We start from the raw sequence: 72,089 nt of genomic DNA on the forward strand, positions 1-72,089 counted from the left end.
TTTACGGGGACACTAAAGAATACCCTACAGCCTTGGTCACACTAGAGACTGAATGCTGAACTGCCTGTCATGAAGTGGGCGTAGTCAAGTCTCTGATGCACAGTGTGATCCTGGGGAAAGACTTTCTATTGTTCTGAGACTTGTGGGGGATGAAAAGTGTGCGCTCCACTGTAATGGTCCCTGAGGACAATAATGTGTTAATGTGTGCCCTGTGATAAACCCTGTGCCCTTTGACCAGGATGCTGAGGTTTCAGCAGTAGGGGTAACCACCGAACCCAATAATTTTCCCTTAGAAGTTCTTGCTGGTGAAACAGAGAAGCTGGAGGAAAGTGTAGATATGCCGGATTTAGAGGTATCCCGAGATAATTTTGGCACGGCAGCATCTCAGAGATCCCACTCTATTAAAGGCCAGGGAAAATTATTATTATATTTATTAAAATAGTGGCGACCCACCACATGATGAACTCATCAGGCTAAGTCTAGAGGAATGGCTCACGCCACAATTGTATGGGTACAGCCTATACCTCCACACTTAAATGAAACAGTGTGTTTATCTGGATGTATCAGATTTTATTTTTATGATATCCTACCCAATTATCCAAACACACTGTGGGTAATTGCTTAGGTGCGCTGAATACACTAATTTTATTTTTGTAATTTGTAAAAACAGCTATACACCAAGTTGCAACTGTTTACTTTCTTGTAGCAGTGTATCACACCAGCAAACATATGCAAATGGCGAAGTAGGATGGATACATTGCAGGTGAGAGCAATTTTATTAACGCTCTACCCTATAACCTGCTTCTCCAATCCCATATCATATTGGATCCCATCGCCATTTACATAGATATTGAACTGTCCCTGCCTATTCGTGCATCTGCTCGACGCGTTTCTATATCACTTTTGTAACAGTGATATGTCCTCAGGAGCAGAATGTTGTATCGGCATGAGCGCAGTTCGCCCCATCTGTTTGGCGAAACTGTCACTCTGCCTGCAGGTAAAGGACGCTGCACGCTCCTGTTAGCGCGCGTGCAGCACACAAAAGACACAGCCTCCGGCTCGGCATGCGGATACGTCACTTGGAAGAGTGAGACATCATCTTACTCCGCTATGCCCCTTCTGATTATGGTGACCGCTATCGTGGGTATTCTTTTATTGGCAGAGAAATTGCCTGCCATATCAGGGGGTGTACTGCGAGGTATAACATCACCCTAGAGGTAAATAGAAAAGAAATATCAACAACCTAGCATTTTTTAATGGCCATATCCCCGATCCACAACAAAGTCACCCAGATAGCTGGTGACATATTTGATGGAAATATGATCTGCCTGAGGGTGTAGTAATCTACATCTCATAAAGCACATATAAACCAGAATCTAATAAAGGAATATACACTCACCTAAAGAATTATTAGGAACACCTGTTCTATTTCTCATTAATGCAATTATCTAGTCTTCCAATCACATGGCAGTTGCCTCAATGCATTTAGGGCTGTGGTCCTGGTCAAGACAATCTCCTGAACTCCAAACTGAATGTCAGAATGGGAAAGAAAGGTGATTTAAGCAATTTTGAGCGTGGCATGGTTGTTGGTGCCAGACGGGCCGGTCTGAGTATTTCACAATCTGCTCAGTTACTGGGATTTTCACGCACAACCATTTCTAGGGTTTACAAAGAATGGTGTGAAAAGGGAAAAACATCCAATATGCGGCAGTCCTGTGGGCAAAAATGCCTTGTGGATGCTAGAGGTCAGAGGAGAATGGGCCGACTGATTCAAGCTGATAGAAGAGCAACGTTGACTGAAATAACCACTCGTTACAACCGAGGTATGCAGCAAAGCATTTGTGAAGCCACAACACGCACAACCTTGAGGCGGATGGGCTACAACAGCAGAAGACCCCACCGGGTACCACTCATCTCCACTACAAATAGGAAAAAGAGGCTACAATTTGCACAAGCTCACCAAAATTGGACTGTTGAAGACTGGAAAAATGTTGCCTGGTCTGATGAGTCTCGATTTCTGTTGAGACATTCAAATGGTAGAGTCCGAATTTGGCGTAAACAGAATGAGAACATGTATCCATCCTCTGATGGCTACTTCCAGCAGGATAATGCACCATGTCACAAAGCTCGAATTATTTCAAATTGGTTTCTTGAACATGACAATAAGTTCACTGTACTAAAATGGCCCCCACAGTCACCAGATCTCAACCCAATAGAGCATCTTAGGGATGTGGTGGAACGGGAGCTTCGTGCCCTGGATGTGCATCCCTCAAATCTCCATCAACTGCAAGATTCTATCCTATCAATATGGGCCAACATTTCTAAAGAATGCTATCAGCACCTTGTTGAATCAATGCCACGTAGAATTAAGGCAGTTCTGAAGTCAAAAGGGGGTCCAACACCGTAATAGTATGGTGTTCCTAATAATTCTTTAGGTGAGTGTATATGAGATGTAGAGGTTTTTTATATGTATACAGTACAGACCAAAAGTTTGGACACACCTTCTCATTCAAAGACCAAAAGTTTGGACACACCTTCTCATTCAAAGAGTTTTCTTTATTTTCATGACTATGAAGGCATCAAAACTATGAATTAACACGTGGAATTATATACATAACAAACAAGTGTGAAACAACTGAAAATATGTCATATTCTAGGTTCTTCAAAATAGCCACCTTTTGCTTTGATTACTGCTTTGCACACTCTTGGCATTCTCTTAATGAGCTTCAAGAGGTAGTCACCTGAAATGGTCTTCCAACAGTCTTGAAGGAGTTCCCAGAGATGCTTAGCACTTGTTGGCCCTTTTGCCTTCACTCTGCGGTCCAGCTCAAAAACGACTTATTAGGAACACCATACTAATACGGTGTTGGACCTCCTTTTGCCTTCAGAACTGCCTTAATTCTACGTGGCATTGATTCAACAAGGTGCTGATAGCATTCTTTAGAAATGTTGGCCCATATTGATAGGATAGCATCTTGCAGTTGATGGAGATTTGAGGGATGCACATCCAGGGCACGAAGCTCCCGTTCCACCACATCCCAAAGATGCTCTATTGGGTTGAGATCTGGTGACTGTGGGGGCCATTTTAGTACAGTGAACTCATTGTCATGTTCAAGAAACCAATTTGAAATGATTTGAGCTTTGTGACATGGTGCATTATCCTGCTGGAAGTAGCCATCAGAGGATGGATACATGTTCTCATTCTGTTTACGCCAAATTCGGACTCTACCATTTGAATGTCTTAACAGAAATCGAGACTCATCAGACCAGGCAACATTTTTCCAGTCTTCAACAGTCCAATTTTGGTGAGCTCGTGCAAATTGTAGCCTCTTTTTCCTATTTTTAGTGGAGATGAGTGGTACCCGGTGGGATCTTCTGCTGTTGTAGCCCATCCACCTCAAGGTTGTGCGTGTTGTGGCTTCACAAATGCTTTGCTGCATACCTCGGTTGTAACGAGTGGTTATTTCAGTCAACGTTGCTCTTCTATCAGCTTGAATCAGTCGGCCCATTCTCCTCTGACCTCTAGCATCCACAAGGCATTTTTGCCCACAGGACTGCCGCATACTGGATGTTTTTCCCTTTTCACACCATTCTTTATAAACCCTAGAAATGGTTGTGCGTGAAAATCCCAGTAACTGAGCAGATTGTGAAATACTCAGACCGGCCCGTCTGGCACCAACAACCATGCCACGCTCAAAATTGCTTAAATCACCTTTCTTTCCCATTCTGACATTCAGTTTGGAGTTCAGGAGATTGTCTTGACCAGGACCACAGCCCTAAATGCATTGAAGCAACTGCCATGTGATTGGAAGACTAGATAATTGCATTAATGAGAAATAGAACAGGTGATCCTAATAATTCTTTAGGTGAGTGTGTATGTGTGTATTTATTTATATATATATATATATATATATATATATATATATAACCTCTACATCTCATATATATTCCTTTAATAGATTCTGGTTTATATGTGCTTTATGAGATGTAGATTACTACACCCTCGGGCAGATCATATTTCCATCAAATATGTCACCAGCTATCTGGGTGACTTTTTTGTGGATCGGGGATATGGCCATTAAAAAATGCTAGGTTGTTGATATTTCTTTTCTATTTACCTCTAGGGTGATGTTATACCTCTCAGTACACCCCCTAATATGGCATGCAATTTCTCTGCCAATAAAAGAATACCCACGATAGCGGTCAGCATAATCAGAAGGGGCATAGCGGAGTAAGATGATGTCTCACTCTTCCAAGTGACGTATCCTCATGCCGACGAGCTCCGCCTAGTGGGAGTGGCTATCTTGATATGAGAGCGGCGTTTGAGCGACCGCGCTACGGCCGTAAACAGAGCCGGAGGCTGTGTCTTTTGTGTGCTGCACGCGCGCTAACAGGAGCGTGCATCGTCCTTTACCTGCAGGCAGAGTGAGAGTTTTGACAAACATATACGGCGAACTGCGCTCATGCCGATACAACATTCTGCTCCTGAGGACATATCACTGTTACAAAAGTGATATAGAAACGCGTCGAGCAGACGCACGAATAGGCAGGGACAGTTCAATATCTATGTAAATGGCGATGGGATCCAATATGATATGGGATTGGAGAAGCAGGTTATAGGGTAGAGAGTTAATAAAATTGCTCTCACCTGCAATGTATCCATCCTACTTCGCCATTTGCATATGTTTGCTGGTGTGATACACTGCTGCAAGAAAGTAAACCGTTTCAACTTGGTGTATAGCTGTTTTTACAAATTACAAAAATAAAATTAGTGTATTCAGCGCACCTAAGCAATTACCCACAGTGTGTTTGGATAATTGGGTAGGATATCATAGAAAAAACCCTGATACATCCAGATAAACACACTGTTTCATTTAAGTGTGGAGGTATAGGCTGTACCCATACAATTGTGGCGTGAGCCATTCCTCCAGACTTAGCCTGATGAGTTCATCATGTGGTGGGTCGCCACTATTTTAATAAATATAATAATAAAGTTTTTCTTTTTAAGCGTTTATTTAGGCAGTAAAAGTACAAACAGTATATACACAAATTTACCCTTTATAGGTAAATCTCACATGGCTATTAACCAAGAAATGTTTTACCAGGTTGATAAAAAATATGTTAAGCAGCTCGTGGTGCCACAGCTATACCGTAGAATAGTATTACATCTAGCTCATAAGCATGTTCTTTGGGGACACCTAGGCTGTGAAAAAAAACAGAGAGCGTATTTTCCAGAGATTCCACTGGTTCCTCTACCTATCATAGAGGTTCCTTTTGACAGGATCACAATGGATTTGGTTGGCCCTTTAGTAAAGTCCGCTAGGGGGCATTAGTATATCCTGGTGGTGTTAGAATACGCCACCTGCTATCCTGAGGCATTCCCGCTAAGAAACCTCGTCCAAGACCATAGCACAATAATTGTTTAACATGTTTACCTGTACTGGTATATCGAAAGAGATACTTACTGACCAGGGCACCCCCTTTATGTGCAGATTCATGAAGGAGTTGTGTAAACTGTTAAAAATTAAACCCATACGTACCTCTGTGTATCACCCACAAACTGACGGTCTTGTAGAAAGATTTATTAAGACACTAATCAGTATGTTACGGAAGGTAGTCAGTAGGGATGGTAAAGATTGGGACTGTCTTTTATCATATCTTATGTTTGCCATCAGTGAAGTTCCTCAATCATCCACAGGTTTTTCTCCCTTTGAACTTGTGCATGGCAGACATCCACGTGGTCTCCTTGATATAGCAAAGGAAACTTGGGAACAAGAGCCCACCCCCTACAGGAGTGTAATAGAACATTTCTCCCTGATGCAAGACAGAATAGCCGCTGTCATGCCAATGGTTAAGGAGCATTTAGAACAGGCTCAAGAGGCCCAAAGCAGGGTATATAACAGGTCCGCTAGAATAAGAACCTTTGACCCAGGGGACCGAGTGTTAGTTTTAGTGCCCACGGTAGACAGATAATTTCTCGCTAGATGGCAGGGGCGTTATGAGATCATGTGAACCTCATCAAACCCTGGAAAGACAGAGAGGCTCTGTCAGCTGTGTGCCCCCTGAAATGGAACTCCTGAAGTGCATGTGCCAGACTCCTTGTCAAAGTCACAGAGACAGGAAGCCAAGGAGTTCGTGCAGAGGAACACTGACGTCTTTTCAGAGTTGACAGGGCGGACAAACATCATTAAGCATGACATTATCACCAATCCACATGTACGGGTCCATTTAAAACCTTACAGGGTCCCTGAAGCCCGCCGACAGGCCATATTCTGAAGAGGTCAAGAAAATGTTAGACCTGGGTGTGACTGAAGAATCAAAAAGTGAGTGGTCCAGTCCCATAGTGTCAATTCTTAAATCCGATGGCACATTACGCTTTTGTAATGACTTATGTAAGTTGAATGAGGTGTCAAAGTTTGAAGCATATCCTATGCCACGAGTTGATGAACTCATTGTGAGACTCAGTCAGGCTAGATATTTCTTTACTCTTGACCTAATCAAAGGCTATTGGAAGGTGCATCTTACTGATAGTGCCAAAGAGAAAACTGTGTTTGTTACCCCAGTTGGGCTCTACCATTATGTCTGCTTACCTTTCTGGTTACATGGGGCTCCAGGACCTTTCAAAGATTAATGGACATACCGTAGTCCGTAAAACCCCATCGTCGGTATGTTTCAGCATATTTGGACAACTTAATTATCTTTAGTGATGATTGGGAGAGCCACTTACCGAAAGTACAAGCGGTAGTAGATTCTCTCCAAGTGGCAGGGTTAACAGCCAACCCTAAAAAGTCTACTTTGGGCCTGGAGGAAGCATATTACCTGGGGTACATAATTTGTAGGGGAGTGGTAAATCCTCAGATAAATAAAGTTGAGACTATCCAGCAGTGACCACGTTCTTTAACCAAAAAGCAGGTTAAAGCTTTATTAGGAATTGTGGGATACTACCGCAGGTTTATTCCTCACTTTGCCAGTACAGCAGCCCTGTTAACAGACCTTACTAAGAGAAGTAAGTCTGTCATGGTCCAATGGAGTGCCAAGGCTGAAAAGGCATTCCAAGAATTAAAAGTGGTTCTATGTAAACAGCTGGTCCTAGTCCCACCAGACTTCAGAAAGCAGTTTGTCGTCCAGACTGATGTATCTGATGTAGGGCTAGGTGCAGTCCTGTAACAGGAGATTGGCGGTGAGGAGCATCCTGTGACATATCTGAGCAGGAATCTTACTCCCGCTGAGAAAAATTACAGCATTGTCGCATGGGAATGCTTAGCAATCAAGTGGGCCTTGGAATCTATTAAGTACTACCTGTTGGGGCGCCACTTTAGGTTGGTCACTGACCACTCTCCACTTACAGTACGTGGATGTGCCAGCAAAAAGAGAGAAATGCAACACCGTCAAGGTGGTTTCTCACTTTACAAAATTTAAATTTTTCCATTGAGCACAGAGCAGGGAAGCTGCAAGGAAATGCAGATGCTCTGTCTAGAACACATTTTCTGATGGGTATGTGAGACAGTGACAGGCAGAGTGATTGGTGGCAGGTATTTTTCTCCCAGAATCCTGTCATATGCAGCTTAAGCTCCAGGGAATGCCCAGTATGTAGTGGAAAGCCCAAGCTTTCCTTAAGTGGCATAAGGCCTGGAGTTTGGATTAGAGAAGAGTTGGGAGGGTTCCCAAATCCGCAGTCCACTTCTGATAAGTGTGCTAGCCTGCTGTCTCTGATAAGCTGTACCTGCAGCAGTTGCATGAAGAGAACCCGGGCAGAGAGTCTGGGCCTGAGACCTGGATTATATTGGAACTGATATGCTGGTGCATGTGAGTAGCTTGCTGTGGTGAACTTCAGTGCTGACAGTACCGTATTTAGATCCGTTAGTAAATCACTGTCTAGGTCGTGCTCAGACGAGCAGGATTTGTTTAGTTTTTTTGCCTGAATTATAAAGGACCTTTGTTTACCGTCAAAGAACCACAATAACGTGGAACTTTTGTTTGGACTTACTGTGTGTCACTGTCTCTGACTATCCGCCAGCCGGACAATCCTGCTTCTATCAGAGCTAATTCCCACAGCCCCCATACAGTAATAACATACCTCCTGTGTCACCATGTCACCATGCAATTATAATGTGCCTTCTTTATGTTCCCATGCAATCATAATGTTCCCAATATGTGCTTGAGTGCAATAATAATATGGTGAACAGCCTGTCGAATCCGTCCTGCTGCTAGTGTGAAAGTAGCCTTAGAATTATAAAAACCTGCCCCATTGTTCATCAAAATCTGCAATGTCATCTTCTCTTTTAAAAGACCTTGTTCACCTTGTGCAAGTATAAGTACCGTATTTTTCGCCCCATAAGACGCCCCCCCCCCCCCCCCAATAGTGGGGGAAAAATGCCCCTGCGTCTTATGGGGCGAATGCTGCCATTTTACATCGCAGTCTGCGATGTATCAGCTGGAGGGGGAGGGAGGAGGGGCCGGTGTCATGCAAATGCGGCGGGCCCGGTGCAGTCACTGTACTCCGGCCCCGCCGCTCACTCACTTCCTTAATGCCTAAACCTTTTATAATAATAGCTTTAATTGAAGTTCCGATCCCCAGCCCCATCTCTACTACTTACTAAATGTCCTGTAGCAGGCAGAGCAGGGCGGACGGGCGGACGGCCGTAACGCCGTAACTCACTGATGTCACGTGCCTGCGCCGCCTACTTCATTCATAAAGTAGGCGGCGCAGGCACGTAACATCAGTGAGTTACGGCCGGCCACCCGCCCTGCTCTGCTTGCTACAGGACATTTAGTAAGTAGTACAGATGGGGCTGGGGATCGGAACTTCAATTAAAGCAATTATTATTAAATGTTTAGGCAATAAAGCAGTGAGTGAGCGGCGGGGCCGGAGTACAGTGACCGCACCGGCCCCGCCGCACTTGCATGACACCGGCCCCTCCCACAGATTTAGCTCCGGTATATTAGGGCATCTGTGGATGCCACTATTATGGGGTGGGGGATATATGGATGGCACTGTTATGAGGGGGAGATCTGTGGATGGCACTGTTATGGGGGGGTTGATCTGTGGATGCCACTATTATGGGGTGGGGGATATGTGGATGGCACTTTTATGGGGTGGGGGATCTGTGGGTGACACATATATAGCAGTGCCATCCACAGATCCACCCCCATAACAGTGCCATCCACAGATCCCCCTCCATAACAGTGCCATCCACAGATCACCCCCCCATAACAGTGCCATCCACAGATCACCCCCCCATAACAGTGCCATCCACAGATCACCCCCCTCCCAATAACAGTGCCATCCACAGATCACCCCCCAATAACAGTGCCATACACAGATCACCCCCCCCATAACAGTGCCATCCACAGATCACCCCCCATAACAGTGCCCCCCTCAGATTCCCCCCATAACAGTGCCCCCCTCAGATCCGCCTCATAACAGTGCCCCCCTCAGATCCCCCCTATAACAGTGCCATCCACAGATCCCCCCATAACAGTACCACCCACAGATCTCCCCCATAACAGTGCCATCCACAGATCCCCCCATAACAGTGCCACCCACAGATCCCCCCATTACAATGCCATCCACAGATCACCCATAGTAGTGTCATGTACAGACCACCATTAGTTCAAAACCCACCAAAAGCACACCTTTTGGTTAAATTTTTTCTTTTCTTATTTTCCTCCTCAAAAACCTAGGTGCGTCTTATGGGCCGGTGCGTCTTATATGGCGAAAAATATGGTATATAACTCCATGCAGACCTAAAGGAGTTGTCTGAGATAAGTTAAAATTCCGGCAAGCCACTGAAAAGTCTAATATTGAAAAAGATGATGTTATACTTGCCCTTTTCTCCAGTGCTGTTCTCTTTGTTGCTGATCTGGTGCTCCTGCCGCCGCTTATTCACAAACTGCAGCGCCTACCGACATGTCATCATAGCAGTTTGTAGACAAGCAGCGGCAGAAGAATTGGACTGGAGACGCAGAGAGAAAAAAAGTATGAGTGCAACAATTTTTTATATTATTTTGAGGCTTGTCTGAGATTTTTAATTATCTTGGACATCAACTTTAAACACAAAGCAACAGTGGTGCCAAGAGCTTTGCTAACCATTAAGCTACCATGTTTTATGAATATAAATAGTGTTGAGCGCGAATATTCGAATCGCAAATTTTAATCTCAAATATCGCCACATCAAGAATTTGCGAATATTTAGAATATAGTGCTATATATTCGTATTTGCGAATAATGTTGAATATTCTAATAGCGAATTTATCACTAATTTATCGCGAATATATTACATTGTCGATTTTCGCAATCAAGTAAACAATGACTGGAGATCACAAATTCTCAAAATTGCTAGATTTATGGCGAATATTCGTCCAAAAATTTGCTAAATATCGCAAATTCGAATATATTGCCTATGCAGCTCATCATTAAATATAAAAAGGCTGCAGCATTCTTATCAAATTATATGTCAAAATACAACATACATACATTTACAGCAATAATACTTTTTAAACATTTGTTTTAAATTGGTGTGAAAAGCAGTCTGCCCTGTTCTGAATGTGTTCATTCATTTTTCTAACCATTGTGTTCTAGCTTTTCTATGAAACACTGAACAAAAAAAAAATAGTTCCTGATTTTGTTCATCCTAGTATAGAGTGTATAGTATTTTTTTGTGGAAGCTATACAGAAATCCATCCAATGCACCCCATGTGGAGTTATTGAAGTGACCAGCAAAACAAACTATATTGATTTTACTCAACTTTGAATGTTGGAAAACAACGGGTAATTTTGACATTATGTTGGCATTCAACCTGCTAAAGTGCATAGTGCTTTTAGAGCCATGTGAAAAGGTCATTTCAATAATGTTGCTGAGGTAGCACATCAATTTTATGTAACAGCTGCATGGCACGCTTGGAATGCTAAAAGACATCATATAAAAAGGATTTCATTATTGGTTACTAGACATTTATTTTAATAAAAGCTACTTAAATAGTCAGCACTGTAGACTTTTAAAGTGTGCATGGTTTAATATATTCATGACATATGTCTCATTGCATAGTAGGTTTTCTATATTACAATGGAAAAAAAAAACTTTGAATGAAAATGAGCTTTTCAAGAAACTCCATACAGAGGATTTCTGGTATTTACAATGATCTAAGACATGACCTGAATTATTTTATTTATTTATTTTTGTTATTGATATAATTCCATATTACTTATAAAAAGAATGAATATTATCATAAAAGCCTAGGCAGTCATTTATTATGTGTTATATGCCCCTTTTTGGCGTATTTAGGATACAGATTTTGTCGTAAAAGTGTTTTGCAACAAAATCTGTGACTTTATCCTGCTCATGACACATTTGGGAAGTGGTGGAAAAAGGAGTCGCTGCGTTTTTTTTTGGCCTTACAAAATGCCATGAAATGAATGCATTTTTTTTCTACAAGCATTTTTGGGTGCCAAACATTTTGACTTTGGTTGAATGCAGGTAATGGAAGTGAAGAAAAATTCCATTCCAAGCTTTAATGTTTTAATATTTATTGAATATTGCATGAGGTCTCTTCACAAGAAACAGAGATCTATGTCAGCTAGGGGCCAATGTAAATTTCAAGTTTAACTTTCACCAGTTATTTTGAATAACTGATCTTAAATAGGTCTTGCTACATACTGTATGTGCGGGCCCAGCACCCTCCAGCCCATGCTATACTTTTTAAAAAGGGGAAAATGGCCAAAAATGTACTAATTTTTATGCTTAAAAGTTACTTAAAAAATGGTGTAATTGTATTTTCTATGCCAGAAAAATTGTGTTTGGGCCTTAATAGTTTCCCCCAATGTGCGACACCAGATTAATTATTAGAAGGTGGACTACACCTGAGGGGACATAACGTAGTCACACAAAAATAGGGGAGGCAACCAAAAAGTTAAATTAAAGACACATATAGAACACCCTTAGGCTGGGTTCACACGAGCGTGTCCGGATTAGGTCCGGATGCGTCCCGATGTATTGCGGCAAACCCGCGTGAGTAGGAACGCAATTGCAGTCAGTTTTGACTGCGATTGCGTTCCGATGTTCAGTTTTTATCGCGCGGGTGCAATGTGTTTTTCACGCGCGTGATAAAAAACCGACTGTGGTACCCAGACCCGAACTTCTTCACAGAAGTTCAAGTTTGGGTTAGGTGTTGTGTAGATGTTATTATTTTCCCTTATAACATGTGATGGACCATGTGATAGGAGCATGTGATCTGACGTCACCACAGGTCCTTTAGCCCACAGCTCATCATTAAAGAAGTAAAGAAGAGACCGGTAACTACGCGATCAAGAGGAGAAGATTTAATTATTTTATTTTTTTTAACCCTCAATTGATCACCTACTAAGCATTCTGTTTTCAGAATGCTATTATTTTCCCTTATAACCATGTTATAAGCGAAAATATTACAGTGAATAGACTGTCACCTAGCAACCATGCGTGAAAATCGCACCGCATCCGCACTTGCTTGCGGATGCTTGTGATTTTCACGCAACCCCATTCACTTCTATGGGGCCTGTGTTGCGTGAAAAACGCAGAATATAGAGCATGCTGCGATTTTCACGCAACGCACAAGTGATGCGTGAAAATCACCGCTCATCTGAACAGCCCCATTGAAATGAATGGGTCGGGATTCAGTGCGGGTGCAATACGTTCACCTACCGCATTGCACCCGCGCGGAAATCTCACCCGTGTGAGCGCAGCCTTACACATAAGGATATCACATCTATTTGTCATAAAGGTCAAAAAAGACAATATAGATATAGATATCCAAGCATACATATGCAAAAGGAAGACCTATCCAATGCGTCTATATATGTCACAAGTATCAAGACAATTCTAATATGTACCGATATGTCTCCACATGGATAAAAAACTGTCTGTGCACTGTAACAAAATCCCACGTGAAGACACATATGCACATAGCAATCAATCACCTTGGTGGTCACACATATGAATGACAATCAATCACTTAAGTGGTCCCATACCCATACACATAGTGTCATCTGTCTCATGGGTAGAGAATCAGACTCTATATGTATGTGTAAGCATGCACGTAGGTATCATAGGGCAAATAAGGCTGTTGCCAATACTTGCAATAGAGCCATATATAAAAAAGAGGTAGCAGGGATGAATCACCCAGACGCCAGCATCCACAGAGTGGAAACAGGGATCCCAGAGATCAACCCCCGCAGCTTACATAAGGTAGCTGATTATGCCACAAAAAAGGTGATAATTGCAACCAGGGCTGTGGAGTCAGTAGATAAATGGTCCGACTCCGACTCCTCCGTTTTTGGTACTTCCGACTCCGACTCGACTCCCCGACTCCTCTGTATTTAATATGCAAATGTATTTTATACATTCCTTGAAGGAAAGAAAGGCAACATACATGTCATTACCACAGAACTACTGGCTAGGAAGCTGCTGCCTTCTCCTTTGTGTGCTGATCTTCTGCTGATGATAGGGCAGTGGGAGGATCCAGGAAGGGGCATTTATTGTAAAACATGATTTCCCTAGTAGAATCCCATAGTCATGTTTAAAGTTTAAGCTAACAATCTGAGTTTAAAAGTTTTTATAGCCTTAGCTGAATGACAGCAGTTTTTCAAATGGTTTACAGCTTCAGTCTTGAGCTATTGACTATCCATTCCCTTCACTTATACAAGTGTCTCTAGTCCTGCAAAAAAACATATTTACCTAATCAGTTATCAGTGAGAGGCTCGGTTAACCATCGGCGATGCGTTCCCTGTTCCCTAACAGCGGAACACAACACAATGGAAAGTATAAGTATTGCCGCTCCTTAACTGTGCGTTGCGTGCCATATAGTGAAGCATATGAAAAGCATGCTTCTTCATGGTCACTTAACGTGTTCGTTTTGCAGTAACGTGACGAACTGCATGCATTGGCCTTTATTCTTACAGTAGAGAAGTACCGTATTTTTCGCAAAAGTGGGGGAAAAATAGCAGTGCGTCTTATGGGGGCGAATGCTGCGACCGTCCGGTGAATAGGCTGAGAGGGAGGAGGGGCTGGGGGTCGACATCTGTTTCTGTAATGGCAGCGGGGCACGGTGCACTCACTGTATTCTAATACACCGGGCCCGCTCACTGTAGTATACGGTAATCATATCTAACTTGTGGGTATTGTTAAAGTATTCCAATCATCTTAAATCTAGCGCTGTACTACTTACTACTAACTTCTTGGCAGTCAGGAGGCCGGGTGGGCGCTCGTAGCATAGCTCACTACGTCACGCGCCTGCTCCGCCTACTTTATGAATGAAGCAGGCACCGGGCCCCGCTGCCATTACAGAAACAGACGCCGGCCCCCATTCACTACACATGGACACTGTTATGGGGGGGATATGTGGATGACACATAAGATAAGATGCTATATATGTGTCATCCACAGATGCCCCACAATGATCCCCCATAACAGTGCCACCCACAGATGCCCCCATAACAGTGCCACCCACAGATGCCCCCATAACAGTGCCACCCACAGATGCCCCCATAACAGTGCCACCCACAGAAGCCCCCATAACAGTGCCACCCACAGATGCCCCCATAACAGTGCCATCCACAGATGTCCCCATAACAGTGCCATCCACAAATGCCCCCATAATAGTGTCATCCACAGACCACCATTAGTTAAAGACCCATCAAAAGCACACCTTTTGGTTCAAAATATTTTTTTTTCTTATTTTCCTCCTCAAAAACCTAGGTGCGTCTTATGGGCAGGTGCGTCTTATAGGGCGAAAAATACGGTAATTAATTATACCTTTTTGTGAGTTGGGACATTTAAACTTGCTTTTTTTTTATTCCAATTTAAATCTAGTAGGAGTCGGTTCATTTTTTGCCGACTCCGACTCCAGGTACCCAAAATTGCCTCCGACTCCACAGCCCTGATTGCAACAAAAGGTAGCCTCACACAAAAAGTAACATACCCATAAGGATAGAAATCTGTCCAACTCAGGAGAGCCACGTACCCCGACGCATGTTTCGGCTACAATGCCTTCTTCTGGGGATGTGATGATCCGGGGTGTGGCTATTCTTTGAGGGTTGCTATGTTAACAACCAAGCTGGTCAATCTATCTATGAGCTTGGACACAGAGAAAATCTGTTTCCTGGCTCAGCGCCCATATCCAAAGCCAGAATCTGTCACTGACTGTTTGTCTTTGCAAGTGATTTTGACTCCAGGCTGCTGTTTTGAGCTCTATGTCCAGTCACCTTTTAATCTTGTTAGACCTTGTTCTGAACTCTGCTTGTTTCTAGATGTTCCCCATACCTACTGATTATCCTTCTTCTAGTTATCCTAGCTTAGACTGGTTCATTACTGTATTAACTCATTATCTTCTGATTTGGTTTCTACTAACCTTTCTGGCTTAGACTTTGTAGCTTGTATCTGGATTAACTCATTTTCTTCTATTTTGGATTCTAATGCCTTTCTTGGTTTGGACTCTGTCTTGTACTTCTCTACTGCTGCTCCTTAACGTCTTATAAATTTTCTGACTTTGAGCTCACACTTCTTTTCTGCTGCCTTACTCCGCAGACTTAACCAGGGTCCTAGCAACTAATTTTAATCTGCCTTGTAGTGGGCTGTGGTTAACACCTCAGGATAGCCTTTAGTGTTGATCGAGCACCGTAGTGCTCGGGGGCTTGGGCCGAACACATTGTGATATTCGGGTGTTCGGCCGAGCACCCGAGTATAATGAAAGTCAATGGGAGAACCCGAACATTAAACCAGGTAACCCCTGCTCTGAAGAGGGGAAGGTGCCTGGTTCATAAGAAAATGTCAGAAATTGTTGGTAACTAGTGTTGAGCGAACAGTTCGAGCATAGTTCGGGTCCGTACCGAATTTTGGGGTGTTCGTGACACGGACCCGAACCCGAACTTTTTCGTAAAAGTTCGGGTTCGGGTTCGTCGTTCGGCATGTATTTTGGCGCATTTTGAAGGGCTGCAAAGCAGCCAATCAACATGCATCATACTACTTGCCCTAAGATGCCATCGCAGCCATGCCTACTATTGGCAAGGCTGTGATTGGCCAAGTGCAGCATGTGACTCAGCCTCTTTATAAGCTTGTGCGCACGTCGGGACGTGCTCACTCCCGATGTGAATAGAACAGGGATAGACGCAGCTGATGCTAGGGCGAGAATAGGCAGGGATAATTGAATAACTGGAAGCAAATTTCTCTCCTCCACCTGTGATTCATCTGAACAACTGCAGCTGAGCTGCTTTTTTGATAGGGATTGGCTATTTTTAGAGTGGCCAGAGTGATTTTTCCATCCACATGTACCTGGGCTGACCGCCGGCCGCCATTTTGCGACTTGTAGTGCTGCAGCAGAAGCTGCCACAGTGTGCATTCCAAAGCTCCAAACAGGTCAGACATCTACACCTGGGATTCAGACCAATAGCGATTTAGCAGCACAGTCCAAGGCTATTTTTTTTAAAGGTTGTGCAGACCATTTTGTGGCACATGTTACTGGGCTGATAGGCGGCGGCCATCTTGGGACTAGTGCTGCAGCACAATCTCTCCCAACGTCCATTAATCACTTGTAATAGTGGTCTGTGCCATAGAAATCCTACATCAGGGACTTGGGTGTGCTTATGTCACCCCTACTAATACCAGTCCACCTGTAATCCATACAGTGAAAAGCCATAAAGTATTCCAGTGAGGGAATTTTTTTTTTATTTAAAAAAGGCCAAGTTAGTTTATCTGGCGTTCAATATACTAGATACAGTTAGGCCTGCGTTTCATACATCTGGAATTAGCAAACTAATGTGCTGGGGTTGGGAAAACATATATGTACCCATACTAGAATCTGTCAAAGAAAGCGGTACTCACATATAACAGTCATTCCATCTGTAATCCATACAGTCAAAAGACTGAAAGTATTCCAGTGAGGGGATTTTTTTTATTTAAAAAAGGCCAAGTTAGTTTATCTGGCGTTCAATATACTAGATACAGTTAGGCCTGCGTTTCATACATCTGGAATTAGCAAACTAATGTGCTGGGGTTGGGAAAACATATATGTACCCATACTAGAATCTGTCAAAGAAAGCGGTACTCACATATAACAGTCATTCCATCTGTAATCCATACAGTCAAAAGACTGAAAGTATTCCAGTGAGGGGATTTTTTTTATTTAAAAAAGGCCAAGTTAGTTTATCTGGCGTTCAATATACTAGATACAGTTAGGCCTGCGTTTCATACATCTGGAATTAGCAAACTAATGTGCTGGGGTTGGGAAAACATATATGTACCCATACTAGAATCTGTCAAAGAAAGCGGTACTCACATATAACAGTCATTCCATCTGTAATCCATACAGTCAAAAGACTGAAAGTATTCCAGTGAGGGGATTTTTTTTATTTAAAAAAGGCTAAGTTAGTTTATCTGGCGTTCAATATACTAGATACAGTTAGGCCTGCGTTTCATACATCTGGAATTAGCAAACTAATGTGCTGGGGTTGGGAAAACATATATGTACCCATACTAGAATCTGTCAAAGAAAGCGGTACTCACATATAACAGTCATTCCATCTGTAATCCATACAGTCAAAAGACTGAAAGTATTCCAGTGAGGGAATTTTTTTTATTTAAAAAAGGCCAAGTTAGTTTATCTGGCGTTCAATATACTAGATACAGTTAGGCCTGCGTTTCATACATCTGGAATTAGCAAACTAATGTGCTGGGGTTGGGAAAACATATATGTACCCATACTAGAATCTGTCAAAGAAAGCGGTACTCACATATAACAGTCATTCCATCTGTAATCCATACAGTCAAAAGACTGAAAGTATTCCAGTGAGGGAATTTTTTTTTTATTTAAAAAAGGCCAAGTTAGTTTATCTGGCGTTCAATATACTAGATACAGTTAGGCCTGCGTTTCATACATCTGGAATTAGCAAACTAATGTGCTGGGGTTGGGAAAACATATATGTACCCATACTAGAATCTGTCAAAGAAAGCGGTACTCACATATAACAGTCATTCCATCTGTAATCCATACAGTCAAAAGACTGAAAGTATTCCAGTGAGGGGATTTTGCTTATAAAAAATAATATATTTCATTGTGGTGCGAGTTGAATCGCAACAATGAAGAAAAATACTATTAAGGGACGAGGACGCGGTCGTGGTGGTGTCCGTGGAGCCTCTGTTGCTGGTAGAGGACGTGGCCGTTCGGCCCCAGGCGCACACAGTAGGGAACGAACTCCCTCAACTAGCCGGCAGAATGTACCGCAATATCTCGTGGGGCCCAATGCCGCTCTTAGGATGGTAAGGCCTGAGCAGGTACAGGCATTAATCGATTGGGTGGCCGACAGTGCTTCCAGCACGTTCACCACATGGTCTTCCACCCAGTCTTCTGCGGAAAGCGCACAGGTGGCACCTGAAAACCAAGCCCATCAGTCTGTCACATCACCCCCAAGCATATCAGGGAAACGGTCTGAGCCACAAGTTATGCAGCAATCTCTTCTTCTGTTTGAAGACTCTGCTTCCAGGGTTTCCCAGGGGCGTCCACCTAGCCCTTCCCCAGTGGAGGAAGACATACCATGCACTGACGCACAACCACTTATGTCTCCAGATGAAGAGGACATGGGAATACCACCACAGCAGAGTCACCGACTCTCTGATGATGACGAAACACAGGTGCCCACTGCCGCGTCTTTTTGCAGTGTGCAGACTGAACAGGAGGAGGTCAGGGAGGGAGACTGGGTGGAAGACGATGCAGAGGACGATGAGGTCTTAGACCCCACATGGACTGAAGGTCGTGGCGATGACTTTCACAGTTCAGAGGAAGAGGTAGTGGTGAGACCGAGACAACAGCGAAGCCAAAGAGGGAGCAGGGGGCCAAAGCAGACGAGCCGCCGCCCCCAGAGTTCGCCTGCTACTGGACATCGCCAACAGGGACCCAGCCCCACAAAGGCAGCTTCAAAGTGTTCCCTGGCATGGCACTTCTTTAAACAATGTCCTACCGACAAGACCCGAGTGACTTGCACGCTCTGCCATCAGAGCCTGAGGCGAGGCATTAACGTTCTGAACCTCAGCACAACCTGCATGACCAGGCATCTACATGCAAAGCATGAACTGCAGTGGGGTACACACCTTAAAAACCAGGCACTCGCTGAGGCTCCCCCTGCTCCCTCTACCGCTGCTGCCTCGGCTTCCGCCTCGAGAGGAATGTTGCCACCTGCCGAGCAGCAAACAGAGGATGTGCCACCGACACCACCACCACCGCCACCGTCAACTAGCGTCTCCACTATATCACACAGCAGCGTTCAGCTCTCAATATCTCAAACCTTAGAGAGGAAGCGCAAATTCCCCCCGAGTCACCCTCGAGCCCTTGGCCTGAACGCCAGCATTTCTAAACTGCTGGCCTTTGAAATGCTGTCATTCCGGCTGGTGGACACAGACAGCTTCAAACAGCTGATGGCCATGGCTGTCCCGCAGTATGTGGTTCCCAGCCGCCACTACTTCTCCAAGACAGCCGTGCCTTCCCTGCACATGCAAGTGTCCGATAAAATCAAGTGTGCACTGCGCAACGCCATTTGTGGCAAGGTCCACCTAACCACAGATACGTGGACCAGTAAGCACGGCCAGGGACGCTATATCTCACTAACTGCACACTGGATGAATGTAATGGCGGCTGGGCCCCCGGCGGACAGTTCCTTGGCGCACGTCCTTCCGCCCCCTAGGATCGCAGGGCATCATTCTCTGCCTCCTGTAGCCTCCTCCTCCTACTCGGCTTCCTCCTCCACTGCTTCCACCAGCTCATCCGGTCAGCCACACACCTTCACCACCAACTTCAGCACAGCCCGGGGTAAACGTCAGCAGGCCATTCTGAAACTCATATGTTTGGGGGACAGGCCCCACAGCGCAAAGGAGTTGTGGCGGGGTATTGAACAACAGACCGACGAGTGGTTTCTGCCGGTGGGCCTCAAGCCAGGCCTGGTGGTATGCGATAATGGGCGAAATCTCGTGGCAGCTCTGGGACTAGCCGGTTTGACGCACATCCCTTGCCTGGCGCATGTGCTGAACTTGGTGGTGCAGAGGTTCATTCACCACTACCCCAACATGTCAGAGCTGCTGCATAAAGTGCGGGCCGTCTGTGCGCGCTTCCGCCGTTCACATCCTGCCGCTGCTCGCCTGTCTGCGCTACAGCGGAACTTCGGCCTTCCCGCTCACCGCCTCATATGCGACGTGCCCACCCGGTGGAACTCCACCTTGCACATGCTGGAGAGACTGTGCGAGCAGCAGCAGGCCATAGTGGAGTTTCAGCTGCAGCACGCTCGCGTCAGTCGTACTGCCGAACAGCACCACTTCACCACCAATGATTGGGCCTCCATGCGAGACCTGTGTGCCCTGCTGCGCTGTTTCGAGTACTCCACCAACATGGCCAGTGGCGATGACACTGTTATCAGCGTTACAATACCACTTCTATGTCTCCTTGAGAAAACACTTAGGGCAATGATGTTAGAGGAGGTGGCCCAGGTGGAGGAGGAGGAGGAGGATGAGGGCTCGTTTCTAACACTTTCGGGCCAGTCTGTTCGAAGTGGCTCAGAGGGAGGTTTGTTTAAGCAGCAGAGGACAGGTTCACAAGTCGCCAGCCAAGGCACTGTACTGGAGGACGAGGAGGATGAGGAGGAGGAGGTGGAGGGGGACGAGGATGACGCAAGTTCACAGCGGGGTGGCAGCCCAGGCCCATCACTGGTGCGTGGCTGGGGGGATACGGTGGACGATGACGATACGCCTCCCACAGAGGACAGCTTGTCCTTACCCATGGGTAGCCTGGCCCACATGAGCGAATATATGCTCCAATGCCTGCGCAACGACAGCAGAGTTGCCCACGTTTTAACGTGTGCAGACTACTGGGTGTCCACCCTGCTGGATCCCCGGTATAAAGACAATGTGCCCACTTTAATTCCTGAACTGGAGCGCGACCGTAAGATGCGCGAGTACAAGCGCACGCTGATAGAGGCGCTCTTGAGAGCATTCCCACATGTCACAGGGGAACAGGTGGAAGGTGAAGGCAGAGGAGTGGCAAGAGGTCGCCAACGCAGCTGTGTCACGGCCAGCTCATCTGAGGGCAGGATTAGCATGGCAGAAATGTGGAAAAGTTTTGTCTCCACGCCACAGCTATCTGCACCGACACCTGATACGGAACGTGTTAGCAGGAGGCAGCATTTCACTAACATGGTTGAACAGTATGTCTGCACACCCCTCCACATCCTGACGGATGGTTCGGCCCCATTCAACTACTGGGTTTCGAAATTGTCCACGTGGCCAGAGTTAGCATGTTATGCCTTGGAGGTGCTTTCCTGCCCGGCGGCCAGCGTTTTATCTGAACGCGTATTCAGCACGGCAGGGGGCGTCATTACTGACAAGCGCAGCCGCCTGTCCACAGCCAACGTGGACAAGCTGACCTTCATAAAGATGAACCAGGCATGGATCCCACAGGACCGGTCCCTCCCTTGTGCAGAGTAGTCCTTATTAACTGCCTAAAACATGTCTTGTTGTGCTACGGGCCACTTCTTTATTTGATACAAATTTTATGAAACCCACAGTTGAATGAAACTCTTCTCTGTCTGGGCGCCGGGGCCTAACCAGATGAAAGTGGCCGGTTAAACTAACGGGTGACATGAAGCCATAACCTCTGCCATGCTACCTCTGTCTTCTGTCTGGGTGCTGAGGCCTAAGTCAAATAAAGCGGTCTTCTGCTGTGCTGGGGGATATGAAGCTAATCTCTGACCTCTCTCCTCTGTCTGGGTCCAAAGGCCTAAATCACTGAAAGAGGCCTTCTCCTGTGGTGTGTGATATGATGCCAGAATATGTGCTGTGGGGCCTCTCTCCTCTTCCTGGGTGCAGGGGTCAAATAAACTAAATTGTGGCCTACTCCTGTGGTGGTTGATATGATGCCTGATTCTCTGATGTGGAACCTCTCTCCTCTGTTTGGGTGAAGGGGTCAAAGTAACTAAATGGTGGCTTCTCCTGTGGTGGCTGATATGATGCCAGAATATGTGCTGTGGTGCCTCTCTCCTCTTCCTGGGTGCAGGGGTCAAAGTAACTAAATGGTGGCTTCTCCTGTGGTGGCTGATATGATGCCAGAATATGTGCTGTGGGGCCTCTCTCCTCTTCCTGGGTGCAGGGGTCAAAGTAACTCAATGGTGGCTTCTCCTGTGGTGGTTAGTATGATGCCAGAATATGTGCTGTGGGGCCTCTCTCCTCTTCCTGGGTGCAGGGGTCAAAGTAACTCAATGGTGGCTTCTCCTGTGGTGGCTGATATGATGCCAGAATATGTGCTGTGGTGCCTCTCTCCTCTTCCTGGGTGCGGGGGTCAAAGTAACTCAATGGTGGCTTCTCCTGTGGTGGCTGATATGATGCCAGAATATGTGCTGTGGGGCCTCTCTCCTCTTCCTGGGTGCAGGGGTCAAAGTAACTCAATGGTGGCTTCTCCTGTGCTGATTGATATAAAGCTGATGGTTGTGCCATCTGACATGGTTGCCAGGGTCTGATTCAATGGGGGCCTACTCCTGTGGTGGGTGATCTAAATGCCTGATTCTCTGCTGTGAAACCTCTCTCCTCCGTCTGGGTGTAGGGGTCAAAGTCTTTCAAAGTCGCCTTCTCCTGTGCTGATTGATATGAAGCTGATGGTTGTGCCATCTGACATGGTTGCCGGGGTCCCATTAAATTGTGGCCTACTCCTGTGGTGGTTGATATGATGCCTGATTCTCTGATGTGGAACCTCTCTCCTCTGTTTGGGTGAAGGGGTCAAAGTAACTAAATGGTGGCTTCTCCTGTGGTGGCTGATATGATGCCAGAATATGTGCTGTGGTGCCTCTCTCCTCTTCCTGGGTGCAGGGGTCAAAGTAACTAAATGGTGGCTTCTCCTGTGGTGGCTGATATGATGCCAGAATATGTGCTGTGGGGCCTCTCTCCTCTTCCTGGGTGCAGGGGTCAAAGTAACTCAATGGTGGCTTCTCCTGTGGTGGCTGATATGATGCCAGAATATGTGCTGTGGTGCCTCTCTCCTCTGTCTGGGTCCAAAGGCCTAAATCACTGAAAGAGGCCTTCTCCTGTGGTGTGTGATATGATGCCTGAATATGTGCTGTGGTGCCTCTCTCCTCTTCCTGGGTGCGGGGGTCAAAGTAACTCAATGGTGGCTTCTCCTGTGGTGGCTGATATGATGCCAGAATATGTGCTGTGGGGCCTCTCTCCTCTTCCTGGGTGCAGGGGTCAAAGTAACTCAATGGTGGCTTCTCCTGTGGTTAGTATGATGCCAGAATATGTGCTGTGGGGCCTCTCTCCTCTTCCTGGGTGCAGGGGTCAAAGTAACTCAATGGTGGCTTCTCCTGTGGTGGCTGATATGATGCCAGAATATGTGCTGTGGTGCCTCTCTCCTCTTCCTGGGTGCGGGGGTCAAAGTAACTCAATGGTGGCTTCTCCTGTGGTGGCTGATATGATGCCAGAATATGTGCTGTGGGGCCTCTCTCCTCTTCCTGGGTGCAGGAGTCAAAGTAACTCAATGGTGGCTTCTCCTGTGGTGGTTAGTATGATGCCAGAATATGTGCTGTGGGGCCTCTCTCCTCTTCCTGGGTGCAGGGGTCAAAGTAACTCAATGGTGGCTTCTCCTGTGGTGGCTGATATGATGCCAGAATATGTGCTGTGGTGCCTCTCTCCTCTTCCTGGGTGCGGGGGTCAAAGTAACTCAATGGTGGCTTCTCCTGTGGTGGCTGATATGATGCCAGAATATGTGCTGTGGGGCCTCTCTCCTCTTCCTGGGTGCAGGGGTCAAAGTAACTCAATGGTGGCTTCTCCTGTGCTGATTGATATAAAGCTGATGGTTGTGCCATCTGACATGGTTGCCAGGGTCTGATTCAATGGGGGCCTACTCCTGTGGTGGGTGATCTAAATGCCTGATTCTCTGCTGTGAAACCTCTCTCCTCCGTCTGGGTGTAGGGGTCAAAGTCTTTCAAAGTCGCCTTCTCCTGTGCTGATTGATATGAAGCTGATGGTTGTGCCATCTGACATGGTTGCCGGGGTCCCATTAAATTGTGGCCTACTCCTGTGGTGGTTGATATGATGCCTGATTCTCTGATGTGGAACCTCTCTCCTCTGTTTGGGTGAAGGGGTCAAAGTAACTAAATGGTGGCTTCTCCTGTGGTGGCTGATATGATGCCAGAATATGTGCTGTGGGGCCTCTCTCCTCTTCCTGGGTGCAGGGGTCAAAGTAACTCAATGGTGGCTTCTCCTGTGGTGGCTGATATGATGCCAGAATATGTGCTGTGGTGCCTCTCTCCTCTTCCTGGGTGCGGGGGTCAAAGTAACTCAATGGTGGCTTCTCCTGTGGTGGCTGATATGATGCCAGAATATGTGCTGTGGGGCCTCTTTCCTCTTCCTGGGTGCAGGGGTCAAAGTAACTCAATGGTGGCTTCTCCTGTGGTGGTTAGTATGATGCCAGAATATGTGCTGTGGGGCCTCTCTCCTCTTCCTGGGTGCAGGGGTCAAAGTAACTCAATGGTGGCTTCTCCTGTGGTGGCTGATATGATGCCAGAATATGTGCTGTGGGGCCTCTCTCCTCTTCCTGGGTGCAGGGGTCAAAGTAACTCAATGGTGGCTTCTCCTGTGGTGGTTAGTATGATGCCAGAATATGTGCTGTGGGGCCTCTCTCCTCTTCCTGGGTGCAGGGGTCAAAGTAACTCAATGGTGGCTTCTCCTGTGGTGGCTGATATGATGCCAGAATATGTGCTGTGGTGCCTCTCTCCTCTTCCTGGGTGTGGGGGTCAAAGTAACTCAATGGTGGCTTCTCCTGTGGTGGCTGATATGATGCCAGAATATGTGCTGTGGGGCCTCTCTCCTCTTCCTGGGTGCAGGGGTCAAAGTAACTCAATGGTGGCTTCTCCTGTGCTGATTGATATAAAGCTGATGGTTGTGCCATCTGACATGGTTGCCAGGGTCTGATTCAATGGGGGCCTACTCCTGTGGTGGGTGATCTAAATGCCTGATTCTCTGCTGTGAAACCTCTCTCCTCCGTCTGGGTGTAGGGGTCAAAGTATTTCAAAGTCGCCTTCTCCTGTGCTGATTGATATGAAGCTGATGGTTGTGCCATCTGACATGGTTGCCGGGGTCCCATTAAATTGTGGCCTACTCCTGTGGTGGTTGATATGATGCCTGATTCTCTGATGTGGAACCTCTCTCCTCTGTTTGGGTGAAGGGGTCAAAGTAACTAAATGGTGGCTTCTCCTGTGGTGGCTGATATGATGCCAGAATATGTGCTGTGGGGCCTCTCTCCTCTTCCTGCGTGCAGGGGTCAAAGTAACTCAATGGTGGCTTCTCCTGTGGTGGCTGATATGATGCCAGAATATGTGCTGTGGTGCCTCTCTCCTCTTCCTGGGTGCGGGGGTCAAAGTAACTCAATGGTGGCTTCTCCTGTGGTGGCTGATATGATGCCAGAATATGTGCTGTGGTGCCTCTCTCCTCTTCCTGGGTGCAGGGGTCAAAGTAACTCAATGGTGGCTTCTCCTGTGGTGGTTAGTATGATGCCAGAATATGTGCTGTGGGGCCTCTCTCCTCTTCCTGGGTGCAGGGGTCAAAGTAACTCAATGGTGGCTTCTCCTGTGGTGGCTGATATGATGCCAGAATATGTGCTGTGGTGCCTCTCTCCTCTTCCTGGGTGCGGGGGTCAAAGTAACTCAATGGTGGCTTCTCCTGTGGTGGCTGATATGATGCCAGAATATGTGCTGTGGGGCCTCTCTCCTCTTCCTGGGTGCAGGGGTCAAAGTAACTCAATGGTGGCTTCTCCTGTGCTGATTGATATAAAGCTGATGGTTGTGCCATCTGACATGGTTGCCAGGGTCTGATTCAATGGGGGCCTACTCCTGTGGTGGGTGATCTAAATGCCTGATTCTCTGCTGTGAAACCTCTCTCCTCCGTCTGGGTGTAGGGGTCAAAGTCTTTCAAAGTCGCCTTCTCCTGTGCTGATTGATATGAAGCTGATGGTTGTGCCATCTGACATGGTTGCCGGGGTCCCATTAAATTGTGGCCTACTCCTGTGGTGGTTGATATGATGCCTGATTCTCTGATGTGGAACCTCTCTCCTCTGTTTGGGTGAAGGGGTCAAAGTAACTAAATGGTGGCTTCTCCTGTGGTGGCTGATATGATGCCAGAATATGTGCTGTGGGGCCTCTCTCCTCTTCCTGGGTGCAGGGGTCAAAGTAACTCAATGGTGGCTTCTCCTGTGGTGGCTGATATGTTGCCAGAATATGTGCTGTGGTGCCTCTCTCCTCTTCCTGGGTGCGGGGGTCAAAGTAACTCAATGGTGGCTTCTCCTGTGGTGGCTGATATGATGCCAGAATATGTGCTGTGGTGCCTCTCTCCTCTTCCTGGGTGCGGGGGTCAAAGTAACTCAATGGTGGCTTCTCCTGTGGTGGCTGATATGATGCCAGAATATGTGCTGTGGTGCCTCTCTCCTCTTCCTGGGTGCGGGGGTCAAAGTAACTCAATGGTGGCTTCTCCTGTGGTGGCTGATATGATGCCAGAATATGTGCTGTGGTGCCTCTCTCCTCTTCCTGGGTGCAGGGGTCAAAGTAACTAAATGGTGGCTTCTCCTGTGGTGGTTGATATGATGCCTGATTCTCTGCTGTGAAACCTCTCTCCTCCATCTGGGTGTAGGGGTCAAAGTCTTTCAAAGTCGCCTTCTCCTGTGCTGATTGATATAAAGCTGATGGTTGTGCCATCTGACATGGTTGCCGGGGTCCCATTAAATTGGGGCCTACTCCTGTGGTGGGTGATCTAAATGCCTGATTCTCTGCTTTAAAACCTCTCTCCTCCGTCCGGGTGTAGGGGTCAAAGTCTGTCAAAGTCGCCTTCTCCTGTGCTGATTGATATAAAGCTTATGCTTGTGCCATCTGACATGGTTGCCGGGGTCTGATTCAATGGTGGCCTACTCCTGTGGTGGGTGATCTAAATGCCTGATTCTCTGCTGTGTAACCTCTCTCCTCCGTCTGGGTGTAGGGGTCAAAGTAACTAAATGGTGGCCTACTCCTGTGGTGGGTGATATGATGCCTGGTTCTCTGCTGTGGGACCTCTCTCCTTTGTCTGGGTGCTGTGGTCAAAATAATAGTAAGTGACCTTCTCCATTGGTGGGTGACTTGAAGCCTGATTCTGTGCTATGGGACCTCACTCCAATTAATATTGTTTAATTTTTATTTATTTTATGTTAACTCATCATTTCCCTATCTACATTTGTTTGCAGGGGATTTAACTACATTTTGCTGCCTTTTGCAGCCCTCTAGCCCTTTCCGGGTGTGTTTTACAGCCTTTTTAGTGCCCAAAAGTTCGGGTCCCCATTGACTTCTATGGGGTTCGGGTTCGGGATGAAGTTCGGGTCGAGTTCGGATCCCGAACCCGAACATTTTTCGAAAGTTCGGCCGAACTCGTCGAACCCGAACATCCAGGTGTTCGCTCAACTCTATTGGTAACACCACCAAAATGGTTCTGTAACAGAATGGGGAGTATGTATGGATGCATCTAGGACTCGCTGGTCGCTGCTGGGAACTATGTTGTCCGAATAGTACGCCACTTTTACATATTGACAGTAATATGCACAAAACCAAGAGAAAAAAAAAAATCGATTTTAGAGGAAAAATTTATAGAAAACATTCTTTCCTGAATATTTACTTGTATATAAAGTGCAAGTGCTGCCAAAAATTACAAGGAAGAGGCACTCCGATACACACTTAGTTACACATAAAGGAGGGCATCATACACACCCTTTAAAAATTATGATTTATGGCCTGCTGGTGACCCTCAAAAACATTAGGAGCAAGGGCCTGCTGATCTGACCATCTAAAACATTATGGGCGGTGGCCTGCTGCCGCTTTGGTGACTCTAGTTAACCTGGGGCCGATGGCACGTCCCCGCGACGGCGACGATCCATTCGGATATCTGGCCTATAAACTTTCGATGTAATTGTCAGCTCAAAACCATTGTAAACTACGGGCAACGGGGAATCAGTGTTTGATTCCAGAGAGGGAGCCTGAAAAAAGGCTACCACATCCAAGGAAGGCAAGCGGGTGGCGCGCAAATCACACACTCCCAACTCGTGGAGGTAGTGACGATAAATAACAATACCGGACTCTTAAGATGCCCTGTTATTAGAATGAGAAATAAAAAATTACAGGGAATGTCAATGCGGTATTTTGGATGAGAAAACGTTATACAGGAGAGGCCCTGCTGCCGCTTTGTTGACTCTAGATAACTTCTGCCTGATCGCACGTCCCCGTGACGTCCACAATCCATTTGGATACCTTCCCTATCAACTTTCAATGTTCTTTTATGCGCCTAACATGGTGAACACCGGTAACGAGGAATCATTGTTCGATTTCGGAGAGGGAGCCTGATAAACGGCTACAGCTACTACTTCAAAGCAAAGCAGCATGAGTAGTGGGCCTGCAGGTGAGCTGACCCTATAAAATATTTGAGTTGTGGGCCTGTAGGTCAACTGACCCTGTAAAAGATTTCAGTTGCCGTCCTGCAGATGAGCTGAGGTTGAACCGGGAAAACCCAACTTGATTTTGCTGGCTGCATTAATCTGCAGGTGGCTGTCATACAGCTCTACAGATTTGTTTCCATCTGCATCTTTCTCAACAATCTGTGGTCTCAGTCTTTTATCCAGACTCTGTCATTGTGCCACTATGTGGCCTCCTCATGCTGCCATCCCCACACCATGTCACCTTACCACTCATTTTTTATCACCATGCTGCTGCTGCTTAAAAGGCCTTGAACTGATCACCAGGCCCACAATTTAATTAAGGTTTTGGAATCGATAAACCCAACTTGCTTTTGTGTGTTGCATCAGTGGCATAGCTAGATATGACTGGGCCCCACAGCAAATTTTTGAATGGGGCTCCATCCCACAGTAATTTTTTAGCGACCCCTTCCTTTCATGCCGCCCTCATTCCTGTGGCTAGTAAAGATCGCTCTCTCAGACCAGGGTCGGCAGCTGTTCCATCAATTTTATACAGTGTCTATACTATAACTGTATATAATTTCATTGTGTAATACTGTTCAGGGGGCCCTGACCAAATCCTATAGTCCTCCTCCTCCTGGATGGGCCCCTTCTGGGTCAGGGCCCAAAAGCTGCAGCTTCCCCTGCTTCCCCTATAGCTACACCACTGGTTTGCATTAATCTACAGGTGACCGTCATACAGCTCCACAGATTTGTTTCCATCTGCATCTTTCTAAACAATCTGTGGCCTTTATCCAGACTCAGCCATTGTGCCACTATGTGGCCTACTCATGCTGCCATCTCCACAGCATGTCACCTTGCCACTCATTTTTATCACCATTCTGCTGCTGATGCAGCTTAAAAGGGCTTAAAGTGATCACCAGGCCCACAATCTAATTAAGGTTTTACGCACAAAACCAAAATAAAAAATCGATTTTATAGGAAAAATTCATTGAAAACTCTTTCCTGTATATTTACTTGTATATAAAGTGCAAGTGCTACCAAAAATTACAAGGAAGAGGCACTCCGATACAACCTGTATATCACATAAAGGAGGGCCTTATTCACATTGAGTTGTGGGCCTGCAGGTGATCTGACCCTGTAAAAGATTTTAGGTTTCAGCCTGCAGGTGAGCTGACCCTGTAAAAGATTTGAGTTGCGGGCCTGCAGGTGAGCTGACCATGTAAAAGATTTTAGATTTGGGCCTGCAGGTGAGCGGACCCTGTAAAAGATTTGAGTTGTGGGCCTGCAGGTGAGCGGACCCATTAAAAAATTATATGTGAGGGCCTGCTGGTGAGCGTACCCTCTAAAGAATTATATTTGAAGGCCATATATGCGATGGCATTATATGTGACGAATAAGCAATGCATGTTGATATGATGGAAGAGGAGGAGGAGAAAAGGAATATTGAACCATATACCCTTGTTTGTGGTGGAAAGGGTGTATGGGAATACAGTCTATTAACTACATTAAAAACAACACATATAAAGTGGTGGAGTCGAGATGTCACGATCAATCCAGGCCTTCATTTTTATATGAGTCAACCTGTCAGCATTTTCAGTTGACAGACGGATATGCTTATATGTTATAATGCCACCAGCAGCACTAAATACACGCTCAAACGAAACGCTGGCGGTAGGGCAGGCCAGCACCTCCAAAGCGTAGAGCGCCAGTTCGTGCCACGTGTCCAGTTTCGACACCCAGTAGTTGTAAGGCACTGAGGGATCATTGAAGACGCTGAAACATTCTGCTATGTACTCCTTCACCATCTTCCAAAATGTTTCTCTCCTTGTGGCAGTAGGCCGAACATCAGGGTGAGGGTGCTGGCGCGGTGTCATGAAACTGTCCCAGGCTTTGGAGAGTGTTGCTTTGCCTCTGCTGGGACTGCTGTGTGTTCCCCTTGTCTCCCCTCATCGGTTGACCAAGGAAGTACGGACTCTGCCGCCAGCGTTGTCAGATGCAAAATTTCGGAGCAATTTTTCAACAAAGATCTTCTGGTATTGCACCATTTTGCTCATCCTCTCCACCAGAGGAATGAGAGATAAGAAGTTCTCTTTGTAGCGGCGGTCGAGGAGGGTGAACAACCAGTAATTTGTGTTGTTTAAAATGCGTATAACGTGCGGCTCGCAGGAAAGACAGCCTAACATGAAATCAGCCATGTGTGCCATAGTACCAACAGGCGAGACATCACTGTCGTCATCAGGAGGATCACTCCCAATCTCCTCATCCTCTGAACAGTTGGAATTAAACTTCCATGGGTACTAACTTCTGTAGCTGATGCAACCGTCTCCTGCTCCTCCTCCTCTTCAGCCTCTAATTTGAGGGTGGTCTGGCTATCATCATCAACCTGTGTAATGTCTTCCCCCATTTCCATTGTGAGCAGCGATCATTTGAGAAGACACAGAAGTGGGATGGTTATAATAGCGTTATCGCCGCTCACCATCTGTTGATTCCTCAAAGTTGCGTAAAACTTACAGAGGTCAAACATCCATGCCCACTCCTCACTTGTGAATAGCGGAAGCTGACTGGAAAGGCAATGACCATGTTGCAGCTGGTATTCCACAACTGCCCTCTGCTGCGAACAAAGCCTGTCCAACCTGTGTAACGTGAAGTTCTAGCGCGTGCTCACGTCGCACAAAAACCGGTGAGCTGGCAATTTCAAGCACTGTTGCAGCGCTGACAGACCGGCTGAGGCTGTCGGTGCCTTTCGGAAATGTGCACACACGTGGCACACCTGTACCAGTAGCTCAGGCAAATTGGGGTATGTTTTTAGAAACTGCTGAACCACAAGGTAGAACACATGGGCAAGGCATGGGATGTGTCTAAGGCTGCCTAGCTCTGAATCCGCCATCAAGTTACGGCCATTATCAGACACAACCATGCCTGGTTCTAGGTTGAGTGGCGAGAGCCACAGCTCAGTCTGGTCTCTTATCCCCTGCCACAGCTCTGCAGCGGTGTGCTGTTTGTTACCTAGGCAGATCAGCTTCAGCACAGCCTGTTGCCGCTTCCTCACTGCAGTGCTACACTGCTTCCAGCTATCGACTGATGGCTGACTGGTGCTGTAAGAAGAAAATTCTGAGGTGGAAGTGGAGGAGGAGGCGGAGGAGAAGTGTGGGTTGGAGCCAATAATGTAGGTGCTGGCAGAAACCCTGATTAAATTGTGGCCCGCAATCCTTGGCGTCGGTAGCACCTGTGCCATCCCAGGGTACGAGTCGCTTCTGGCCTCCACAACATTTACCCAGTGTGCCGTCAGGGAAATGTAGCGTCCCTAGCCTAAAGCACTTGTTCATGTGTCCGTGGTTAAGTGGACCTTCCCAGTAACTGCGTTGGTCAGGGCACGTGTGATGTTAAGGGACACATGTTGGTGTAAGGCTGGCACGGCACACCTTGAAAAATAGTGGCAGCTGGGGACTGCGTAACAAAGGAACGGCCGCCGCCATCAGGTTGTGAAAGGCTTCAGTTTCCACAAGACTAAATGGCAACAGTTCTAGGGCCAATAATTTGGAAAGCTGAGCATTTAGTGCTATGGCCTGTGGGTGGGTGGGTGGGTGGCTGAGTATTTGCGCTTGCATTCAAATGACATTTGGACGCTGCGCTGGGACAGGGAAGTGGTTGTGGTAGCTGATGGTGCTTGCGAATGTCCAGGTGCAGGGCGGGAGGCATCCGGGCCTGCGTCTTGGACAGGGGATTGGCCAGCACGTAATACAGGGGAAGAGGAGGCAGTGGTGTGACCCGCATGCACATATTGTAGACCCAGTGTCATGGTCATATTGGTGTTTGACCTTGACCCGGTTGTTGTGCAGACTGGTTGCCAGGGGCAACGTGTAGTTTGTGGTTTGCACGTGCACTTCCCCTTTAAGGTGTGCCTCCCTGCCTCCTTTAAAGTGTGCCTCCCTGGTAATCAAGGGGTTAATCTTCTGGCTAGTGGGGATTAAGGTGTTTCCTGGGTGTGGCCGCAAGCTTGATATAAACCTGTGGCTTACTGGCTGGGGTCAGTTGTACTACAGCCTTGTTTGGTGATGGAGCTCTGCTCCTTGCCTGGGTGATTCTGCCCAGTCCTTGAGGGCCACCTTATTGGACATACTGTCAATAGTAAAAGCCAGGAACAGTGAACCACCAGCATACACCAAGGCTGGAGGAACCCAGAGCATCAGGCATCCAGCAGAGGCTAAATAACCCAAGCAGCCACACCCACACACACCTAAACCCAGTGTTCACAAAACACTAGGAAGGAAGGCACTTAAAGGGGAAGTGCACACACAAGCATACCAAACCACAGGTTACCACCGGCAACAGCATGCGTGGCAACCAAATCACGGCAATCACCCAGAAGGGCAGACTAGATGGGCAGACTAGATGGGCCAAATGGTTCTTATCTGCCGACACATTCTATGTTTCTATGAGACACTGCCACCGCATGCTCTCACAGCAACATATTGCCGCGGGCAACCACAAGTGTGGCAACAGTGTCACAGCGCAAACCAAAGGCCGTGACACCCAGGCTTTCAACCCACATATTAGGGTGCTTTGATGACATGTGCCAGATCATGCTGGGGGTGGTGAGGTTGCTAGTGTTCACGCCCCGGCTCATTTTGGTGTGGCACAGGTTGCAAGCTACTATTCTTTTGTCGTCTGCACTCTCCTAAAAATGTGCCATACTGCAGAACACCTACCCCTTTGGCAAGGGAGATTTAAGCAAGGGGGTGCTCTGTGGAACAGTTGCGGGCCTGTTCGGTGGTGCCTGCCTTCTACCTTTTGCCACCCCACAGCCTGTTTCAGTGCTGCAATTTCCTCCCCCTCTGTATTGCTCTCCTCGCTCGGCTTGTTGCCACCTTCACAGGTTGGGTCAGTGACCTCGTCGTCCAGCACTTCCTCTTCCACAACCTCACTCTGATTATCCTCCTGATTTGTTGAACTAACCACAACCTCAGTGATTGACACCTGTGTGTCATCCTCTTCCACAACCTCTTGAGACAGTAATTGCGGTTGAGTCATTGGCAACTGTGTCTCACAATCATCCATCTCATTAAACACTAATTACCGTTCTCCGGCATCATGTTCTTGTGACTCTGGATGCTCAAGAGGTTGGGAATCGAGGCACAAGATCTCAGGTCCCTCTTCAAGCGTGCTTTGCAAGAGGGCCAAATCATTTAATGGCGATGCAAAGAGGTCTCCGGAATATTCGAGTGTGGGATCACTTGTTTGGCCAGACTGTAAATGGTGGGAGGAAGGAGGATCAGGGTGAGGATTGTGTAGACAAGACTCCTGGCTACTGAGACTGGACTTGGTGGAAGACAGGGTGGTACTTAACCGACTGGAAGCACTATCTGCTGCAATCCAACCGACCATCTGCTCGCACTGGGCTGACTTCAAGAGTGGTCTCCTGCGCCACTCTGCAAACTGAGACATGAAGCTAGGTATCTTGGACGATTGTTTTTCTTGTGCTCTGGCAGCAGGCACAGTTTCAACGCGCCCAGGGCCACAGCCTCTGCATGCACCATCAGCATCACGGCTACTTCCCCGTCCTTTAATGCTCACCTCCTTCATATTAAATGTTATATGCACGCTTGACACACAAGATGTGGCACGGATGTCACAGTTCACAGCAAGCACAGTATATGGAAAAAGTATGGAAAAGTATGGAAAAAGGAAAAAATATTTCACTAGAGGTGGGACGAATCCAATTTTTTTCGAATTTAAATCCGAAAAGGTTCTCGAATATATTGAATCTTTCGAATCTCGAATCCTACGAATCCTGTACATAAGAATTGTGTGAACAGTGTAAGAAACAAAGTGATCTGTGAATGACACACTATTATGGGGGATCTGTGGATGACATTGTTATGGTGGATCTGTGGATGACATTGTTATGGGGGATCTGTGGATGACACTGTTATGGGGGATCTGTGGATGATTCTGTTATAGGGAATCTGTGGATGACACTGTTATGGGGGATCTGTGGATAGAGCTGTTATGGGGGGATCTGTGGATGGCATTGTTATGGAGGGGGATCTGTGGATGGCACTGTTATGGGGAGGGGGATCTGTGGATGGCACTGTTATGGAGGGGATCTGTGTATGGCACTGTTATGGGGAGGGGGATCTGTGGATGACCATGCTATGGGGGGATCTATGGATGACAGTATATAGCATCTTATGCTATATGTGTCATCCACATATCCCCCCCCCATAACAGCGCCATCCACAAATCCCCCATAACAGCGCCATTCACAGATCCCCCTCCCCATAACAGCGCCATTCACAGATCCCCCTCCCCATAACAGTGCTATCCACAGATCCCCCTCCCCATAACAGCGCCATCCACGGATCCCCCATAACAGCGCCATCCACAGATCCCCCATAACAGTGCCATCCACAGATCCCCATAATAGCCTTGGCCCGGCAGTAACTTTTACTTTAACTTTAAATCAGGTTCAGAGCATCTTTATTACCTTACAATAAAGCTCCAGTAACAGGCAGAGCGGGTGGCGGCGTATCGTTAATCATTTACGTGACGCTCCTGCTCCGCCCACTTTATGAATGAAGCAGACGGAGAAGGCGCGTCATGTGAGTAAGTGATGTTACGCCACCGCCCGCTCTGCCTGTTACTGGAGATTTATTGTAAGGTAATAAAGATGCGCTGATTTAAAGTTAAAGTAAACCGCCTGCTCCTGCCTGCATAGCAACAAATCGGCTGATTATTCGATAACGGGATTCGTCGACAACTAATCCCGTTATCGAAAGTCGGGATACGAGTCCACAAATCCAGCAAGATTCGAGGGATTCGTGGATTTGACGGATTCTTCGTCCCACCTCTAGATTTCACTTATATTTTTATTACAGCACAGATGTGACAATTCACTGCAGGGAACGTTTATAGGAAAAATGTGGATAAATTATGGAAAAAATATAATTGTTTTTGCTAATATTTTTCCCAATATCTGGGCCTGACACAAAGACGCAATTGCAGCACAGATGTGACAATTCACTGCAGGGACCGTTTATAGGAAGATTATGGATAAATTATAGAAAAAAATATATTTGTTGTCAGTAATATTTTTCCAAATATCTGGCCCTGACACACAGATGCTATTGCAGCACAAATGTGACAATTCACTCCAGGGACCGTTTATAGGAAAAATGTGGATAAATTATGGAAAAAATATAATTGTTTTCAATGATATTCTTCCTATCTCTGTCCCTGACACACAGAAGGTATTGCTGAACAGATGTCACAAGTCACTGCAGACACCCTCTATAGAAAAAGAATTGCAAAGTATGTAAAAAAAAAATCGAAGACTACTTTGCAAGATTAAATTGCTGCCACCGCACACAATAGTCCTTAAAAAGACTTTGGGGTCTTTGAAACGTTTTAAAATTTAATAAATTGCGATCACAAACCCCCTACACTATCTCTCCCTTCCTAAGCGCAGCTCTCCCTGACTCACAGTGAGTCGAATCCGCGCCATCAGGTGCTATATAGCACCCGATGACGCGTTCTGGCCAGCCAATCGCTGTAATGCCAGTAGCCAACATGGCTACTGGCATTACAGTGATGGCAGTACTTACCTGCACGTTTATTGGCTGCTTTGCAGCCGCAAAACGTGCGGGAAGGAGACTTGAGCATGGCGCTCAAGCACATGCTGTACTCGGCCGAGTACTGCCATGTGCCGAGGATAGCGATGCTCTAGCCGAGCATGCTCGCTCAACACTAATAGAATTAGATCTACTAACTAGAGTGGTGAAGGAAGATAGGTAGCAGATTTAGAGGTTGTTGGTGATGGTCCTAGATGATATCTTCTGTATTTTTTCTTTCTCATTTCTGTTTCAAAAACACTAATACAGTAGAGTCATCTCATCAGATCAGATTTATTCCAATGAATGCAAAGTGTAGCATTATTACTAGAGATGAGCAAATTTTAGAAAAATTTGATTCAGCAATTTTGCAGAAGTTGGCACAAAAAATGTATTTGCCATTAGTGTTGAGTGAGCATGCTCGGCTCGAGTCAGTGTATTTAAATCCAATTTAGTTAGCACTCAAACTCTTAACTCAAAATTCTTAACTCTTGTTATCTTGAAGCAAAAGCCATTATAAAGCAATTGAAGGTGTTTGCTTAACGCATTTAGATTAGATAACATGTCTCATAAAGTATGTCCGTTAACTCTACTACATTTGTATGTACAGTGAGGGAATCCCTCAGTGTAAGACAGCTCTCTGACTCCATATATAGCTATGTCCAGATATGGAGTCAGTGCTTAGGGACACCCCAGTGTATTTAAATCTAATTTACCCTGTATTTCATAAAATTTTCAGCCAGGCTTCAAACTCACAACATTCTGTATTAAAGGCAAGGCACTTAACCACTCAGCTATAATAGCTGCAGAGCCAGTTAATTAAAAATAAATAAATATGAGACTTCTACTGTACTGTATTTCTACTGAGACATACAGTAGAAGTCTCATATTTTATATTTTATAGGGACTGGCCATGTAGCTATATAGTGTAGTGGTTAAAGTTCTGGGCTGTGATGCAGAAGCTGTGAGTTTAAATCCCGTCACAAATTTTTTCAGATCTCAGTAGTAGGTCTCAGTAGAAGTACAGTACAGTAGAAGTCTCATATTTATTTATTTTTTTTAATTTTTTTTTTAAGTAACTGGCTATGCAGCTATTATAGCTGAGTGGTTAAGTGCCTTGCCTCTAATACAGAAGGTCGTGAGTTTTAATCCTGGCAGAAACTTTTCTGAAATACAGGCTAAATTATATTTAAATACAGTGGGGTGTCCCAAGCACTGACTCCATATATTGACATAGCTATATATGGAGTCAGAGCAGGGACTCCTAAGCCAAACTACAGTCCCAACACCCTCCCCTCTTCTGAACAGGGGGTGCCTGGTTTAATGCTTGGGTTCTCCCATTGATTTCGATTGTGCTCGGTAGCACAAGTGTTCTACTTGAAGTGTTCCACTAAATCAAAACTATTTGCCATGAATTAATTTGTCATGCATTGCTAGAAATCAGGTACCCAGGCAACTCTACCTTAGGGTACAGCCAAATGGAGCAGCCGTGCTGCAGGTGAACTGTGGCCAATCAACCTGCAGATGCCTTTCAGTTAGTAATGAAGAACGTACTGTATAATCCTTGTTTGTTGTTAATGGCCGCACGGCACCTTTAAACAGGGGCTGTTGCTAGTATTGGGTTTGGCTGGTTAGGTGGGGGAACAATATGTATATTATTGCTGTTCTGGCCTGCAATCTCGTGCAGATTATTTGATAGTAAACACAGAATATTAATCAGCTCTTGCATACCCACTTCTCCAACAACAGTGCTCTCCTGCCCTGCATGGCCTTCTTCTGCCACCTGCTTTTCTTCTTTTTCCACATCATCTAATATCGATGAGAATATGTAATTGGGAATTACCAGCTTCTTCTCTCTCTGCATCTTGCTGACTTTTCTAGGACTTGGAAACTTTGAAGGATGATTTGAAAGAATTAAACCCCATAAAAGATGCCAATGGTCATCATTAAGATCTGGCCCCTCTAAGGGGTGCAGAGTGCATGGTATTGGTTGGCACGCTGGCACTGGGATAATAAAGGCTTCCATGTTATTGGTATTAAATCACATTTACGGCTGATGTAGGAATAAGTAAATGTAGGAATAAGTCTCCCTGCAATTTTCCTCTCCAATATTCTCCTATTATTCATTTTCAGCAACACTGTCCCTAGCACATGAGCACTTTTCATGTCTCTAACTATGCTCCGCTCACAGGACAATGGTGGAGATTGTGCGAGATGATGGTTTTATAGGGCTGTGACATCACAGGGGATAGCTATCTGCAGATTGGCTGCCTGCACCGCATTATGGGTGATCTCATGTTCCCAGACTTCTTACTTTCACTTTGTAACATGTGCAGCCAGCATTTTAGGAAAAACTGATTTGTTAATACAAAGCACGAGGAAATGCGGATGTGTTGCGAATCAAAGTTTTCATAAACTTCTAAATGAATTCTGCTTTGAATGCTTTGCTTCGCTCAACCCTAATTATTACTACTAAAATATCAAGGTTAACATATGTATTTCTAATAACAAATTTATCAGAACAAATCATTTAGATCAGTTTATACAGATGTAGTACAGTTAACACACATGCTTTATGAGACTTGTTATCTAAACTAAATGCGTTAAACAAACACCTTCAATTGCTTTTCAATGGCTTTTGTTTCAAGATAACGAGATGAGTTAAGACATTTGAGTTAAGAGTTTGTGTGTTAACCCTGCTACATCTGTATGTCTGCTCACCAAAACTGGAACTGAAACTCCATGTGTTACATTTGGAATATACACTGCTCAAAAAAATAAAGGGAACACAAAAATAACACATCCTAGATCTGAATTAATTAAATATTTTTCTGAAATACGTTGTTCTTTACATAGTTGAATGTGCTGACAACAAAATCACACAAAAATAAAAAAATGGAAATCAAATTTTTTAACCCGTGGAGGTCTGGATTTGGAGTCACACTCAAAATTAAAGTGGAAAAACACACTACAGGCTGATCCAACTTTGATGTAATGTCCTTAAAACAAGTCAAAATGAGGCTCAGTAGTGTGTGTGGCCTCCATGTGCCTGTATGACCTCCCTACAACGCCTGTGCATGCTCCTGATGAGGTGGCGGACCGTCTCCTGAGGGATCTCCTCCCAGACCTGGACTAAAGCATCTGCCAACTCCTGGACAGTCTGTGGTGCAACGTGACGTTGGTGGATAGAGCGAGACATGATGTCCTAGATGTGCTCAATTGGATTCAGGTCTGGGGAACGGGCGGGCCAGTCCATAGCATCAATGCCTTCATCTTGCAGGAACTGCTGACACACTCCAGCCACATGAGGTCTAGCATTGTCTTGCATTAGGAGGAACCCAGGGCCAACCGCACCAGCATAAGGTCTCACAAGGGGTCTGAGGATCTCATCTCGGTACCTAATGGCAGTCAGGCTACCTCTGGCGAGCACATGGAGGGCTGTGTGGCCCTCCATAGAAATGCCACCCCACACTATTACTGACCCAATGCCAAACCGGTCATGCTGGAGGATGTTGCAGGCAGCAGAACGTTCTCCACGGCGTCTCCAGACTCTGTCACATGTGCTCAGTGTGAACCTGCTTTCATCTGTGAAGAGCACAGGGCGCCAGTGGCGAATTTGCCAATCTTGGTGTTCTCTGGCAAATGCCAAACGTCCTGCACGGTGTTGGGCTGTAAGCACAACCCCCACCTGTGGACGTCGGGCCCTCATATCACCCTCATGGAGTCTGTTTCTGACCGTTTGAGCAGACACATGCACATTTGTGGCCTGCTGGAGGTCATTTTGCAGGGCTCTGGCAGTGCTCCTCCTGTTCCTCCTTGCACAAAGGCGGAGGTAGCGGTCCTGCTACTGGGTTGTTGCCCTCCTACGGCCTCCTCCACGTCTCCTGATGTACTGGCCTGTCTCCTGGTAGCGCCTCCATGCTCTGGACACTACGCTGACAGACACAGCAAACCTTCTTGCCACAGTTCGCATTGATGTGCCATCCTGGATAAGCTGCACTACCTGAGCCACTTGTGTGGGTTGTAGACTCCGTCTCATGCTACCACTAGAGTGAAAGCACCACCAGCATTCAAAAGTGACCAAAACATCAGCCAGGAAGCATAGGAACTGAGAAGTGGTCTGTGGTTACCACCTGCAGAACCACTCCTTTATTGGGGGTGTCTTGCTAATTGCCTATAATTTCCACCTGTTGTCAATCCCATTTGCACAACAGCATGTGAAATTGATTGTCACTCAGTGTTGCTTCCTAAGTGGACAGTTTGATTTCACAGAAGTGTGATTGACTTGGAGTTACATTGTGTTGATTAAGTGTTCCCTTTATTTTTTTGAGCAGTGTAAATTACTCCCTTGCTCTGTGGGAGAAATACACTAGTTCAATTTCCTGCTGAAATATTGAGTTTTTACATCAGTTGACATGTTTTAAATATATTGAATTTTTTCTGTTTAAAAATTGTGTTTAATACGTATTTTGCGGTAAACCAAAATAAAATTATCCAAAACTAAAGATATTTTATATGTTCATGAAATATTGTCCTATAGACAACAATTAGGCCAAGATGCAACCTAATAAACACACAGTCCAAATGATATCTTACCACTCTCAATACTAGCTTTGCAAGGTGGGAAGAGGGGTTGGGGCAGTTATGGAGCTGTAGAAGAGCATGTCCATGTTTTTTTCAGAAAGTATTCTTTATGTATTAGGGCTCCTGCACATGGCCGTTGCCCGGCTGTGCCTGTATTGTGGCCTGCAAATAGCGAGTCCGCAATATTCGGGCACGGGCCCTGTGTTCACCGCATCACGGACGCGGACCCATTCACTTGAATGGGTCTGCAATCCAGGAGGCCTGGTGCGGAACGGACACACAGAAACCCAAGGAAGCACCCCCTATGGGTGCTGCTGCTTTGGACTAAACGAAAGAGAATTTACAGTAAGTAAAAATTACACTTTAACACTTCCCTAATATAATGATTTTCCATATTTACGTCTTAGTTTTTTTTACTTCCTGCTTTCCCGCAGCCATGACATTTTTATTTTTCTGTTCAGATAGCTGGGTAAGGGCTTGTTTTTTGTGGCACAAGTTGTACTTTCTAATATAACTATTTAATAGTGCATACAATGTAGTGAGAAGCTGGAAAAAAATATCCAAATTCCAGTTTAATGGGTTTTGTTTTTACGGTGTTCCTGTGAGGTAAAACTGACCTTTGCCCTTTATTATGTGTATAGTTTTGCTTTCTGTTTTAATACTTAAAAAAATCTAAATAAAATTTCTTTTTTGAGCAGTGATCTGTAGTCAGTGGCGTGCTTAAGGTGTTTGGCACCTAGGGAGGGTCCTTTCTCTAGCACCCCCCACATATTTTAAAACATTGTACCCTCTCACAGTTGCTACGCCTATATTTTTTACCCTCACTGTAGTTATTTCAACATTGTACCCCTTCACAGTAATTATGCCCCTATTCTGCCCCCTCACAGTAGTAAAGCCCTAATTGCACCCCTTTGCAGTAGCTATGCCCTCATTGCACCCCCTTCACAGTAGTTATGCTCACATTGTTCCCCCTCACAGTAGTTATGTCCACACTGTCCCCCCGCGCAGTAGTTATGTCTACACTGTGCTCCCTCATTGTAGTTATCCCCACATTGTGCCCCTAACAGTAGTAATGCCCACACTGTGCTCCCTCACAGTAGTTCTTTCCACACTGCCCCTTCACAGTAGTCATCCATTCATTGTGCCCCATTCACAGTAGTTATGCCCTCATTGTGTCTCACTCACAGTAGTTATGCTTTTATTGTCCCCATTCACAGTAGATATGTGTCCCCATAACAGTTGTTATGCCCCTTCACAGTAGTTATGTCCACTCTATGCATCCTTCACAGTAGGTATGCCCAAAATGTGCCCTGTCACATACAGTTGCAAGAAAAAGTATGTGAACCCTTTGGAATGATATGGATTTCTGCACAAATTGGTCATAAAATGTGATCTGATCTTTATCTAAGTCACAACAATAGACAATCACAGTCTGCTTAAACTAATAACACACAAAGAATTAAATGTTACCATGCATTTATTGAACACGCCATGTAAACATTCACAGTGCAGGTGGAAAAAGTATGTGAACCCTTGGATTTAATAGCTGGTTTAACCTCCTTTGGCAGCAATATCTTCAACCAAACGTTTCCTGTAGTTGCAGATCAGACGTGGACAACGGTCAGGAGTAATTCTTGACCATTCCTCTTTACAGAACTGTTTCAGTTCAGCAATATTCTTGGGATGTCTGGTATGAATCGCTTTCTTGAGGTCATGCCACAGCTTCTCAATCAGGTTGAGGTCAAGACTCTGACTGGGCCACTCCAGAAGGCGTATTTTCTTCTGTTTAAGCCATTCTGTTGTTGATTTACTTCTATGCTTTGGGTCGTTGTCCTGTTGCAACACTCATCTTCTGTTGAGCTTCAGCTGGTGGACAGATGGCATTAAGTTCTCCTGCAAAATGTCTTGATAAACTTGGGAATTCATTTTTCCTTCGATGATAACAATCCGTCCAGGCCCTGACGCAGCAAAGCAGCCCCAAACCATGATGCCCCCACCACCATACTTCACAGTTGGGATGAGGTTTTGATGTTGGTGTGCTGTGCCTCTTTTTCTCCACACATAGTGTTGTGAGTTTCTTCCAAACAACTCAACTTTGGTTTCATCTGTCCGCAGAATATTTTGCCAGTTCTGCTGTGGAACATCCCGGTGCTCTTGTGCAAACTTTAAACGTGCAGCAATGTATTTTTTGGACAGCAGTGGCTTCCTGTGTGGTATACTCCCATGGAATCCATTCTTGTTTAGTGTTTTACATATCGTAGATTCGCTAACAGGGATGTTAGCATATGCCAGAGACTTTTGAAAGTCTTTAGCTGACACTTTAGGATTTTTCTTCACCTCATTGAGCAGTCTGCGCTGTGCTCTTGCAGTCATCTTTACAGGATGGCCTCTCCTAGGGAGGGTAGCAGCAGTGCTGAACTTTCTCCATTTATAGACAATTTGTCTTACCGTGGACTGATGAACAGCAAGGCTTTTGGAGATACTGTTATAACCCTTTCCAGCTTTATGCAAGTCAACAATTCTTAATCGTAGGTCTTCTGAGAGCTCTTTTGTGCAAGGCATCATTCACATCAGGCAATGCTTCTTGTGAAAAGCAAACCCAGAACTGGTGTGTGTTTTTTATAGGGCAGGGCAGCTGTAACAAACACCTCCAATCTCATCTCATTGATTGGACTCCAGTTGGCTGACACCTCACTCCAATTAGCTCTCTGAGATGTCATTAGTCTAGGGGTTCACATACTTTTTCCACCTGCACTGTGAATGTTTACATGGTGTGTTCAATAAAAACATGGTAACATTTAATTCTTTGTGTGTTATTAGTTTAATTAGACTGTGATTGTCTATTGTTGTGATTCAGATGAAGATCAGATCACATTTTATAACCAATTTGTGCAGAAATCCATATCATTCCAAAGGGTTCACATACTTTTTCTTGCAACTGTAAGTAATTCCCTCTCTGTATCTCCTTCACAGTAGTTAGGCCCTCAATGCACCATTTCACAGTAGTTGTCCTGTTCCTGATGATCAGATAACCCTTAGTACTCCCCTTCAAAGACAGATTGATCTGTAGCACTGTGTGGGAGGAGTTTACAGGCAGATTCCTGGGTTTGCATGCTCCTCCTACACAGCTAGGCAGCATGATCTATGCCTGCAGGGGTGAAAGGTGAAGCATGGAGCAGACGGCTGGCCAACATTGGATTATACCTTTAATATGCATAAGAGCCTCCAGCAGGCTCTAGCTTTTCACAACCATCCCCAATTACCATGTACGGATGCTATTTCAGCCCCGGGAGTGCATTGCTTAGATGCCATGTTCACATTTGACATGGCATCTAAAGAGTTAATTGTCTGTGATCAGCATTATCACTCTGGAGCGGGTACTATCTTTAAAAACCCGAGCTCCACTGCTACATGTATGGCAGATGTCATGAAGATGCTAACAGAGCTATGAAAATAAATTTGCTTGGCTGCCTGATAGGCTGTGGTTAGGGTACTTTTTCTTCTTATGAAAGGCTTCAAGTATGCAGGAGGAGTGTCGTAAGCCAGTCAACACTCCCCTGGGTTTCTGGGAAAAGCATATAAAAATTTGTACATCTTACATCTGCTGGCATCAGGGTTTGTTAGATTCACAACTTTTGGGGAAACTCAGTCAGGACAAATTCCGATCTAGTAGAATAAATTTGCTCATCCTTAATTCAGATCCTTTATTCAGAACTTAGTGGAAGCACCTTTGGTAGTGATTAGTCCAGTCTTCTTGGGAATGATACCACAAGGTTTGCACACCTGGATTAGAGGAATTTCTGACATCCTTCTGTTCAGATACTTCCAAGCTCTATCAAGATAGATGGGGACTTTTGCTCAACAGCTATTTTCAGGTCTCTCTAGAGATCCAGAAAGTCAGGGCTCTGGCTGGGCCACTTAAGGACATTCACAGAGTTGTGCCTGAGCCAGTCCTGTGTTGTCTTGACTGTGTACTTAGGGTCATTGCCTTGATGGAAGTGGGATCTTTGGCCCAGTCTGAGTGTTCTGTATTGTTTCATAGTCTCCCTGTCCCAGCCGCTGAAAAGCACCAGTACAGCTTGATGTTGCCACCACCATGATTGACTGCTGGGATGGTGATATAGGCAGATCATCAGACCAAAGAATCTTGTTTCTCACAGCCCAAAAGTTCTTTAGTTGTTTTTTTGCAAACTTCAGATGGGCTTTCATGTGTCTTTTACTGAGGAGAGTTTTCTATTTGGCCACTCTGCCATAAGGCTCAGATTTGTGGGTTGACCTTCTGGAAGGTTCTCCAATCTGCACACAGGATCTTTGGAGCTCAACTAGAGTGACCATTGAGTTATTGATCATCTCTCTTACCAAGGCCCTTCTTTCTTATTACTTAGTTTGGTGATGTGGAAGAGACTAGGTATAACAAAATTATTTCATTTAAGAATTATGGAGGCCACTGTGCACTTGACAACTTTCACTGCAGGAGAAATCTTTTGTACATTTCTCTAGATCTGAGCCCCCACACAATCCTGTCTTTTAGCTCTACAGGCAGTTTTTTTCCCCCTCCTGATGGCTTGGCTTTTGCTCTGGTATGCATTGTCAGCTGTGAGCCTTATATGGGGTATTGAGTGCAGATTGATCAGGGAAATCTTGAATTTCCAAATACATAGTATATATTTTATTTAAACATAGTATGTCAGGCCAGATTTAATCACTTGTTACTTAATTTAGCTATTTTTGATAATTTTGTTTATGCTGAACATGGCAATTCAGCAGCTTAACTGCTGTTCAAACCTAAAGCATATATGACCATTGGATATCCAACAATAATTATAATTAATGATGAGCAAAGTTATCAAAATTAAAATTTGGCTGCTTCACTGAATTTCACAAAGAATTTTGATTTGTTATTAATTACTTTGTCACAAAGCGCATTCCATTGTATGTAGAGGGTGCAATGACATTGAACCCCTCAGATGCCGTATTCATTGCTGATTGCGGCATCTGACATTAAAATTGAGCCCTTTCAATGGTTAGTCAGAGAAAAAAAAATATACATACCCACCTTATCCATTTGCTCCCAGAGAGGCCGTCACAGACATCTTGATTGAAGAAACCAAGTGAAATCTCACATGTTGGTGTGATGACTTTGTTGTGGTAAATATTAATAGTTGCAATCAGCTCGCATCAAAGTTTGTGTAAGGAAAAAGGTGAGTCCCCCTTCCCTCAACCCCAGTCAGAGACAGACACCAATGTTACCATCTTGATTGAAAATCCTGCGAGACTCCCTCGCCCTTCTCAGTCTGCTCACCTTTATTTACTAACAAAAGGTGTAAAAAGGGGCTGGCCCAAGACAAGGATACAGGAAGTGATGACATAGGAAGATAAGACACCATCATTTAGAATAACCTAGCTAGCTAACAAACACATGTATACTATAACCTACCATTACCACTGGAGCTAATTTTATCCAGCCTTGCTCAGTGATCAATGCCAGATAAAATTACTATGATCCTCATGCATGTTTATTTACAGGACAACGTCATTATCTCCAGCGGCTGATCAGGCGCACTAGAGACAACAAACGCACGTTCCTTTAATGCATCCACGCCAACAAAACACTGCTCTGCTGAACACATCAGTCTCCCCCGGCCCACAGCCCAGTGCTTGGCACATGGACCATTCGCCGACGGAGACCTCTGCGCCCAGCAGCTGTAACAGGACATACACGGGAAGATATCCACTCCAATGGTTTACCCTGACACTGAGAGACATGATGACAATACACAATATATTAAATACACATCCTAATAAAATTTCCACAACAGTCCCTCCTCTTTGTCATATGCTCGCCAATGTCCCTCGACGGATCTCGATCTTCTTCTTTGAAAAAAAAACAGTCTTTGTAAAGTCAATCTTGACACATCTTCTTTTCTTCGGGAGGTGACTTAGGAGGTGGCGTTTCGCGTTGGTCGCCGGCTGGTTTGGGATCCTCTGCATCTAGTCCATGGTTTGGTCTTCAGGGCGTCTTGTCTGTTCGGTCTTCGGTAACTCAGTCGATTAGACATCAGGACATCTCACTCCGGCGTATAGAAGGAAAGGAAACAAAAAACATAAGTACATGTCCCATTTCCTTTCACCCGGATCCAATGGAAAACCAGTGAGCCCCAAGACCTCCCAAAGCTTTAAAAAGGATTCTAACCGTCACTAGTCATAGCTCCGCCTCTGTCCTGCTCCTGTCAGTATGGGCCTGACCCTTGTCAATGGTGTCTGCTAGCCAGGCATAACCTTCCTCACAACCGGAGGATCCCACATCTACGGGTCGCCTAGCTGCCCGGACACCCATACAGGATTAATAAGCAAGGAGCAGGAGCCAGAGCTAATAATAATGTATCGTCTATCAACAAATGCCTCCTTGTAACAAATAAACAAAAGTGATACTCTGCATTCTTTGACTTAGTTGAGCAGCTTCTTGCAGTGACCGGTGTGGATCCAGTTGTCTCGTCCTTCGAACTTCAGAGAGATTGGCGTCATCAGCAGCACCTGGAATGGCCCAAGATATCTCGGCTCTAGTCCCGTCCTCGGATGTTCCTTTAGCACGACCCAATCACCTGGTTGACTAGAATGAACACTGGTTATTGAGTCTGGGTCCGGAAGAGAACTCCCGAACCCGGTGGTGGACATCGGGTGATAACCCGTGGGGCTGCCTGGGGGCATACCAGATGGAATAAAAGGGTTACAGTGGAACATTCAGGCCATGGATCGGCCGTGATTTTTACCTTCTTTGCAAAAATCAGACCCAAGTACTAGCAAAGAAAAGGATTGACATTTGAGAGGTTAGAAAGTTTGAAGATCGTTGTTTTCTGCACCACTTTCCCCCCTTCTCATCGTCCTTAAAACCAGGACGAAGAGAAGCTGGATTAAACATGGTGCATCGTCTCAAGGTTAGATGGAGAGATGACAGAGAGATAGAGAAAGAGAAAAGCGACTCTGCAGTCCTAGCGGGACGGGATTACATGACAGTGTTAGTTCGTACTGTCTGGGACTTTTGAATGCCCTGTTGCTGGAGCTCGATGGATTCGTGCAGCCACAGTTCTGCCTTCTGGAGGGGACCATGGCTTTGGAGTCTAGTGGAGAATTCACGGACAAACTTTTCCCAAATCCAGACCTCAAAGGTCCCTTCTTTGGGGATGGTCCACTCTGAACCTACAGTCCATTGGTGCCAATCTTTGAGGGGCTTAACAACTCCTCCTCCATAGATGGATTTCATGTGCTGCTTCGCTGTCCTATAGTCAGAAGTGGTACCCTTCTGTTCCCTAAACTCATGCTCGAGCTACAGTTTCCCGCGACCTACGCAAGGAATTTTTCTAAAAGTAGGTGCGTCCACCTCCAGTGTCCGGGACAAACGCCCTGGACGGCTGCTACTCCGATTCGTTTGCCTCTGAGGTGCCCCAGGGTTTCTAGCACCGACACACAGACTCCGTTCACCCTAGTTAGACCTCAGGAAAAGGAGTAACAGCGTGAGTAAAAGGGCTCTCGCCGACACACGGCGGCCCTCTGAGTCTCCTAATGAGATATACCAGCCTCGGTTTTGGCTCTGAATAGTGACCTGACCACAGGATAGGGCTTCCAATTGACCTGGAGTGGAAAAAGGGGTGCACAGAGAACACACAGTACCTTCTGTGGGGACGAGGGGTGCACAGAGAACACACAGTACCTTCTGTGGGGACGGGGGGTGCACAGGAAACAAACACACAGTACTCCTGTGGGGATGGGGTTACTCACACAGCTATTGGTATGCCCAGGTGATATATATCACCTTGTCTCCTTAAAAAAATGCTCATCAACTCACTTTTCTTTGCCGATATGATTCTATATAGTCAAGCTGAACAGCACACGAAGCCCTTTTTGCAGTGACTGATCAGAAACCTCTCACTCAGCAGCAACCCTTGAATTCAGACAGTAGTTCCCACACAATATCATGAGACCCCCAGTACTCCTAACCAAATCTGCAGAGAAAAGGGAGGGAAAGAAAGAGAAGAAAGAAAAAGCGAAAAGCGCCAAAATATGAAAAACCTAAAAAAATTAATAAAAAGGAAAAAATTAATAATAGGCTAAAAAATAAAAATGTGTTGGTAAATAAGGAAAAACTGAAAGAGACTTCAATAAAAACCTAAAAAAAAATAATAATAAATGGATTAGTAAAATAAGAAGACCTGTAAACAGGAGAGAAAAACAAACATAACAAACTTCAGTTACAGACAGTCCTGCTACATACATTGAGATTCAGTAAAAAGTTAATTTTACCTTAACCCAAAACGCATACAAAAACTAAAACCTTAGGAACACATACAATTGTATAGGACTGAATTAACAAATCAATGTCTTAGAGGGTTCCCCTGAAACCGTACAGGAGAAATTCTACCCACCCAGTAATTGAAATGTTAATTTGCCCAGCCCCAAACAGCTTCAGATTCATTTTACCAGAGAAGCAGGATTCAACATCACAAGGTCCCAAAACCGGTTTCTTTCACATTTTAACCGTTCATATTGTGATTTAAAATCCGCCTCACTGATAGATGACCTCGGCTGTTCCTGGGCTCTCTGCCTTTGCAAAGAACCATGTCTGGGACCATTAGCCCATCGTGCTGAATAAACCACTTTACTTCTAGGTGTGGTTCTGGGGTACTTAACAAACCTGTGTCTGTTGCCATTAGCAACGTTACAATATCGTGCAATGTGCCCGTATTCCCTGCATGCAAAACAAAGAATACCTCGCCTCCCTGCATAATACCTTGTCTGGGCACATAGCGATTTGATTTGGCGCACAACATTAACCATATTGAGTCCACTTACCACGGACTCATCTGAGGAATGTTCTGGACTTGTGTTAATACGCCCAACTCCAAGGTCAGACACATTGTCCATCTCCATCCCTGAGTCGGTTCCACTATCTGAACCACAATCCTCAGACTTCGCCATGCTTACAGTGCATACATTGCCTCCAATCCCAGACACATTACTCTCCAACGGTAGCTTCAATAACTCTGGCAATTCCCTTTCAGCATCCTGTGCGTGCGTCAGGCTTTCAGACAAACATTCATTCTCCTTGCGCAGCTCAGTATTATACCTCACAGTACATTCATAATTAGCGCTGGCTTCAGCTGCCTGCTGGACAAGAGTTCTCAATTTAACAATTTCTACTTTTAAATCTTCCACTTCTCCTTCCAAACTCAGCTTCAGCCTACAAGACTCCTGATATTTATCCGCTATCCACCCAGCAGCAAAAATCAGAGCATACTTGCCTTTCCTTTTGCGCCATTTTTTGGTACCGATCAGGTTTGCTACACAATTCTGGGCCTGCAGCCATGGATCAGTAGATCCCTGCATAGCCTGAAGAATGGCCGCCGTGTCCTTCAACTTTGCTACTTCTTTAAAAATACTTTCCATTGCACAAAAACAAACCCCACAATGGTTGCTACATAAAACAAAACACTAGTACCAATTTCTAGGAGTTGTCCCAATACTTTTGGCACAGAACCTTTCTACACTGTAATACCCGTATTAATTATGGCAAACAAGTCTACAATTCAGTGTAACAGCCACAGATATACAAACATTAAGCAGAATCATCAACTATAGGACGATTTCACCACTAAACTGCCACTAATGCTCACACAATGATTCCTGTATCAGACTGGTCACTGAGCTATACCATAACCAAACACTCAACTGATATCAGGCACAAAACTTATCAAAACAAAATAAAACTGTACATAGAAAAGGTTACAAAAAGACAAGATAATTATTTGACAAAACTAACATTTCAGGCAAAAACAATCAGATCGCTTTCCATAGTCAACTGACTAAGATGGCCGACAAGCACATGGTCATCACACAAAGGCAATCAAGATAGTGTCTACAATATCCAGCAATAAAAACAGTTTCTATATTTCCTGTTCCCTTCCCCTTGAAACCAGAGCAAAACCTCCACTCTGTGGGTGATTTACAGGTTAACAATATAAAAACACTCTCTAAATGCTGTCTCTAATGTACAAACACTAAAACCAATTACTGCCTCTATAAACCTCTATAAAATTGCATCTTACAAAATCAAAGTAACATAAAAGTTAAAAGTTACAAAAAACACAATACCCTGTACTACTCATCATACAATCTCATCATACAACCTCTGTACAATCAACTTACAAGGGAAAAACACTTACACACCCCTTGATGCAGCAGACAACAACCATATACACCAAAAGGTTCTTTTTAAGTAGATTTCTTTCCCGATATCAGCAGATTGGAGTACACAGATTTAAATTCACAAAGAGAAAAACTTTCTCAACAATGAGAGTAAGGAAAAAGGATATTACCTTATGCCGGCCTTTTTTGCTTTTTGAAAACTAAGCTGTGTCTCCTGCTAATAACGGGGGAACAAAATTAGCTTTCTAATTCGTGGTCGCCAACTGTTGTGGTAAATATTAATAGTTGCAATCAGCTCGCATCAAAGTTTGTGTAAGGAAAAAGGTGAGTCCCCCTTCCCTCAACCCCAGTCAGAGACAGACACCAATGTTACCATCTTGATTGAAAATCCTGCGAGACTCCCTCGCCCTTCTCAGTCTGCTCACCTTTATTTACTAACAAAAGGTGTAAAAAGGGGCTGGCCCAAGACAAGGATACAGGAAGTGATGACATAGGAAGATAAGACACCATCATTTAGAATAACCTAGCTAGCTAACAAACACATGTATACTATAACCTACCATTACCACTGGAGCTAATTTTATCCAGCTCAGTGATCAATGCCAGATAAAATTACTATGATCCTCATGCATGTTTATTTACAGGACAACGTCATTATCTCCAGCGGCTGATCAGGCGCACTAGAGACAACAAACGCACGTTCCTTTAATGCATCCACGCCAACAAAACACTGCTCTGCTGAACACATCAGTCTCCCCCGGCCCACAGCCCAGTGCTTGGCACATGAACCATTCGCCGACGGAGACCTCTGCGCCCAGCAGCTGTAACAGGACATACACGGGAAGATATCCACTCCAATGGTTTACCCTGACACTGAGAGACATGATGACAATACACAATATATTAAATACACATCCTAATAAAATTTCCACAACAACTTTATTACACTGGGTGGGCGTGGTGACATCATAACTGATGACAGTGCCCAGCCAGCATGGTGATGTGATTACGTCACATGTCACTGCACATGTCATTTTGTGTGTTTTCTTCTATGAAAATGGCCATGATAGCCACGACCTATCACCAAATGGATGAGGTGAGTATGTTTTTTTTTAACCAACACTTCAGGAAAAATGGATTTGTTACCACGAAGAGCAAGGAAATTTGGCTTTGTGGCGAATCAAATTTTTCCTGAAATTTGGATCGAAGTCAATTCGTTTGACTTCAATTCGCTCATCTCCAAATTGCATTAAGGTCTATGTAAAGTCCTCAGATGTAGCATCAAAATACTACAATTTTGTGACAAAGGAGAAAAGGTGAAAGCATACCTGCAGTTGTCCTTTTGGATTTTCTAGAACAGGGATCAGCAACCTCCGGCACTCCAGATGTTCTGAAACTACAACTCCCAGAATGCTCCATTCACTTCTATGCGAGTTGTGATAATAGCTGAGCATGTTTGCATGCTAGGAGTTGTAGTTTCACATTAGCTGAAGTGTCAAAGGTTGCTGATCCCTTTTCTAGAAGATATATGGTGTCATTTATCAAACTGATGTAAAGTACAACTGGCTTAGTTGGCCATAGCAACCAATCAGATTTCACCTTTCATTTTTGACCACTCCTTTGGAAAATTAAAGGTGGAATCTGATTAGCTGGTGTGAGCAACTAAGACAGTTCTACTTTACACCAGTTTGAAAAATGACCCCAATAGTTTTCCCATAAAAATGTGTTGTTTACTTTGTTATTTAATCACTTAGGCCTATTGCATACGACCGTATGGCTTTTTTTAGTGTTTTGCAGTCCGTTTTTCACGGATCCATTGTTCCGTTTTTTGTTTCCGTTGTGTTTCCGTTATTGTTCCGTTTTTCCGTTCCGTTTTTCCGTATGGCATATACAGTATACAGTAATTACATAGATAAAATTGGGCTGGGCATAACATTTTCAATAGATGGTTCAGCAAAAAACGGAACGGAAACGGAAGACATATGGATTAATTTCTGTATGTGTTCAGTTTTTTTTGCAGACCCATTGACTTGAATGGAGCCACGGAACGTGATTTGCGGGCAATAATAGGACATGTTCTATGTTAGAACGGAAAAACGGAAATACGGAAACGGAATGCATACGGAGTACATTCCGTTTTTTTGCGGAACCATTGAAATGAGTGATTCCATATACGGAACGCAAAAAACGGCCAGTAAACGGGGGAAAAAAAAGGCAGCGTGCAGGAGGCCTTAGATATTTGTATTTCAGATGTTTTAGGTCTAACGCTGTAGACTGGCTCGCTAAAATATACAGAAGTTATAAAACATAGAAATAATCCATGGATAAAGCATTACAAAAATGGATTCTATGAAATATAGACTGCCTGTTAAACAGTTATAAAATGCATGGCTAATTGTACGTACAGTATTGATTCAGTCAAAATATAGGTATAAATAGGACAAAATGATATATGATAATAATTACTTAGTACTCAGTCCACGTAGCATTGCACACAGCAAAAGCAGTGATGAATTGCAGACATGCCCTATTAGTTCTGCAGGAATCTGATTTATCACATAAACACAATGCAATGACCTTACAAACAACAGTTTTATTGGTTAATGATTAGATGTGTATATTAAATGATAATGTTCAACTTTAAAACTAGACATACCCTATATAATGTCATAACGTTATATCACTATATAGCTTCCTAGATATCAGAGGAGATGTGGAGATCATTTAATCTTGGATCTAATATATGATTTTATAGCTATTGTAGTACATATGACTTCATTGCCCATGTATTCTGATAAATTGGACATAATCCATTCACAGACATCAAACAACTGCATCATGACTGCAATATATTACCATATCTGTGAATATAATAAATTGTGTTTTGTCAATAGAACTGTTAAATATATTACCATATCTGTGAATATAATAAATTGTGTTTTGTCAATAAAACGGTTAAATTTTAAGTAAATTTTTCTTGAGTCTGCATTGTAGTACTTTATGCCACATTTATCAAATGTCTCATGTTACTTAATAAATTTGGCTCATCCTTAACCCCTTAAGGGCCGGATCATTTTTCACCTTAAGGACCAGACTGATTTTTTCAAATCTGACATATGTCAGTTTATGTGGTGATAACTTTGAAAATGCTTTTATTTATCCAAGCCATTATGAGACTGTTTTCTCATCACATATTGTACTTTATGACAATGACAAATTTAAATCAAGATATTTCATTTTTATTTATAAAAAAAGACCAAATTTACCCAAAATTTGGAAAAATTTGCAACAGATGGTGATACCTCATATAATGGTTATTACTTTACATTTCCCATATGTCTACTTCATGTTTGGATCATTTTGTGAATGACATTTTTTTTTTTTGGGGGGACGTTAGAGGGCTTAGAAGTTTAGAAGCAAATCTTGAAATTTTTCAGAAAATTTCCAAAACCCACTTTATAAGGACCAGTTCAGGTCTGAAGTCACTTTGTGAGGCTTATATAATAGAAACCACCCTAAAAGGACCCCATTTTAAAAACTACACCCTTCAAGGTATTAAAAACTGATTTTACAAACTTTGCTAACCCTTTGGCTGGTTTCACACGGGCGTTGCGGATTGGGGCCGGATGCGTTCAGAGTGTGTTTAGTGAAACTCGCACTATTTTGCAAGCAAGTTCAGTCAGTTTTGACTGCGGTTGCGTTTAGTTGTTCAGTTTTTTCTGCGCGGGTGCAATGCGTTTTGATGCGTTTTTCACGCGCGTGATAAAAAACTGTTTACAAACATCTCTTAGCAACCATCAGTGAAAAACGCATCGCACCCGCACTTGCTTGCGGATGCAATGAGTTTTTCACGCAGCCATATTCACTTCTATGGGGCCAGGGCAGCGTGAAAAACGTAGAATATAGAACATGCTGCGAATTTCACGCAACGCAGAACTGATGCGTGAAAAACAACGCTCATGTACACAGACCCATTGAAATGAATGGGTCAGGATTCAGTTTGGGTGCTATGCGTTCACGTCACGCATTGCACCCGCGCGGAAAACTCGCTCGTTTGAAAGGGACCTTTAGGTGTTCCACAAGAATTAATGGAAAATGGAGATGACATTTCAGAATTTCACTTTTTTGGAAGATTTTCCATTTTAATAATTCTTTTTGAGCTAACAAAGCAACAGCCAAATAAAACTCAATATTTATTGCCCTGATTCTATAGTTTACAGAAAAAAACACCATATGTGGTCGTAAACTGCTGTACGGCCACACGGCAGGGTACAGAAGGAATGGAACGCCATATTGTTTTTGAGAGGCAGAGTTTAATGGACTGGTTTTTTGACACCATGTCCTATTTGAAGCCACATTGATGCACCCCTAGTGTAGAAACTCCAAAAAAGTGACCCCATTTTAAAAACTACACCCCTCAAGGTATTTAAAACTGATTTTACAAACTTTGTTAACCCTTTAGGTGTTACACAAGAACTAATTGAAAATGGATATGAAATTTCAGAATTTCACTTTTTTTTGCAGATTTTACATTTTAATAATTTTTTTCCTCTAACAAAGCAAGGATTAACAGCCAAACAAAACTCTATATTTATTGCTCTGATTCTGTAGTTTACAGAAACACTCCATATGTGGTCATGTGTCAACTGCTGTACGGGCACACGACAGGACACAGAAGGAAAAGAACGCCATATGGTTTTTGGAGGGCAGATTTCACTGGGATACTTTTAACTTGCCATGTCACATTTGAAGACCCCCTGATGCACCCTAGAGTAGAAACTCCAAAACAGTGACCCCATTTTGGAAACTATGGGAAAAGGTGGCAATTTTGTTGGTACTATTTTATGGTACAGATGATTTTGGTTGCTCTATATTACACTTTTTGTGAGGCAAAGTTACGAAAAAATAGCCATTTTGGCACTGTTTTTATTTTTTGTTATTTACAACGTTCATCTGACAGGTTAGATTATGAACTATCTTAATAGAGCAGTTTCTTACAGATGCGACAATACCAAATATGACTACTTTTTTTGTTTGTTTGAGTTCTACATAATAAAGCATTTAAAAAATATATATTTTTAGTGTCTCCATATTCTGAAAGCCATAGTTTATTTTTATTTTTATTTTTTAGGTGACTGTCTTATGTAGGGGCTAATTTTTTTCAGTATGAGATGACGGTTTGATTGGTACTATTTTGGGGAGCGTATGACTGATCGCTTGCTATTACACTTTTTGTGATGTAAAGTGACAAAATGGCCTTTTGATACCATTTTTTTTTTTTTACGGTGTTCACCTGAGGGGATAGGTCATGTGATCTTTTTATAGAGCAGGTCATTACAGACGTGGCAATAGTTAATATGCATACTTCTTTCTTTTATTTTAGTTTTAGTGTCTCCATAGTCTGAGAGCCATAGTTTTTTTTCATTTTTTTAGCAATTGTCTTAGGTAGGGAATAATTTTTGCGGGATGAGATGACGGTTCGATTGGCACTATTTTGGGGTGCGTATGACTGTTTGATCGCTTGCTATTACACTTTTTGTGATGCAAAGTGACAAAATGACTTTTTATTTGATTTTTTTTTACGGTGTTCAACTGAGGGGTTAAATCATGTGACAATTTTATAGAGCAGCTCGTTACGGACACGGCAGTACCCAATATGTATACTTTTTTATTTAAGTTTTATACACTACTATTTTTGAAACAAAAAAAATCATGTTTTAGTTTCTCCATAGTCTGAGAGCCATAGTTTATATTAATTTTTGGAGCGATTCTCTTAGGTAGAGTATCATTTTTGCAGGATGAGATGATGGTTTGATTGGTACAATTATGGGGTGCATGTGACTTTTTGATCACTTGCTATTACACTTTTTGTGATTTAAGGTGACTTTTTTAAGGTATTCACCTGATGGGTTAGGTCATGTGGTATTTATATAGAGCAGGTTGTTACGGATGCGGCAATACCTAATATGTATACTTTTTTAATTTCTTTTTTACATTTAACACAATAAAAGCATTTTTGAAACAAAAAAAATCATGTTTTAGTGTCTCCATATTCGGAGAGCCATATATATATTTTTTTGGGCGATTGTCCTATGTAGGGGCTCATTTTTTGAGGTGAGGTAACGGTTAGATTGTTACTATTTTTGGGGGCATACGCCTTTTTGATATCTTGATATATTTATAGAGCCTGTCATTACGGACATGGCAATACCTTATATGTATATTTTTTTTCTTTTTGTTTTCTATTTTTTATTATAAAATCAGGACAAAAGGGCATTTTTTTTCTTTGCTTAACTTGAAACTCTCTTTTTTTATTGAAAACACCTTTTTTAACTTTTTTTTAACTTTCTTTCTGTTCCACTCTGGGACTTTAACTTTTGGGGGTCTGATCCCCTCTGCAATGCATTACAATACATCTGTATTGTAATGCATTGCTTGTTAGTGTATTACACAGAGTAAAACACTAAGGTCCCTTTCACACGAGGGAGTTTTCCACGCGGGTGCAATGCGTGACTTGAACACATTGCACCCGCACTGAATCCTGACCCATTCATTTCAATGGGTCTGTGTACATGAGCATTGTTTTTCACGTATTAGTTCTGCGTTGCGTGAAAATCGCAGCATGTTCTATATTCTGCGTTTTTCATGCAGCCCTGGCCCCATAGAAGTGAATGGGGCTGCGTGAAAAACGCATTGCATCCGCAAGCAAGTGCGGGTGCGATGCGTTTTTCACTGATGGTTGCTAAGAGATGTTTGTAAACATTCAGTTTTTTATCACGCGCGTGAAAAACGCATCAAAATGCATTGCACGCGCGCGGAAAAAACTGAACAACTGAACGCAATCGCAGACAAAACTGACTGAACTTGCTTGCAAAATAGTGCGAGTTTCACTGAACGCACCCTGAACGCATCCGGACCTAATCCGTCATGCTTGTGTGAAAGAGGCCTAATAGGTTGCCTAGGAGATGCAGCCTGAGGCTGAATCTCCTGGGCACCCGTAGAAGGCAGGTCCGATGCCGTGCAAGGCATTGGGCAGCCTCTGCACGGCATCAGGCTGCCTTGTCACTCATCGGGTCCCCGATGCACTCCTTCACACGCTGCAAACCACTTCTATGTCGTGGTCAGCGCTGACAGCGGCATAGAAGTGTTTAATCAGCTGGCATCGCTGTTTAAACAGTGATGTCGGAGTATACAGCAGGGGCCCGGCTGTGCAATGCATCCCCCACCGTACATACACAGCGTTTTCTTTAAGGGGTTAAACCTAACACTTTTTTCTAGAAAAGCTACTCCAGTTTTCCTACTCCACCCTCCTACTGGAGTGAGATTGTGGCTTTCTTTGCGACTTAAAAAAAAAACTTTCAGTGATAAATCTGGAGTGAAATCCATTAACATGGCTGACCACACACACTTTTCATCCACATTACAAAACTGGAGTGAGTGGTGTAAAAGTGCGAAAAGTTTTAGGCCCCTTTCACACGAGCGTGACGGATTAGGTCCGGATGCGTTCAGGGTGCGTTCAGTGAAACTCTCACAATTTTGCAAGCAAGTTCAGTCAGTTTTGTCTGCGATTGCGTTCAGTTGTTCAATTTTTTCCGTGCGGGTGCAATGTGTTTTGATGCGTTTTTCACGCGCGTGATAAAAAACTGAAGGTTTACAAACAACATCTCTTAGCAACCATCAGTGAAAAACGCATCGCACCTGCACTTGCTTAAAGATGCAATGCGTTTTTCACGCAGCCCCATTCACGCAGAATATAGAACATGCTGCGATTTTCACGCAACGCAGAACTGATGCGTGAAAAACAACGCTCATGTACACAGACCCATTGAAATGAATGGGTCAGGATTCAGTGCGGGTGCTATGCGTTCACGTCACGCATTGCACCCGCGAGGAAAACTCGCTCGTGTGAAAGGAGCCTTAAAGCGAGTGCAAAAAAGTCGCAAAATATTGCACAACGCACAATGGCAGATGGCTGCTCATGGCAGTAAAAGGTTTATACCATAAGGCCTCTTTCACATGAGCATTACAGATTCTCTCAGGATGTGTTCAGGGTGCCTTCAGTGAAATTTTAACCATTTTGCAAGTCAGTTTTGTCTGCAATTCCGTTCAGTGTTTCAGCTTTTTCCGCAATGGTGCAATCAGTTTTGATGCATTTCTTACACGCATGAAAAAAAACAAAAAACGGAAGGATTACAAACAACCTCTTCTAGCAATCATCAATGGAAAATGCATTGCATCCAGATTATATCCAGATGCAATGTTTTTTTCACTGAAGCCCCATTCACTTCTATGGGGCCAGGGTTGAGAGAAAAACGCAGAATATAGAATGTGCTGAGATTCCCACGCAACGCAGAAATGATGTAGGAAAACCAACGTTAATGAGAATAGACCCATTGAAATGATTGGATCAGGATTCAGCATGGGTGCTATGTGTTCAATTCGCACAGAAAACTTTCTCATGTGAAAGGGACCTAAGAGCTGTATAGCAGCAAGGACAAGATCAATAATAACTTAAGCATTTAAGAACTTAGGGGCACATTTATTAAGACCTATACCTCATATGAGTTATGAGGTATAGGGTTTAATAAATGTGCCCCTAAATGATCCACCACCACTTCTAAATGTAACACAGCTTCCTTGCTGTCTTACACTTTGACCATTTTCTATGCCTAAAACACGCACAGAAAATGATAAATGAGATGGCCTACTGGCCCTCCCCCTTCCCCGTTCACACCACGCCAACTTTTCTAGACCTGGCTTGAGCTGGGAAAAGTCGCAGATTACGACTTTAATGGCAAATTTAATAGAATTAAACATTTGTTAAAGCCTGCATGTTTTATTTCTCAGATTATAACCCATGTATTTTTATTATTATTATTATTATTATTATTATTATTATTATTATTGTGCTTGAAAGGCACTGTACTGTTATTTCCTATATTCTTATAGTTCTGTATATTTTCACCTTCCTGCCCCGGCCATTTTTGCTAATCTGACGTGTCACTTTATGTGGCAATAACTTTGGAATGTTTTTACTTATCCAAGCCATTCTGAGATTGTTTTCTCATGACACGTTGTACTTCATGACAGTGGTAAATGTGAGTCGATATATTTCACCTTTATTTATTAAAAAAAATCCAAAATGTATCAAAATTTTTGAAACATTAGCAATTTTCAAAATTTTTATTTTTCTTCTTCTAAAACAGATATACCTCATAAAGTAGGTATTACTGAACATTCCACATATGTCTACTTTATATTGGCATCATTTTGTAAATATCCTTTTTTTTTTGTTAGGAGGCTTAGAATTTTAGAAGCAATTCCTAAAAATGTTAAGATAATTTCCAAAACTCAGCAAGGGTTAACAGCCAAACAAAAGTCAAAATCAATTGGTGGTCATAAACTGTTGTATGACCACACAGCAGTGCTTAGAAGGAAAGGAGCGCCATATGGTTTTTAGAGGGCAGACTTTGCTGGACTGGTTTTTAGACACCATCTCCCATTTGAAGACCCCCTGATGCAACCCTAAAAGTAGAAACTCCCAAAAGTGACCCGATTTTGGAAACTATAGGATAAGATGACAGTTTTATTGGTACTATTTTGAGGTACATATGATTTTTGATCACTGTATATTATACTTTTTGTGTGGCAAGGAAACAAAAAAATTACTATTCTGGCACAGTTTTATTTTTTTGTTTTTATAGTGTTCATCTGACAGGTTAGAAGTTAGAACATGTCATGGTCTTACCTTCTTGCTGTTCTCCTTCGTTTGACATGTGCTGGCGGCCATCTTGGTTTCTGGGTTTCTTGTAGCCTTCCACCCTGCGGCTCCTCCTTCCCACTGGGAGGAGCTGGATGCCTAGCTCATATATATAGGATGTCTGTGGCTTCAGTTCCTTGCTTGGTCCTCTTGTGTTCACATGCTTCTAAGACTGCTGCTGCTTCTGGTTCCTGATCCTGGCTTCGTCGGACTACCCTTCTGGTTCCTGATCCTGGCTTCGTCTGACTACCCTGCTGGTTCCTGATCCTGGCTTCGTCTGACTACCCTGCTGGTTCCTGATCCTGGCTTCGTCTGACTACCCCTCTGGTTCCTGACCTCTGGCTTCGCAAAGACTCTGCTCGGTTTCACCATCCGTTTGGACTTTTGCTTTACAGCTTTATTTTCAATAAAGCCTTCTTATTTTCTCTTATCTCTTGTTGTACGTCTGGTTCATGGTTCCGTGACATTAGGACCAAGCCATGACTTCTGACGGTACAGGGCCATCCTCGCTACCCACGCTGGTTGCCAGACTTGATCAGCAGGATCAACTGTTGGGTCGGTTCGCTGTGGCGTTGCAAACCCTGCTTGAACGCACGGCTCATTTCGCTCCCGTTGCCGATGGGTCGGTTGTCGCTCCTGGGCTCGCTCCTACTGCCGCTCCGGTTGTTGCGCCAGAGTCTACCCCGACACCTGTTGTTGCGCCTGCGGTGTTTCGGGGTATGACCGGTTCTGCCCCTCTTCCACGGCGCTTTGGGGGAGAGCCAACTCAGTGCCGAGGTTTCCTTAACCAGGTGGGCATTTATTTCGAGTTGCTGCCACATGCCTTTCCTACTGAGAGATCAAAGGTGGGCTTCTTGATCTCTCTGCTCTCGGACAAGGCCTTGGCCTGGGCCAGCCCTTTATGGGAGAACAACAATCCGGTGGTTGCCGAGTTTTCCGGTTTTGTTGCTTCTCTTCGGAAGGTATTCGATGTGCCGGCTCGTGCTGCCTCTGCTGCGAAGCTCCTTATGTCCATCAGACAGGGTTCACGATCTGTAGCTGAATACGCCATTGAGTTTCGTACCCTGGCAGCAGAGGTGGGCTGGAATAATGAGGCTCTGGTCGCTGCTTTCTCTCATGGTCTCTCGGATGCCTTGAAGGATGAGGTTGCAGCTAAGGACCTACCAGTTGAGCTCGAGTCTCTTATTTCTTTCCTGATTTTGATTGACACCAGACTCAGGGAGAGACCTTCCTTTAAGGAGAACCTGCGGAGGTCTTCTAACAGATTGGTGCCTACGTTTGCTGTCCCACCCGTGCCTCCCTCTCCTCCCACGCCTCCTGGGGATGACTTGTCTGGGGGTGAACCCATGCAGCTGGGGTTTGCTCGCCTGTCCGAGGGGGAGAGGGCACTCCGGAGACGCGAGGGCCGATGCATGTACTGTGGTCTCGGTGGGCATTTTCGGTTGGCATGTCCGAACCGTCCGGGAAAACGCTCGTACCTGAGATCCTGTCGGGGGCAGATCTTGGGTGGAGTCTCCTCGTCCCCGGTTTCCCGTGTTGACAAACCACTGATCACTGTTGTCCTCTCCTGGGTCGGGGGCTCGGTGACGACCCAGGCGTTGGTGGACTCTGGTGCTGGTGGTTTGTTCATTGATAGTGTGTTCGCTGCCGCCAATTCCATTCCTCTGCAGGCTCGAGGTTCCCCACTGGCTCTTGAGGCGATAGACGGCAGACCCCTTCTGCCGCCACACGTGACTCATGAGACCCTTCCAGTGGGGATAGCCATTGGTGCCGTTCACAGAGAGTCGGTCTGCCTCCAGGTTATTTCGTCTCCACACTACTCGGTGGTCTTGGGGTACCCCTGGCTCCAGAAGCATAATCCGACTTTCGATTGGAGATCGGTCGAGATCCTCTCGTGGTCACCGCAGTGTGGGGCTAGTTGCATCCATGGGTCTGTCAAGTTGCTGTGTACTTCCTCGGACTCTCTGTTGCCTCCTGAATACGAGGAGTACCGGGATGTATTCGATAAGGTGCGCGCGGTTGCCCTACCTCCGCACCGCCCATACGATTGTGCCATAGAGTTACAATCTGGTGCCGTTCCTCCTCGTGGCAAAGTCTATCCACTGTCGGTAGCGGAGAATGAGGCCATGGAGGAGTACGTGAGGGAGGCGCTTTCACGCGGACACATTCGCAGATCTTCGTCCCCGGCAGGGGCTGGATTTTTCTTTGTGAAAAAGAAGGGCGGTAAGTTGAGGCCTTGCATCGATTACAGGGGTCTCAATCGCATCACGATCAAGAACGCTTACCCGATACCCTTGATTTCCGAGCTGTTCGATCGCCTTAAAGGGGCCACGGTCTTTACCAAACTCGACCTGAGGGCGGCATATAACCTGGTAAGGATCAAGGCGGGCGATGAGTGGAAGACCGCGTTTAACACCAGGACCGGTCATTATGAATCCTTGGTTATGCCCTTTGGGTTGTGCAATGCGCCCGCAGTCTTTCAGGAATTCATCAACGATGTTTTCCGTGACCTGTTGCAGCAGTGTGTGGTGGTCTATTTGGATGACATCTTGGTATATTCTGAATCCATGGAGGCCCACATTCTGGATGTCAGACGAGTGTTGCAACGGTTACGAGAGAACAAGCTGTTCGGTAAGCTTGAGAAATGCGAATTTCACCGATCCCAGGTAACCTTCTTAGGTTACATCATTTCCGCTGAGGGGTACTCCATGGATCCTGAGAAGGTTTCGGCTGTCTTACAGTGGCCCCAGCCCAGTGGTCTTCGTTCCCTGCAGCGCTTTTTGGGCTTCGCCAATTATTATCGGAAGTTCATCAGGGACTTTTCCATGCTGGCCAAGCCTCTCACGGATCTGACCAGGAAGGGCAGTAATTCCCAGGTCTGGCCGCTCGAGGCCATCCGAGCTTTTGAGGCCCTAAAGTCCGCCTTTGTATCGGCTCCGATTCTGTCGCATCCCAACCCTGGGTTGCCCTTTGTCCTCGAGGTGGACGCGTCTGAGACGGGAGTAGGCGCCCTTCTGTCTCAGCGTAGAACACCAGAGGGTCCTCTGCTTCCTTGTGGGTTTTACTCCCGGAAACTGTCTTCCGCGGAGTGCAACTATCAGATTGGTGACAGGGAGTTATTGGCCATCGTGCAGGCCCTTAAAGAATGGAGGCACTTGCTCGAGGGTTCGGTGGTTCCGGTTCTCATCCTGACGGACCATAAGAATCTGACCTACCTTTCTGAGGCCAAGAGATTGACACCACGTCAGGCCAGATGGGCTCTGTTCTTGTCACGTTTTAATTACGTGGTCTCCTACCTACCCGGTTCCAAGAACATCAGGGCGGATGCCTTATCACGGCAGTACTCCGAGCTGTCCAGGGAGGAGTCGATTCCGACTTCGGTCATACCTCCGAATCAGATCCTGGCCGCCATTCGCACCAGCCTGACCTCTCCCCTGGGTGAGCAGATTTTGGCGGCTCAATCTGGTGCTCCCTCTGGGAGACCCAACGGCAGATGTTTTGTGCCTGAGGAACTCGGTTGTTGCGAACCTACCATAACTCCAAGACCGCGGGGCATCCTGGAAAGAATCAGCTGTCCTGGGCTGTTTCACGTCTGTTCTGGTGGCCTTCCCTACGTTCCGACATCGCCGCATATGTAGCGGCATGCTCCGTTTGTGCCCAGAGTAAGTCCCCTCGGCACCTTCCGTTGGGCCTTCTGCAACCCATAGCCACCGGGGAGCGCCCATGGTCACACCTGGGGATGGATTTCATTGTGGACCTCCCTGCATCCCGAGGCCATACGGTCATTCTCATGATTGTGGATCGGTTTTCCAAAATGTGCCACTGTGTTCCTCTCAAGAAGTTACCCCCTGCACAAGAGTTGGCCACGATTTTTGCCAGGGAGGTCTTCCGGTTGCACGGTTTGCCCAAGGAGATTGTGTCGGATCGGGGGAGTCAGTTTGTGTCCAGGTTCTGGCGCGCCTTTTGCTCCCAGTTGGGGATTCATCTCTCCTTCTCCTCGGCCTACCACCCTCAGTCCAATGGGGCCGCAGAACGATCCAATCAGGCCTTGGAGCAATTCCTTCGTTGCTATGTCTCCGATCACCAAGACAATTGGGTTGACCTCCTGCCTTGGGCTGAGTTTGCCAGGAACACGGCGGTGAACTCTTCCTCTGGGACGTCTCCCTTCATGGCCAATTATGGGTTCCAACCTGCCGTGTTACCGGAGGTATTCTCTCCCCAGGATATTCCGGCTGTGGAGGATCACCTTTCCGTCCTACGTGCTTCTTGGGTACAGATCCAGAAGTCCCTTGAGGTCTCTGCGCAGCGCCAGAGACTCCAGGCTGATCGCAGACGAGCGCCTGCTCCTTCCTACCAGGTCGGAGACCGTGTATGGTTGTCCACCCGCAACCTCAACCTTCGAGTGCCCACTCCCAAGCTGGCGCCTCGCTTTGTTGGTCCCTTCCGAGTGCTTCGCAGGGTAAACCCGGTAGCCTATGCCCTTGCGCTTCCTCCTGGCATGCGGATCTCCAACGTGTTTCATGTCTCCCTGTTGAAGCCACTGGTGTGTAATCGTTTCACTTCCTCGGTTCCTCGGCCTCGTCCGGTCCAAGTGGGCAATCGTGAGGAATATGAGGTGAGCAATATCCTGGACTCACGCCTGGTCCGCGGTCGGTTGCAGTTTTCGGTCCATTGGCGTGGTTATGGTCCAGAGGAGCGTTCCTGGGTTCCCTCCGCAGATGTCCATGCTCCTGCCTTGCTCCGAGCCTTCCACGCACGCTTCCCTCAGAAACCGTTTTGTGCTCCGCGGAGGAGGGGCCCTTGAGGGGGAGGTACTGTCATGGTCTTACCTTCTTGCTGTTCTCCTTCGTTTGACATGTGCTGGCGGCCATCTTGGTTTCTGGGTTTCTTGTAGCCTTCCACCCTGCGGCTCCTCCTTCCCACTGGGAGGAGCTGGATGCCTAGCTCATATATATAGGAGGTCTGTGGCTTCAGTTCCTTGCTTGGTCCTCTTGTGTTCACATGCTTCTAAGACTGCTGCTGCTTCTGGTTCCTGATCCTGGCTTCGTCGGACTACCCTTCTGGTTCCTGATCCTGGCTTCGTCTGACTACCCTGCTGGTTCCTGATCCTGGCTTCGTCTGACTACCCTGCTGGTTCCTGATCCTGGCTTCGTCTGACTACCCCTCTGGTTCCTGACCTCTGGCTTCGCAAAGACTCTGCTCGGTTTCACCATCCGTTTGGACTTTTGCTTTACAGCTTTATTTTCAATAAAGCCTTCTTATTTTCTCTTATCTCTTGTTGTACGTCTGGTTCATGGTTCCGTGACAGAACATGTGCTATTTTTTATAGAGCTAGTTGTTATGGACGCAACAATATTAAATGTGTCTACTTTTTTGTATGTTTCAGTTTTAGGTAGTAAAACATTTTTTAAAACATGTTTTTGTGTCTACAGTTTGAGAAAACCATATTTTTTAAAAAAAAATTCTGCCAATCGCCTTGTGTAGGGGCTGTTTTTTTGCAGAAAGAGCTGATGTTTTTATTGGTACTGTTTTTTGGGTACATATGATTTTTTGATCACTCAATAATACACTTTATGGACCAAAAACTTGGTTGTTTTGGCACAGTTTTTATTTTATATTTTTTATGGCATTCACCTTAGGGGTTAGACCATGTGTTATTTTTATAGAGCAGGTTGTTACTGATCTGTTGATACCTAACATGTCTACTTTGCTAAAATTTATTTCAGTTTTACACTATAAAAACATTTTTGAAACAAAAAAAAATCATGTGTTAGTCTCTCCATTTTCTGAAAGTCATATTTTTGGGGAAATTGTCTTAAGTAGGGGCTTATTTTTTTCAGGATGAGATAATGGTTTAATTGGTACTATTTTGGGGTATATATGACTTTTTGAACACTTAGTATTGCACTTTTTGTGATGTAAGGTAACAAAATTGGCCCCTGGATCGATCGGGCTCCTGCACTGATTGGGGGTGAACTGCTCCGGTGTCTGCCTGATCAGCATGACGTACTAGTGCATTCAGATTTCGGTAAGGGGTTAATACAGCCCGAACCGCTTAACGTACATGCTCTATTAAAACTGCTTTTCAAAGCTCTATGTGTCGAGAGGTGTGCTATGTATTTTTGGAGTTGGTCGGATATTTCGTTTTTACTAAACTTACATTTAAATATAAAAATAATTCATCATAGAAATGGATGGCAAAATTCTGTGATTAATACAACCTCAACTGCTTAATGTACAGGGTGGGCCATTTATATGGATACACCTTAATAAAATGGGAATGGTTGGTGATATTAACTTCCTGTTTGTGGCACATTAGTATATGTGAGGGGGGAAACTTTTCAAGATGGGTGGTGACTATGGCGGCCATTTTGAAGTCAGCCATTTTGAATCCAACTTTTGTAGGAAGAGGGTCATGTGACACATCAAACTTATTGGGAATTTCACACGAAAAACAATGGTGTGCTTGGTTTTAACATAACTTTATTCTTTCATGAGTTATTTACAAGTTTCTCTTTGTTTACAGCCATTGACATGTCGCCGAGGTTAACACGTGAGGAGCTTATAGAAATTGTGTTGATGTCTGGTGAACTCAGTAACCGGGTCATTGCAGCAGATTTCAATGCAAGTCACCCTACGAGACCACCCATCTCCCATGCTACAGTTAGCAAACTGCTTGCTAAGTTTCGTGAAACTGGTTCAGTGTTGGATTTGCCAAAATGTGGACGCATGAAATCTGTCTCTAATGAAGAAACATCAGTGGCTGTCCTAGCTTCATTCAGCAAGAGCCCACAGCGTAGCACTCGCCGCATGTCACTGGAGAGTGGCATTAGTCGAACATCCCTTTGGCAGATATTAGCTACTCACAAATGGCACCCTTACAAATTCCAGCTACTGCAGCATCTCAACGAGGATGAACCAGATCGGCGCACTGAATTTGCAGAATGGTCAAAACAAAAATTGGAACAGGACCCTCAGTTTACGCAGAAGATTTTGTTCAGTGATGAGGCAAACTTTTATGTGAATGGTGAAGTTAACAAACAAAACCACCGCTATTGGTCTGACACTAACCCACATTGGATAGATCCCTCCAAGACTGTTGGAACAAAAAAATTGATGGTATGGTGTGGTATATTGGGAACAAAGATAGTGGGGCCATTCTTCATCAATGGAAACCTCAAGGCCACTGGATATGCGAAATTGCTACATGATGATGTGTTTCCCTCTTTATGCAATGAAGCTGGCACGTTCCCTGAGTTTTTCCAGCAAGATGGTGCAACACCACATTATGGGTGTCAGGTCCGAGCATTCCTAGATGAACAGTTTCCTGGAAAGTTGATTGGTAGTCGTGGGCCAGTTGAATGGCCCCCAAGGTCTCCCGATCTGACCCCCTTAGACTTTTATCTTTGGGGTCATCTGAAGGCAATTGTCTATGCTGTCAAGATACGAGATGTGCAGCACCTGAAACTACGGATACTGGAAGCCTGTGCTAGCATTTCTCCTGCGGTGTTGTTATCAGTGTGTGAAGAGTGGGAGAAGAGGGTTGCATTGACAATCCAACACAATGGGCAGCACATTGAACACATTTTATAAGTGGTTAGAAACTTGTAAATAACTCATGAAAGAATAAAGTTACGTTAAAACCTAGCACACCATTGTTTTTCTTGTGAAATTCCCAATAAGTTTGACGTGTCACATGACCCTCTTCCTATTGAAAAAACAAAAGTTGGATTCAAAATGGCCGACTTCAAAATGGCTGCCATGGTCACTACCCATCTTGAAAAGTTTCCCCCCTCACATATACTAATGTGCCACAAACAGGAAGTTAATATCACCAACCATTTTATTAAGGTGTATCCATATAAATGGCCCACCCTGTACAGACTCCATTCAAACTTTGTTTAGAATCCCTTAAATCCGCTGAAATGTCTGCTGGTGTTCTATGTATTTTTGGAGTCAACCTGATTTGTCATTTTTTATTAATTTACATAAAAAAATAAAAAATAAATCCCCCATCGGAACATAGTGAAATGTTCAGAGATTCAAATTATAACTGCCATGGATGATGTCCCAAGGATAGTCTAACTTCCACCCAGTCTCACAGACACAGCACACATGCAGCCCCTCTTCTTATACACACACACACACACACACTATGTGCAAATAATGATTTTTGGATTCCATAGCAAAGTTTTAAATCAGGTCCACCTTTGCAGTTAAAAAATATGCTCATACATTAACATAAGATTAAAGATGTGCAAATCAATTCTAAATTATTCAGATTCATTACAAACTTCATAAAATTAAATCTGCTGCCAAACAAATACATAGTTCTGACAATTCACTTATGAAGAATATCGAAATGGTAACAGGATAATTTTACTGTGAAATTGGTGAGGTATACAGCAGGGAGGATGAAGATAGAGAAGCATATGACCCTGGAATGGATTGGCTTGAGAGACAGGTTGACACTAGTGATGATCGAGCATGCTCTGCCGAACACCCATTCGGCTCGAGCATCTCGATGCTCGGCACATGGCGGTATTCGGCCGAATACCGCATGTGCTCGAGCACAATGCTCGAGTCTCCGCGCAGTACATTTCTTGGCTGCCAATAGACTGCTCTCACTGTAATGCCGTAGCCATGTTGGCTGCTGGCATTATAGTGATTGGCTGGCCGAAACGCATCATCGGGTGCTATATAGCACCCGATGACGCATATTCGGCTAATTCTTAGTCAGGGAGAGCTGTGCTGAGGAAGGGACAGACAGTGTAGGGAGTAAAAAAGGAATAATTTTATTAGAAAAACTTTTCAGAGACCCAAAATACCTTTTAAAGACTATTGCTGTGAGTGGAAGCAGCAATATTTATTTTTAGCGCAACCTGCACTAAATTGCTAAAACTTTACAGACCCAAAAGTCCTTATAAGGACTATTGTGTGGGGCAGCAATATATATTTTTAGCTGCGCTAAATAGCATATGAGAGTTAGGCTGCTGCAGACAGCGACATTACACAGGAGAGGTGGCGCAGCTAATGTCACTGTCCGCAGCGGACACTGTCTACGGAAAAAGTACACTGGATGACACAAATTTTTTGGATGCGCACACTTTACACTGGAGATGTGGCGCAGCTAAAGTGTGCGCATCCAAAAAATATCTGACATCCAGTGTACTTTTTCCATAGACAGTGTCCTCTGCGGACAGTAACATTAGCTGCGCCACCTCTCCTGTGTAAAGTATGTGCATCAAAAAAACATCTGTGACATACAGTGTACTTTTTACGTAGACCCTTTGGACAGTGAGATTACCGGTGGTACCTCTCCTGTATAATGTTTCCTCATCCCAAATACCTGTGACATTCCCTGTAATTTTGTATTAGCCGCTGGTGGACGCATTGACATTATCTGCGGGATATCTCCTGTGTGACGTTTCAACATCCCAAAGAACCTTTTTAATTTTTTTTGTGCATACACTTCCAAATCCTCCGCTAATGTACGAGTGACATACTTTCAAGCATATATAAGATTTGATATGAAAAAGGCAAGCAGTAAGGGATGGGGAAGTGGCCGTGCTGCTGATGGTGCACGCAGAGGCCATTTTCACTGGGCGCATTGAAACTGTGCCTGCTGCCAGAACGCAAGAAAAACAATCATCCACGATACCTAGCTTCATGTCCCAGTTTGCAGGGCGGCGCAGGACACCACTATTGAAGTCAGACCAGTGCGACCAGGTGGTGGTTGTATTGCAGCAGACAATGCTTCCAGTCGGTTAAGCAGCACCCTGTCTTTAACCAATTCCAGTCTCAGTAGCCAAGAGTCTGCTCAACCCAATCCTCACCCTGATCCTCCTTCATCCTACCATGGAGAGTCTGGGCAAACAAGTAATCCCACACTCGGATATTCCGAGGAGCTCTTTTCAGCAGCACTCCTTGATTTGTCCCTTTCGTCAAGCAAGCTTAAAGAGGGACAGATATTGTTACCTGATTCCCAAACTCTTGAGCATCCACAATCACAAGAAGATGACGGTGGGGAATGGCAACTACTGTTTAATGAGGTGGATGATGATGAGACAGTTGCCAATAACTCAACGGCAATTACTGTCTAAAGAGGTTGTTGAAGAGGATGAGACACAGTTGTCAATAACAGAGATTGTGATTAGGTCAACAAGTCAGGAGGATGAGCAGAGTGAGGAAGTGGAAGAGGAGGTGGTGGACGATGAAGTCACTGACCCAACATGGGAAGGTGGAAAGCCGAGCGAGGACAACAGTGCAGAGGGGGAGGGATATGCAGCACTGCAACAGGCTTCAAAATGCAGTGGGGTGGCAAAAGGGAGAAGGCGGGCCACACCAAACAGGCCTGCAACTGTTCCCCCGAAGCACCACTTTGCGGAAATCTCCCTTGCCAAGGTGTAGGTGTTCCGCAGTCTGGCATTTTTTGAGGAAAGTGCAGATGACAAATTAATTGTAATTTTCAACCTGTGCCATACAAAAATGAGCGGGGGCGTGAACACTAGCAACCTCATCACCACCAGCATGATCCGCCACATGGCATCAAAGCACCGTAATAGATGAGCCGAATGCCTGGGTCCACAATCTGTGTTCTCGGGTCACACCACTGCCTCCTCTTCCCCTATGTTATGTGCTGGCCAATCACCTGTCGAAGGGGCAGGCCCGGATGCCTCTCGCCCTGCACCTGGACCTTTAAAAGCACCATCAGCACCCTCATCTACTTCCATGTATCAGCGCAGCATCCAAATGTCCTTACCCCAGGCATTTGAATGCTGCGCAAATACCCAGCCACTCGCCCACAGGCCATAGTACTAAATGCGCAGCTTTCCAAAATACTGGCCCTAGAAATGTTTCATTTAGGCTTGTGGACACTGAGGCCTTCCGCAGATTGATGTCAGCGGCTGTCCCGAGTTACACAGTCCCCAGCTGCCACTATTTTTCAAGGTGTGCCATGCCCACCATACACCAACATATGTCCCTTAACATCACACGTGCCTTGACCAACGCAGTTACTGGGAAGGTCCACTTAACCACTGACACTTGGACAATTGCAGTCGGCCACGGACGATACATTTCACTGACCGTGAATGTTGTGGAGGCCGGGAGCGAGTCGTACTCTGGGATGGCACAGGTGTGTAACAGTACAGCCTGGATCACAGCGGTTCCCTGTGACGATACGCTGACTTGCGCTCCAGCGTGGAATGCACCGGCCGTCTGCGATGATACGCTGGCTTGCGTTCCAGCGTGGAACGCAGCGACCGCCTGTGTTGTTACGCTGGCTTGCGCTCCAGCGTGGAACGCAGTGGCTGCTGGGCCCTCCTGTGACTCCGCCCACTTACCGTCCGACCCTTAAATAGAAGACAGGTGCTAAGCAGGGTGTTCAACTAATGGAGTGCGCACCCTGCTAGCTCCACTGCATCTGAGGACTCTGTCCACATATCCAGACCTGGATC

Source organism: Bufo bufo, chromosome 9 (genome assembly GCF_905171765.1).
Source record: "Bufo bufo chromosome 9, aBufBuf1.1, whole genome shotgun sequence".
NCBI lineage: Eukaryota > Metazoa > Chordata > Amphibia > Anura > Bufonidae > Bufo > Bufo bufo.